We start from the raw sequence: 71,669 nt of genomic DNA, 5'->3' as shown, positions 1-71,669 counted from the left end.
CCCGGGGTTTCGAACCTGGGTCCTTCCGCATCCCAGTCCGATGCTCTATCCACTGCGCCACCGCCTGGTCAGGCTGCTTCTGCATTTAATCTGTTGTAATATGCTGTTTTGTTTGAGGAAATCAGGCATCACACAATTATGTATATGAAAAAAGGAGTATTTTTTAAAAATGATTATTGTATTGATTTGAGAGGGGGGGAGGGGGGAAGAAAGAGAAGTAGAGGAGAGACAGGAGCATTGGTCTGCTCCTGTATGTGCCCTGACGGGACTGAACTGGCAATCTCTGTGCTTCAGGATGATGCTCTAATCAACTGAGCTATCCAGTCAGGGCAGAACGAGTATTTTCATAGACTTTTCAGATAACTAAATTTTTTTTATATTACACCAAAGAAATGGTAGGTTTTTTAAAGGTTACTCTGAAACCATATAAACCTTTTGCATCATATACATTTGGAAAATATTGGTTCACTACTATACACATCTAGCCTGACCTGTGGTGGTACAGTGGATAAAGCGTGGACCTGGAATGCTCAGGTCACCAGTTCGAAACCCTGGGGTTGCCCAATTAAGACGCATACCAGAAGCAACTACTACAAGTTGATGCTTGCTGCTCCTCCCACGTTCTCTCTCTCTCCCCTCTCTAAAATCAATAAATAAAATCTTAAAAAATCTTGCCTGACCAGGTGGTGGCGCAGTAGATAGAGCATAGAGCTGGGACGTGAAGGACCCAGGTTCGGAACTCCAAGGCCGTGCCTTGAGCACAGGCGTGGCCTCAGGCTCACCAGCCTGAGCGTGGGATCATAGACATGACCCCATGGTCGCTGACTTGAGCCCAAAGGTCCCAAAGGTCACTGGATTGAGCAAGGTGTCACTCGCTCTGCTGTAGCCCCCCCCCATCAAGACACATATGAGAAAGCAATCAATGAACAAGCAATCAGCGAACAACTAAGATGCCGTAACGAAGAATTGATGCTTCTCATCTCTTTCTCTTCCTGTCAGTCCCTATCTATCCCTCTCTGTCAAAAAAAAAAACCCCAAACATCTTTTAGATGTCACCATATTCCACCATATACCACCACCAACCCCCCCCCCCCCCCCCCAAATCAAAAACCACCTACTGATCTTGTCAGTGAAATCTTTTTTTTTGGTGACAGAGACAGGGACAGACAGCGCCACCGCCTGGTCAGGCTTGTCAGTGAAATCTTAAAAGAACTGGGAAGCTGTCATTTTAACAGAAGCAACAAATATTGCAGCTCCTTTCCCTAACATAACAGCTCCTTTAGGTCACTTTTGAGAATATGTCTGTCAAATAAATACTCAAACCTAAATAATCAGTTTGTCTGTTATTCTTTTGAGAAAAAAGTTCTAAGAAAGAAGCAGCAGTTTAAGCTGTGACTCAGACAATGCAGAACTGCTTTTCCTCCAGACAATCCTCAAACTTTGGTACACAAGAGAAGTGCTGTATGCATATTTCCCACTTCATCACACAGAATATTAAGTGTATACTCAAGGGTCAGAATTTAATATTAATAATTTCCACTTTTTCATCAAGACATTTTAAAGTAAAACTGGCATTTTTTTTTTTAATTTAATGATTTTAGAGGAAGAGAAGGAGAGAGACAGGAACATGTCTGTTCCTGTATGTGCCCTGATTGGGTGATGAACTGGCAACTTCTGCGCTCTGGGACAAAGCTCTAACCAACCCAGCTACCCAGCCAAATTCCAATGACAAACTCAAATGTACAGTTAGTTTGGTGCCATTGTCTTGATTTGCACCAAGATGCTAAACTGCTCAGGTCCAGTTTTAGTCATTGATGCTTTTGTAGCATCATTGCAAATGTCAATACAGTGAAAAAGGCAAAAAATATCTTAGTATTGGTACGAAGACAGTTTTAATCACATGGAACCCCGGAAAGAGTCTCAGGGACCCTAAGGGGTTTATGGACCACCCTTGAGAACACCTAGGTGTAGAGTAAAAAGCTTAAGTCCTTCAATACCTCTCTTTAATTTCTAACCCCAATCTAGAGATACTGATTATAATGTGATATACAATCCTTTAACTACACACACATTTGCATGTATGTACTTAGTAAAAATGTGATACTATAACATACATTATTCTATAACATCCTCATTTGTCCAGATCTACCTCATTTCTTGGCAGGTCAATTAATATTCCGGAGTATAGTTATAATTTTTAACCATTTCCTTTCTTGGCATTCAGGTTATCTCCTTAAAAATTGTGTGCAATCAGTATCTCTATAAATATCCTTGCTGTATTAATGCTAATGCCATTTTGACAAAACTGTTTAACAATTTTTTAAAATGGTATAATTAGGGAAAATTAAAGTACCTGGTTAAAATCAAGTTGAAAAACTCAACTATAAATACATATTAGCACTAGTTTTCCAGTTCCCTGTCTCTTGTTGAAAATACTGAATTTAACATGCAAAATCTTATGAGAAATGCTATTACAGGTGTTGAATGCCAGCTGTTTGTGAAACTACTAGCAGCTAGACAACATAGTTAAAAAAAAAATCACAATTACCTTCCTGGTGTTTACCTAGGAACATTGTCAACATGCTACAAGGCCATCATAAACTCTGCTCAACACCATCTAGGCCAGCGGTTCTCAACCTGTGGGTCGCGACCCCGGCGGGGGTCGAACGACCAAAACACAGGGGTCACCTAAAGCCATCGGAAAATACAGGTTGAGAACCACTGATCTAGGCTTATGGTTCTATTGGTTCTATAGCCAAATATCAAAATAACAGAATAAATGGCAACAAAGGTGATCAAGCTGATCAGAGTCCTATAAACTATAAATTCTCAATTGCGGTATTTAGTTATAATTTACCTATTAACAAAACAAAAAACAGTTTTAAGTAGCTACAGTGGTGTTACAATTTCTTACTTTAAAAACCTCTTAATATCATAGAAAACATGGAGAATGACTTACCATCTTCAAAGGGTGTCCCTTCTGGCCTGAAAACAAGAAGATTTCTGATTAAAAAAGGTTTTTCATTCTTTCATTCTGCTTCTTCCTGATTTTCAAGAGTGGAAAGGATAAACTCAAACAGAAAGGGAGGCTCATTCTGATGTGTGGAGTTTTTAAGATATTATTTAGTATCATCTTAGCCCTAGATTTTTATAGATGTAGGCCTAAAAGGCAACTTTTTTTTTTACAGAGACAGAGAGAGAGAGAGAGGGAAGGAGGGAGGGACAGAGAGACAGGAAGGGAAAGAGATGAGAAGTGTCAATCATTCGTTTTTTGTGCGACACCCTAGTTGTTCATTGATTGCTTTCTCATATGTGCCTTGACCGTGGGCCTTCAGCAGACCGAGTAACCCCTTGCTAAAGCCAGTGACCTTGGGTCCAAGCTGGTGAGCTTTGCTCAAACCAGATGAGCCTGCACTCAAGCTGGCAACCTCGGGGTCTCGAACCTGGGTCCTCCGCATCCCAGTCTGATGCTCTATCCACTGCGCCACCACCTGGTCAGGCTAAAAGGCAACTTTTATTTTCTAAGTTTTCTTTTTAGGGTGGCTTTACAAAAAAACAAAACCAAAAACACTTGTCAGAGTTTTAGCATAAGAAGAATTCAATGGCCTAGGATGGTTGCTCAGTGAATAGAGCATCAGCTCAGCATATGGGTGTTCTGGGTCCGAAACCCAGTCAAGGCACAGAGGAGAAGCGATCATTTTTCTCTCTGTTCCCTTTCTCTCCCTCTTCCCCTCCTGCAGCCAGTGCCTCAATTGGTTTAAGTGTGGCCCTGGGTGCTAAGGATAGCTTAGCTGGAGTACGTCAGCCTCAGGCGTTAAAAATAGCTCAGTACTCCAGCATCAAGCATCTGCCCCAGATGGGGTTGCCAGGTGGATCCTGGCCTGGGCGCATGCGGGATGCCTCACTATCTCCCCTCCTCTCACCTAAAAATAAATAAATAAAGAATTCAGCTCATAAATACTAAGCAGTCATTTTGTAAATGTGTGTATTCTCAAGAGAAAAATCCTATTTTAATTTATATCACTAAGATGGAAATACTCTATAGCAGTGGTCCCCAACCCCTGGGCCGCAGACCAGTACTGGTCCGTGGGCCATTTGGTACCAGTCCACAGAGAAAGAATAAATAACTTACATTATTTCCGTTTTATTTATATTTAAGTCTGAACAATGTTTTATTTTTTAAAAATGACCAGATTCCCTTTACATCCGTCTAAAACTCACTCTTGACGCTTGTCTCTGTCACGTGATACATTTATCCGTCCCACCCTATAGGCCGGTTCGTGAAAATATTTTCTGACATTAAAACGGTCCATGGCCCAAAACAGGTTGAAGACCACCGCTCTATAGTTTAAAATAAATACAACACTGAAACAGTGTTCTGCTTTTTTTTATTTTTTTATTTTTATTTATTTATTTTTTTGCATTTTCCTGAAGCTGGAAACAGGGAGAGACAGTCAGACAGACTCCCGCATGCGCCCGACCGGGATCCACCCGGCACGCCACCATGGGGCGACACTCTGCCCACCAGGGGGCGATGCTCTGCCCATCCTAGGCATCGCCATGTTGCGACCAGAGCCACTCTAGCGCCTGAGGCAGAGGCCACAGAGCCATCCCCAGTGCCCGGGCCATTTTTGCTCCAATGGAGCCTTGGCTGCGGGAGGGGAAGAGAGAGACAGAGAGGAAGGTGCGGCGGAGGGGTGGAGAAGCAAATGGGCGCTTCTCCTGTGTGCCCTGGCCAGGAATCGAACCCGGGTCCTCCACACGCTAGGCCGACGCTCTACTGCTGAGCCAACCGGCCAGGGCAGTGTTCTGCTTTTCAAGAGCAATTTCTCATTCAAATTGGACAGACATAACTTAAGTCATCAAGAAATCCACTTTCTTTTTTTTTAGCAAGGAGAGACAGAGAGACAGGCAGAGAGACACAGACAGAAAAGGAGAGATGAGAAGCATCAACTTGTTGAGGTCCTTTAGGTATTCATTGACTGCTTTCTCATATGTGCCTTGCAGGCGACCAAGTAACCCCTTGCTAAAGCCAGCGACCTTGGGTCCAAGCTGGTGAGCTTTGCTCAAACCAGATGAGTCTGCACTCAAGCTGGCAACCTCGGGGTCTCGAACCTGGGTCCTCCGCATCCCAGTCCGATGCTCTATCCACTGCGCCACTGCCTGGTCAGGCAAAAGCAAGTTTCTTTTGTTCAAATCTTTTACTTGCCTCCATAGCGCAATTTCATTTTTCCTAAGCAGCAGCATGAAGCTTATTACTTGCATGGCATATCCATGTTAACAGCCTGAATTTAATATAATCATTTTAGAACTGGCACCACACTGATTTTTCCACTAGTCATAACTAATTCAGAGGCAACTCAGAATCATTTAAATATTCCCCTTTAAAGTTTTAGTGAAAAACCCTAGTTTAAAAAGAGTGAAAGAACAAAAGATCAAGTCTGGGGAAAAAAAACAAAAGAACAGGCATTAGGAAATTTTAAATTAAAAAAACAAAACAAAACCATATATGCAATATATATGTAAAATGTAACACTGCTTTTCAAAGATTCCACTCAGCTAAAGGCCTATTTCATTTTATTGAGCTTCCTTTTATTGTGCTTCACAGATGTTGCCTTTCTTAAATAAATTAAATATAAGGCCCTCAATCAGACACACACACAATTTGCTTTATTGTAATGGTCTGGAGCCAAACACGCAGTATCTCTGAGGTATGCCTGTATTTCACACTGGGCTATGAAACATTTTTAATTTTTATCTTGCCACACTGAAGTTCTCAATAATTTTGGTTTCTAGCCCTTTTATATTTCTAATAGAATGCAAGCATAAACACTTGCTTGGTGTATTTTGTACTAAAGAATTTCTCTATTCTCTTTTAGTTTCAAATGGTATTTTCATTAAGTAAAATCAAAATCATTATGAAATTATATGTATTCACACCAAAATGCAAATAAATTTTATGTAACTGCTAAAACTTAAAAAAGTATTGACTTTTACTGAGAGGGGGAAGAGATGGGGGAAGAGGGGGAAGAGATAGAGAAACATCAATTTGTTGTTTCACTTACTCATGCACTCACTGGTGGATTCTTGTACGTACCGTGATTGGGATTGAACCCACAACCTTTGTGTATCAGGATGATGTCTAAGCTGCCTGACCAGGGCTTGTAACTGCTAAAACTTTTATGGAAATTTTTTTCCCCTAATTTATCTTGCAGTTTCTGTAAGGTCCCCATTTCACCTCAGCTTCTGTTCCTAGTTGCACATTTTAAAAAATAATCACCGCACCTATCAGTTGTTTTACCTTTCAACTTACCCAAATATAACTGCATTCCATTGCATGATGTTGTTTTCAGATGGTGCTCCACTCACACCCACAGGTGGGTCCTCTTGCAATCTAGAAATCCATAGTAGTAATTTTAGAAGTTGAACCTTTGGGTCACTGAAATAGCCAAAGAGAACACCTATAAACTATACTATCTACTTTGATATGCAAACTAAACTTATTTCCTTGTTCCTGTGCTGAGCTGGAATAGACTAACAACAACAACAAATTTTGACCAGGTCTATATTAATTAGCTACCTCTCTAAATTATCTAAAATTCCAAAGGGCTTGGGAGGCTTCAAATATCATCAGGGTCAAAATTATCTTTCAAGAACTAATGTATGTGCAAAAAATTTGAGTCCTAACCAGGGCTATTTGTGCAACCTGGTCACCAATTCCTCCCCCACCCCGCCCCAAACCCAAAACTCCTCAGTGTAACCACCACCAAATGACTGAAAACATTCAGTTTGATTAGGAAATGAATTTTAGGCAGGAAAGTTCTTTTATCCCATTTGCTTAAATTAGCAATGGCTTTTAAAGTAATAAAAGGTACGGTCAAGTTTTCTTTCTCTCAGTCCCTATTTTAAAGGCTCTGCACGAACAGTAAACTCACCTCTCAGATCAGAAGACTCAATAAATACAAAGCTACCTTCCAACATTTGTCATAGTCCAATTCTCGTAACCAGAAGGCCCTAGGAAAACTACCAAAGGTATAGCATGTGTTCAATTCAGAATAAAGCAGGGAATCTAAGAAACCAGAATAACAATGAACACAAATCGGAAGTTTTATTTGAATTTCACTCATTCGAATTTTAGCTGATCTTAAATTGACTGATTTCAAGCTTTAGGAGACGACTTTCATATGAAATAGGGCATTTCCTTTTAAAGACTCAGTGAAAAATAATTTCTTTTCTTTATATAAATAACATATACATATAATTATATAAATAATATATAAATACATTTCATCTCTTTATATAAAACGTATGTATAAAGTACATCTGTGCATATGAATAAAAAATATATACGCAGTGATTGTCATGTGGTATACTTTGAAATTAGTCCACATAAAAATGATTCTTTTCAAAAGTCAACCTCAAGAACAGAAACGCTGCTTGACGGCCCCCAAAGGTAACCGGCGAGGCGAAATTACGAACATATTCAATGATAAAATTGGCCAAAGCCCGAAACAATGGCTTCCGAGCGCCTCACCTCCAACTTCATGTAATGGCGAAGTTGAAAGGTTACTTCCTGAAGGCTAATCTAAATTTTTATACTCGATATTCTGTCTCAATCACGGCAGTTCTCCTCCAAAAAGAGAAAGAGAGAAAGAGAAATTGAGAGAGAGAGAAAGAGAGCGAGCGAGAGAGAGAGGAGGGAAAAAGAATGTGCAGAGGATCGCAATGCTAAGTTTTCTGTTACTTATCCCCGTACCTTCAAGTAAAAGGTTAAACAAATGAAAAAAGTCACCTCCTCGTCACCAACCCCCACACCTCCTAACAAAACCCTATTTTACAAAAGGAGGCCCAGGGAGTATCAGGTTAGCGGCAGGCTCGGGGAGGCATTTTTCCAGACTCGGGAAACTATAGATAGGGCTTTATCCGCCCGGCCGCCGAGCGGAGTTCCAGAGGCACTGGCAGCCGGCGCTGCCAGCCGAGGCCAGTGCCCAGCCAGCGGTCAAGGTCCTTGCAGCGAGAGTCGGGTTTCGGAGGGTGGGTTAACCGCCGCCGGCCCTCGCGCTGCGGACCCCACCCTCACTGCAGGGAGAAAGGGCGCCTTTCGCCCCAGCCCTGCCCTCCGAGGGCACCGCACGACCGTCCGACAAAGCCGACTCGTGGAAAGCAAGGAAGCAGCTTCCCGCAAGGGCTCGCTTTTGGGGTGAGGAGCGCCAGGGTGACACGTCAAGTAGCCGGCCCAAGCGGGCAGCGGGGACTCCTAGGAAGCAGAGTTGTCTTTTTACTTTGGGGGGGGGGGGAGTATCGAAATTTCTTACGTCGGAGGAGTGAATAAACAAGAATGAGAGAGTGCGTACGGGGGCTAGAATCAGCCTTCCGCCGCTCTCCGGGCCCACAGCCGGCCCGGGGAGGAAGGCAAAAGGAAGGTGTCCCGGGTCCCCGCCCCATAGGCCCGTAGCTTTGGGGAAGCGCCGTCGCCCAGGCGAAGGTGAAGGGCCTTACCGCTTGAAATCCCTCATGAGCCTCCTCCGGGCGGGGGTCGACATGCTGCCAGCTGCCCCGCAGTCAGTCTGAGAGAAAAGAGTCCGCGCAACCCCCCCACCCCCCCCCCGGCGCGGCGGCCGAATCACTGCAGGTCACCGCCACCGAGTCTTCACAAACAACCCAGCAATGACGTCTCCCTCCGCCGCCTCCAGATCCCTCCGCCCGCCGCCACTACCACAGAGGAAGGGGAGAGCAAAAAGCTAGGGGACGTGTGAGAGCTCCCGTGGGAGCCTTGCAGCAAGGCGCTATTTATTTTGACATCCTGAACTAATTTGAAGATTAGTGTTCTCTATGTTCAGACTATATATTGCGGATTAAGAGTCCCCGAAACAGAAACATCATCCTCTCTCCTCCCCTTTCGCTAGCTTAGGTCCGACCGAGTGGGGAGAGAAGGACGCAAGCGGGCCAGAGATTTCAGGGAAAGGAGGAGGGATAACGTAAGATCACGTGACTGCTTGCGGTGTTGTCAACAATCCACCCCTGGGGGGGAGGTGGTGAACTAGCTAGCATCACGTGCCCCTATGACGCGATTAGACTTGGTCAAGTCTGAGCGCGTCATCCGAATCTGAGTCTCAGCCAGGTATAAGAAGCAGGTAGTTAGGTTCACTGGGCTGAGGACGGGCATACACCTTTATTAGTTTTTCAAACATTTAGTCCCATGAACAGGGAGGCCGACTCGAAAAGGAAGAGGTGAGAAGCGAAGCTTGTTTTGTTTCTTAACTCTTTAACAAAGGTGAAAATAATTTAAGATTTAAAATCCTCTCCGCCTTGGCAGGTTTGCTCAGTGGTTATAGCGTGGGCGCTGAGTGCGCACGTCCCAGGTTTGGTCCCCAGTCAGGGCACACATGAGAAGTGATAATATGCTTCTCTTCGACTCCCTCTCCCTTTTCTCTCTCTCTCTCTTCCCCTCCCGTAGCCAGTGGCTCATTGGTTCCAGTGTTGGCCCAGGCACTGAAGATAGCATGGTTGATTCAAGCATTGGTCCCGGACAGGGTTCCTGGGTGGATCCCGGTCAGGGTGCATGTGGGAGTGTGTCTATCTCCCCTCCTCTCACTTAAAAATAAATAAATAAATAAAAATCCTCTCCTCTTGGTTAGTGACTTATCATTCTTGCAAGTGAGGTATTGAATGCTGAGGCCCATACAAAATATAATTCCCTGCAGTTCTTCCTTAGGGCACCAAATAGCCTGTATATGCATTGCTGTGGAGTTTCTAGTGTTGGAAACTCTGGGTAAATATAAAAGAACGTTGTAGCTTGGCCAAGGTTTGTTCACACTCCCTGTGAAATTACAAATTTTATTTTTCCCTCATGAGTCTGCTCTCATTTAAGAATTTTTGTCAGAATCCATGGATTTGGGCCTGACCTGTGGTGGCACAGTGGAGAAAGCCTCAGTCTGGAATGCTGAGGTCAGCAGTTTGAAACCCTGGGCTTGCCCAGTCAAAGCATATATGGGAGTTGATGCTTCCTGTTCCTCCCCCCTTTCTCTCTCTCTCTCTTGCCTTCTCTCTATCCTTTCTTTCTAAAAATGAATAACTAAGATCTAAAAAAAAAAGTATATGGGACATTTAAAAAAAGAATCCATGGATTTGGCTATGATGGGGACCCTACCATTGTCTTTTGTCAAGAAATGTGGAGGTGAGATCTCCAGACAGCAGCATATTGATGTGTGACTAGTTGTCATATTGCAGGAATCAAAGGAGGACCAAAACATCAAGACAACTTGATGAAGGCAGTAGGATTTATTAAAGCCAGTAGAGCACGTGGGGATTGTAGCTCCAAAACACGGGCTCCCCAAAGTTGATTTTCTTACAGGTTAAATATCTTTACAATATCTAAGCAACGGGCATGTGATTTCTTTGTTTAAGGTTCCCAGGACTCAAGGAGAGGAGAGGGAAAGTTTCAGTGGGGTCAGCAAGGGGGAAGGAATTTCTAGATCACTTAGATCACTGGCCATAGTTACACATAGATCCTGCTATTCTTGCTTTGTATTGTAACTATGGGATATAGTTAATTTATTATTGGCTGACTCGGTTACCCCTGCTGGCTCCTTTCTCTTGTATTCTTTTCGTTTCTTCTCAGGGAAGAGGGGGCCTGCCCCTCCTTCTTCAGTCAATGCAATCTAAAAACATGATTCAGATCTAGGGGACAGATCATGAAGACATGGGTGGGAATTTTATATCTAGCACCAGAAATGCCCCCACAGTGTGTGTGTGTGTGTGGGGGGGGACTCAGAGGTATTGACCCTTGTAGAGGACTCTGAACATTTTCATATCTCTTAGGGTAATTCTTCATCCCAAAGTACAGTGGGAAGATAGAATGAGGACCTTAGCATTGTTCTAAGCTGCCCATAGCTCAGTAGAACCAGACAGAGTTAACTTTCCCTACTTTCCTGGTACTGCCTGTGGAAGAAAAAAAGGTGCCATATACTACACCTGACAAGCTCAGGGGAGCCAGGCCTAACTCTTGATAGGTCCTGCTGTGCACTCCCAAATGTGATTCTCTAAATCAAAAGTTGAATATTCTTATTTTTACTATTTTGCCTTCCTGCCACAGCAATCCTAATTCTCCCCATAACTAAGGAGGAAGACACACTGGTAGGGCTACATGCAGCAAAATACTAAAGAAAAACATTTTTAAAAATTTGTTATGTCATTTATCTAGCAATTTATAATTGTTTTTGGAAACCCAGTTTATGGTTTTCCAAAGTGAAATAACAACTTTTGACAAAAATCAGTGAAGGTGTTTCATTAAAGCCTTAGAGCAGTGTACAAGCAAAAATCATTGGCTGTTGTGGTTGTTAGGCCTGCCATAACCTATCTGTAGTGTTAAAAAAACAAGCTCAACAGAATAAATTTAAAGTAACACTCTATCCACTGCACCACCGCCTGGTCAGGGGGGTTAGAGACATCTTTTTTAAGGTAAAGAGAATGGGAAGGGTTGTCTTTTTTTTTTTTTTTTTTTTTTTAATTTTTTTACAGAGACAGATAGTCAGAGAGAGGGATAGACAGGGACAGACAGACAGGAATGGAGAGAGATGAGAAGCATCAATCATTAGTTTTTCATTGTGCGTTGCAACACCTTAGTTGTTCATTGATTGCTTTCTCATATGTGCCTTGACTGCGGGCCTTCAGCAGACCGAGTAAACCTTTGCTGGAGCCAGCGACCTTGGGTTCAAGCTGGTGAGCTTTCCCTCAAACCAGATGAGCCCGCACTCAAGCTGGCGACCTTGGGGTCTTGAACCTGGGTCCTCTGCATCCCAGTCCGACGCTCTATCCACTGCGCCACCGCCTGGTCAGGCGGGTTGTCTTTTTTTGTTGTTGTTTTTTTTCTTTTTACAGGGATAGAGAGAGAGTTAGAGAGAGGAATATATAGGGACAGACAGACAGGAACGGAGAGAGATGAGAAGCATCAATCATCGGTGTGTATTTTTTGTTGCGACACCTTAGTTGTTCATTGATTGCTTTCTCATATGTGCCTTGACCGCGAGCCTTCAGCAGACCAAGTAACCCCTTGTTCGAGCCAGTGACCTTGGGTCCAAGCTGGCGAGCTTTTTGCTCAAGCCAGATGAGCCCACGCTCAAGCTGGCGACCTCGGGGTCTCGAACCTGAGTCCTTCTGCATCCCATTCCGATGCTCTACCCACTGTGCCACCACCTGGTCAGGCTGGGAAGGGGTTTTATCATGCTAATTGCCTCTTCTGCCTGACCAGGAAGTGGTGCACTGGGTAGGGCGTGGGACTGGGACACAGAGGACCCAGGTTCAAAACCCCAAGGTCGCTGGCTTGAGCATGGCTCATCTAGCTTGAGTGTGGGTTCAACAGCTTGAGCGTGGGTTTGTGGGTTGCCGGCTTGAGCATGGGATCATAAACACGACCCCATGGTCGCTGGCTTGAGCTCGAAGATCGCTGCCTTGAAGCCCAAGGTCGCTGGCTTGAGCAAGGCATCACTCCTCTCTGCTGTAGCCCCCCACTCTGCTGTAGCCCCCCCCCCGTCAAGGCACATATGAGAAAGCAATCATTGAACTAAGGTGCTGCAATGAAGAATTGATGCTTCTCATCACTTTCCCTTCCTGTCTGTCCCTCTCTCTGTCTCTATCTCTCTCACTAAAAAAAAAAAAAAAAAAAAAAAAATCTGTCCTGACCTGTGGTGGTGCAGAGGATAAAGTGTTCACTTGAAATTCTGAGGTCACCAGTTCAAAACCTGGGCTTGCCTAGTCGAGGCACACAGGAGAAGCAATTGAATTGATGCTTTCTTCCCCCATGCCTTTCTCTCTCTGCTAAAGTAAAATTAAAAAAAATTTTCTTTAAGAATTCTGAATATTATCATGGTAACAAACTAAAACCACAACCACTTCTTTTCCTCCCACTCCTTTTTCAATATAAACTTTAGCAGCATAGAAACACTTGGGAAGCTTTTAAAATACCAATCCCGTTACCCTATCTCATTTAAATTAGAATCTCTGAGAGTGGGGGCTTTTTAAAAGCTCACCAAATGTAATTTTAATGTATATGATGGGGTGGGATCAATTGAACTAGGATTTATTGATAATAATGATTTCTTTTTTTAAAAGAGACAGATAGGCAGGAAGGGAAAGAGATGAGAAGCATCAATTTGTAGTTGCCTCATTTTAGTTGTTCATTGATTGCCTCTCATACATGCCTTGACGGGGAGAGGGGCCTCCAGTGGAGCCAGTGATCCCTTGCTCAAGTCAGCGACCTTGGGCTTCAAGCCAGTGACTGTGGGGTCATGTTGATAATCCCACACTCAAGCTGGTGACCTCGTGCTCACATTGGTGAGCCTGCACTCAAGCCGGTGACCTTGGGGTTTCAACCTGGGTCCTCATAGTCCCAGGTTGATGCTCTATCTGCTGTGCCATCACTGGTCAGGTGTGTAATAATGTTTTCTCATTTAGGGAAGCATAGTGAGATTTGGCCTTTTAACATTTAACTTCTTTTACAGAAAAAAATAAATAAAAGCCCTAGGAAAGACAGCAGGCACTCCCTGGGCACTGCTCCAGCGATATACTTGCTTTTCACTGGAGGCTGGAACACCAGCAGAATTCCATGTCTAGTTTTTAAGCAATTAGATAAGAGCTTTTTTTTTTTTTTCTGTGCCCTTGTATGTCAATCTGTTTGTGGTAGAAACAGTTGAATTATTTGCTTTCCCAAAGACAAGTCTTACAGCTTTGACACATAGTAAGGTTTTTTTTTGGGGGGGGGGGTATTTTTTTTTTAAGGAGGATTACTACAATCTTGAAAATATTTAAAAGCACAGTGCAGGTGTTCAAGAAATATTTTTGACTTAAGAAGTGTCTTCTCATTTTAAGAATGAAATGTGGACAGCTGAGGTCAAACTCAGGTCTATGGAATATTAACATAACTTCCTAACTTTGAAAACTACAACTACACGACTTGTTTTGAAGGCTCCTTTTACAAGAAGTCTCTGCTACTTAATGACACCAGCCATCCTGTTAGAACCCAGCATAAGTGGTGGGTGTTCTCCGGCCTGGGTGCATATGCCAGCAGGTTGGACAAGCCTCTAGGGTTCCCCTTCCCTAGAGTATTTGCAGGCACTCATGCTGCAGTTAAAATGCTGATTCTGCGTGACCTGTGGTGGTCACTGACCTGGAATGCTGAGGTTACCTGTTGGAAACCCTGGGGTTGCCTGCCCCATCAAGGCACATACCGAAAGCAACTATAGTTGATGTTTCCCGCTCCTCCCTATGGCCTCCTTCTCTTTCTCTTTCTCTCTCTCAACTCTCTCTAAAATCAATGTTTTTTTTCTAAATGCTGACCTTCCCGCATCTTTGAGAGTGGGACCCAACTTAATCCTGGGCGACCACTTATCCCCATACCACGCCCAATGAACTCCCAATTAGCGTATACCACAAACTCCTTTACCCTTCTTCTCATTTTCTCTTCCGTCAGGCCGGCCTATGTTCCGGTCTTGCGCACTAGGTTCCGAGCGCGGCGTCACCGTTGCCATGGTAGTGGTGGTGGCTAGCTAGTGGGGCTAGCTGCCTAAGTAGGGCTGGGACTGCGCGGGGCCCCTCCCGCAGGACTACAGAATGGGCTGAGGCGGTGGGTACTGTCGGAACGAGGTCATCTGCCCGGCGAAGGGCGCAACACTGGTCCGAGACCTTAAGACATGGTTTGAGGAGCGGGCGGGACCTAGGTTTCCTTGGGTCCCGGGGACTGACCTGTGGGGCGTCAGCAGTATTGTGAGATCCTCGTTTTAGACGCGGGCATGACAGAAAGTGTGAGGGACACTCCTCTCCCTGAGGATGGATGGTGACTTGTAGTGAAGGAATCTTAAAACAGTGTTGATGGGAATAACGGAGACAGCGGGAGGCTCCCGAAGTTCTGGTGAGGGCTCGAGTTTCACAAGGACATTTCTGCCGAGCGGGCAGTTTCCAAAGACAAACGGTGCTTGTGGAAAAAGATTTCCTACATATCTTCCCCATCTTTTGATATTTTGAAGTATGGGTTTATTGTGGAAATGCATTATCCAGCTTGAAAAAATAAAAAATGTTTAACATTTTCTTTCTTTGTCTATGCAGAAGAAGTCGAGTTTAACAATGGAGATGTATGAAACGCTTGGAAAAGTGGGAGAGGAAAGTTATGGAACAGTCATGAAGTGTAAACATAAGGATACTGGGCAGATAGTGGCCATTAAGATATTTTATGAAAAACCAGAAAAATCTGTCAACAAAATTGCAATGAGAGAAATAAAGTTTCTAAAGGTTTGCTTCTTTTGCCTTAATTGCTCTCTGTAAGTCAAAAGAGAAATTGTTAGGGAAAAAAAATCTGTAAGGAATGTTTCAGTTAACACATGTATTAAGACAGGTAATAGAAACAAGTGTGATACTATACCTTATTGTCTATATTTTGTAATTTTATAATTTATACAAGATAGATATGCTTATGTAGAATGTAACAAAAGCTATGCCAAATATTGTGAAATAATTATTCAGAAATATCCAGGTATAATACTTAATATAAATGTCTGATTTGTGCAAGGTATTGTGTCAGATGTTGAGACTATTGGGTAAAAGATAGTACTTGCTCTTCAGGACTTATTATTTAATCAGAAAGACAGGAGGACATATAAAATAATACTGAATAAAAAATGTGGCTTATAGCAAATGCCAAATGATTAACACAAAGTCCTATTAGGTAGGAAGTTTTCCTTGGAAGAAGTGGGACATGATTTTGGCTTTAAATGATGTGTAGAATTAACAGAAGAGGGAGAAACTGTTGTACACGAGTTAGCAAAGCAGCATAAGCTCAGAGAAGCTAAAGCAGGACAAAGAGCGGAGTGGAAAAGACAAAAATTTGCTTGTGGCATTCCTAATGGCCATTGTTTTAAACTTGACTGTCTGGTAGTTTGGTTGCTTCCATTTAATTTCATTCTTTTTGGGGGGATTTATCTTGTTGATTCATTTGGGGCATATTTCTTGCCCATTTTTGTCTATTAGGTAGCTCTACTCTGGCTCTCATTTTTACTGTGAGGTCTTTATGAGGAAAGTGTCCTTTTGGAGTCAGTGGTACAAATCTCCGGACCACCTGAGCTCCTTGCTCTAAAAATATATATATATATATATTTAATAAGGAAATCGTTTGACTTTATTTAACACAGTATTTGAGATTTTGTGTGTGTGTGTGTGTGTGTGTGTGAGAGAGAAAGAGAAAGGGATAAGGACAGATAGGAAGGGAGAGAGATGAGAAGCATCCATTCTTCGTTACAGCACCTTAGTTGTTCATTGATTGCTTTCTCATATGTGCCTTGACCACGGGCCTTCAGCAGACCGAGTAACCCCTTGCTGGAGCCAGTGACCTTGGGTTCAAGCTGGTGGGCTTTTTCCTCAAACCAGATGAGCCTGCACTCAAGCTGGCGACCTCGGGGTCTCGAACCCGGGTCCTCTGCATCCCAGTCCAACACTCTATCCACTGCGCCACCGCCTGGTCAGGCTAAAATATTTCTTGAGGGTTAAAAGTATCCTTCTGTTGTATGTGAGTCTTGAATGCTGTTAGCCCTTTCATGGATGGAGTTAACCCTTTGGGTTGGCTGGCCCCAATGGTCAACTTTGATTATATTCATTTGTTGTGGACCATTAATGGCAAAAAGCCATTATAGATTGGAGGCTTGGCAGGGGGCTAAGTTCTCCCCCCTCCATCTCCATATTTGGCTTTGATGCTGAGTATTTGCACCCACTCCACTTCCTTCCTTGGGTTGCAGGAAGCAATATACATACCCTTCCTCTGACTCTTTGTTTGTTTCAGATGTTTGTAAATTTCACTAATGTATCCTGTTTTTGCCTTGGGAGAGTTCCTGTGTTAGCCTTTGATGTGCAACTTTGTATCAGGGTCCTTGATTTGCATATAACTATATAATAAAGCGAACTGGGGCTGTGAGGCACTCAGATGCTGCCAGGCAGTTTGAGGAGTCCTCCCGGTCCCATCGGTTTTGTTCTGATAAAGTGTGTTTCCTTAATTCCACACCGTTATTTGGAGCTGCGCTGGTCCGCAGCAAGTGGCGCCTGAACAGAAGACTTGAGTATGAGTACGAGGAAACTAAAACTGAAGGAAGGTGACGGAACTCCCCAAAGTGAAGTGCGCACAGTGAGTAAAGAAAGTTTTTGGGGAAAGTGTAGTTGGGAGTAAAAGAATATGGGACAGATAGGGTCAGAAGTAAGGGACCTTTATGTAGGAATGTTTCTGTATGAAGACAAATCATTGTCTGAAGAGTATCAGGGTGAGCTGGAAACAGAGGGATGTGAATACAAGGATAACTTGGAGTCTGAGGATGACAGGGGGGATGAAAAATCCGTGGCAATGGCTGCCTTAGCCACGGGGCCTCCGCTGCCCTCAGCTCCTTCCTACATTCAACCCTCTGCTCCTCCGTTCCCTTATCAGGCTGATTACCAGGCTCGAAATGTAGGGGAAACAATAAATGATGGCTTTACCCATTTTCCTGTTGTAGAAATACAGGATGATATGGGGAGACTAGTGCGAGAACATAAACCTGTACCTTTTAAAACTCTGAAAGAGCTTAAACTTGTTTGTGTTCAGTATGGGCCTACTGCCCCTTTTTCACTTGGTTTATTAGATACTATTAGGGCAAAGGCTCTTCCCCCAAATGACTGGAAGGTGATTGCTTGTGCTTGGCTCTCTGGGGGTAATTATTTACTGTGGAAGTTGGACTTTCATGAAGGGGCTGTTGAGGTAGGAGAAAAATCTCAGCATAGTCAACCTGAGCCTCCAGTTACAGCGAATAGAGAATTTGAGAATGGATAGGAGACTCAGGTATTAGGAAACTTACAGCTTTTTCTGTCATGGGCTGATTTTCTTCAATGTTTTGACTGCGGTCTTCTGAACTATCATTTTGTTTCTTTCTTATTCTTTGCCTGGAGGTTGAGGCAGGGGACCTGTGTTGGATCTGACTATGGAAAATATCCCAGCAGCTGCCGAGAGCAAATTTTCTCGGGGAGATTTTGTTTAGTCACATCCTTCAGTCCCTCTGTCAGAAAATGCCCTGACTAATATCAGGCAGGCATCTTTCTAATCTGGATGTGCTCTGAAATCCCGGGTTTCTCTCTGGTTTGTCTGGTTCGTCTAATTCTTGTCTCTGTTTAGTCTTTGTTTAATGTTGTCAAAACATGTCTGTTTTTAAGGCCTGAATTAAGGTTTTTTTTTGCATGCAAAAATGGGAAATGCTGGCTCTAATATTTAGAAAAAATAAAATGTTTTTAGAACTTGTAAGGAGCGCTCACTTAAATTTAAATAGAATAGAATGTAGATCCTTAAGACTTACTGATTTGGCTAGTGCATTGTGAGGCGTGTTCAGAGTTAGGAGCCAAATAGCAACTTGTTAGGAAACTCCTGCAAATCTTTGTCATGCTATTTTTACTTTAAATTTTTTGAATACTGATGTATAGGGTCATTCAGCAGCAGAGAGACTCTGGAACCCTACAAGGAAAGCCTTCCCTAAAGTGCGATGGAGGGACCCGCTCACAGGAATCTGGCAAGGGCCAGACCCTGTTCTCTTATGGGGCCGAGGATATGTGTGTGTTTTTCCTAGGTCTGCTGAAGCTCCTTGGTGGATCCCTGAATGACTGGTGAGACACCATGATTCTAGATGAGAGACTCACTTCACAAGAGCAATTGCATAAGACTTACTATGCTCTCTTCCCTTTCTCAATTATTATCTATTTTTTTTAATGTTTTAGATTATTTTATTTCTTTTCTGCTCCATTGCCTGAAACAAGGGTGAAAGGGGGGCCTGATTTGGGTACTGCTGAACAGAAATCTCATACGGCCGTCTTGAGATTTTTCGAGAGAGATCTCTGTTTAGTATATATATCCTTATTACGTTCCAATTAAGATAGCCCTACTTAAGATCAAGCAGGCCATAGTTTAATCTCTAAAACCCCGGGTTTCACTCTTGATTTGTGTGATTGTATGTGAAGTCTTTGTTTAATGTCTAAGTGTCTTTGTTTATAAGGCCTGAATTAAGTCCTTACATGAAAAGTAATAATGATAATAGTTTTGGAAGTGCCGGCTCTAGTATTGAAAACAAAATGGGGATAATTTCATTTCCCTACATGGATATGATTTTGTTTTGAATAAGTAAAGCACGCTCATTTTGGATCCAAAAGACTTGCTTGTTTGGCCAGGCTGCTCCAGGCCGCAAGTGAAAGGCTTGAAGCAGCATAGATTTACATAATAAAGGTGTAAAGATTTTTTTAACTATAGGAGAATAATGAAGATCACACTGGGATTTTTCAGTTTTGATATGTACTATTTAAGGTGCCTATTAATTAATATTAAGGGGGTGTTTTGATAAGTGTGGGAATGTTGTTTGAAGGTGCTTTTACTCTATTTTTGTTAAAAGTTAACAAAGTCAAGAATTTCTTGTAATATTTGAAGTAAAGCGTGATTCAATTGTAAATAAAAAGAAAGGTGGGGGGAGTCATGTCCTGGAGCTCCTGCAGGTCTACCCTGTCATGCTTTTTACTTCAAACAGTTTATTTTGAATGCTGATGTAGAAGAGATGCCAAAATTTTTGTCCTGCAAACTACTACCCCTTTTTTATTTTTATTTGATTTCAGCTAATAACACTGTTTTGTTCTTTTTTGAATAGCTCCAGATATATAGGCAGATAGGGACTCTCAAGCCCCTCAGCAAGATCTTCTGAGCATGGCTTTTAAGGTACCAAGAGGCAGAAAAAAGCCCAAAGGAGATCAGGTAAAATACTAGCTCTTGGCATACGCCCTCAGAGGCTCCAACGCTCCAACTGGAACTTCATCAGGGCCCTGCTTCAATAGTGGAAAGGATGGTCATTTGAGCCAAAGCCTGCCAGGCTTACATGCTTTTGCTGCGAGGAAGAAGGGACACTGGAAGGTAGGCTTCCCCCTCACTCCTCTAAGGGAGGGTTCAGTCTCTTCCAGCCCTGCTCCAGCCACCTGTGACCTAACCTTGCCCAGAATACTGGGATTTGCCACTGAAGGCTAAAAGGTGCCCAGGGCCGTCGGCCCCTTCTACGACACTGTGGATGAGCCTGGGGTATTTCTTCCAAGAAGCCGGTAGACTGGTCTCATTTACACAAGGGCCACTTAACTATGTCTTGCCTGAATATTCAGGTTTTTTATTCTTCCCTCGAAGATCTCTGTTGTGGGTATTGATAGTCCTGTTTTCTGCAGCTTTGTTTAATATACAGTTTTCCTTTATTCTTCCTGCCTCAATGTCCCACTCATATTTTAGGTTAGGACCTACTCCTAATTCAGAGTTCCTTTTTTCCTTTTTTTGCCAACTTACAAATTTACCTCTGCCACCCAGCTTAGTGTATCCCAAGGTTCTCCTCACCACCCAATGGCTGTAAAGCTCCAGTATAGGACCCCTGGGTTCATCTTTCCAGTTTAAAGAAAACGGAAGCTCCGTCTTCATGCGTGCTGCAGATGGCTTTTCCAGTCTACCTGGGTCATTGCCAGCTGGGAGCAGCGGTCATTGGGACTTTGACGCTAACTGCAGAGTGTGGAAGTGTGAGGACTTCTCCTGAAAGTGGACTTTTCCTGGACTCCTGCTCCTGTGACAGTTTTTGATGGACTGAACTGGGGTTGGGTTGCATTTGCAGAGATTTGGAATGGTGTTGGTGTCAGCTTGGACTTGGTGAACACTTTAAGGACATTACTCTTTTATAGATTCTTGTTGTATTATTAGCTTAAAGAGTTTGCTTAAAGGCTTTAATCACTGTGATGTATTAGTATACTTGTTTTGGGTATCTGTTAGCATTGGCTATACTAATTTTGTGTTTGTTTTGTATTTTTTCCATCTGCCTCCAAATTAGAAAATCAGATGAGTGCAAATCTCAGCACACAAATTAAAAAGAAAAGGGGGATATGTTGTGGACCATTAATGGCAAAAAGCCATTATAGATTGGAGGCTTGGCAGGGGGCTAAGTTCTCCCCCCTCCATCTCCATATTTGGCTTTGATGCTGAGTATTTGCACCCACTCCACTTCCTTCCTTGGGTTGCAGGAAGCAATATACATGCCCTTCCTCTGACTCTTTGTTTGTTTCAGATGTTTGTAAATTTCACTAATGTATCCTGTTTTTGCCTTGGGAGAGTTCCTGTGTTAGCCTTTGATGTGCAACTTTGTATCAGGGTCCTTGATTTGCATATAACTATATAATAAAGCGAACTGGGGCTGTGAGGCACTCAGATGCTGCCAGGCAGTTTGAGGAGTCCTCCCGGTCCCATCGGTTTTGTTCTGATAAAGTGTGTTTCCTTAATTCCGCACCGTTATTTGGAGCTGCGCTGGTCCGCGGCATTCATTAGATGGACTGTGGCTCTCCCTTGGGGCATAGTTATTCTCAGTAGGGTCTGGTGCCTGATAGACTTTCCTTCTGGGTCTGCCACTTGTGTGGCTAGATGGGTCTAGCACTGGGGTGGTCTGGCACCCACTGCTGGTTGTGTTGGTTCTAGGTCCCCTTGGGTTCAGGTATGGGTTGATGTCAGGTGTTTGTATCCAACCATGGGCTACCTATCTGGAGCTACCGTTCTGTTCATTGTTTGTGTCTGTGTTTTCTTGCCTGGATGTGTAGGAGAGGTGTCAATCTGTGTATAAGGGTCGACTTTCTCCTGCTTAGAGCTGAAGGCAGCTCTGTAAAAGGGCCCTAGCTCCTTAAGATTTGCCTCCACTTTTCAGTTACTCCACCTCCCACTTGTCCCTGCCTCGTCTTCCCATAGAGTCTTCTGTGGAAAGACTGTCAATGGACTCAGACTGCCCCACCTTACCAATCCCCCCAGATATTGTAAGCCTGGTAGGGTATGACAACTGAGGTTGGGGGGGGGACAGAATTAGTGGGACCCCCTATGTGGGGGGGATTTCTTAGGCACTTGGTATGGGGAAAGTGGGCCCTACTCCAGAGCCTAATCCCTCAACCACTGCTAGATACTTCAATTCTGTTTCTCCCCAGAAAGATGAGCAGCAGGTTCAAGTTGGGTAAGAGAAGCAGTTATTTATTTTTGCTACTGCCAGCATGTTGCTGCTGCAGTGCTCCGGCACCTTGCCCACCAGTGAATTTGGGAGCAGAAATAGAAGGGCATCTGACATTGTATTTTGGCATGTTTTTCTATTAGTCATGTTCTAAGGACTGGTTCATGTATTAATACTGATAAGTAGAAAAATTGATATTGTCCCATTGGAGTAAAGGCAAATAATTTTCATAATAGTGTAGTTTTCTAATGAATCCAACATTGAAAGTATATCCCTTAATTTTTAGCCCAATGTATATTTTTGGTAATTTGAAAAAGTTAAATGTTTGAGAGTTGACTGTAATTTAAATCAGTGTATTAAAAAATAGAATAAGCAGCATAAAATATTAAAATGTCAATTGTTCCCTAAATTCATACAGCCATTTTTTATATTTTGAGATTAAGAATGTCCTGGCTGCTTGGCTCAGTGGATACAGCATTGGCCCAGCGTGTGGACATTCAGGGTTCAATCCCCAGTCAGGGCACACATGAGAAGCGACCATCTGCTTCTCTTCCCCTCCCTCTCCCCCTTCACCCTCTCTTTCCCTCTCTCAGCCTGTGGCTTGCATCGCCACCAGGTGCTGAGGATAGCTTGGTTGGTCTGAGTGTCAGCTTCAGGGGATAAGGATAGCTGGGTTCAGTTGACCATCGGCCCCAGACTACGTTGCTGGGTGGATCTGGTTGGGGCACATGAGGAAGTCTGTCTCACTATCTCCCCTCATCTCATTAAAAAAAAGTATTAATACCCATCTAAAGTATTAATACCCATCTAAAAAGGTGTCCTGTTGCTTAATAGAATGATAGACTATTAATTTATTCTGGTAGAATAGAATAGAATAATGCTTATTAGGAAAGAAAAAAATATACCCATAAATATTGTATATTTATGTAAAGCCCTTATGATGATATAATATATTAGTATTTAATATTAATATATCTGAAAAGTATCTAGATATTTTGATACTCTGTTATAGAGTGATGAATTTATGATGTCTACTTGAAGCTTAGATTTTTTTTTTTTTTTTTAGAGAGAGAGTTGGCAGACAGACAGACAGGAAGGAAGAGAGATGAGAAGCATCAACTCATAGTTGTGTCACTTTTTAGTTGTTCATTGATTATTTCTCATATGTGCCTTGACCAGCAGGCTCAAGCCAAGCCAGAGACCCCTTGCTCAAGCCAGTGACCTGGGCTCATCAAGCCAGTGACCTGGGCTTCACACCAGCGACCTTTGGGTTAAAGCCAGCGACCATGGAATCATGTCTATCACGCTCGAGCCAGTGACTCTATGCTCAAGCTGATGAGCCTGCACTCTTAGCCAGTTGAGTTTGCACTCATGCCATTGAGTGACCTAAGAGCTTTGAATCTGGGACCTCATTGTCCCAGGTTAAAGCTCTACTCACTATACCACCACCAGTCAGCTTGGAACTTAGATTTACTCTCAAAAGTTTAGGACCAGACATGACTGGGTAGTTCAGTTGATTAGAGTGTCATCCCAATACGCCAAGGTTATGGTTTCTATCCCTGGTCAGGGCACATACAAGAATCAACCAATGAATGCATAAATAAGTGGAACATGATTTCTCTGTTTCAATATTTCTGTTTCTCTCCCTTTCTTACTCTAAAATCAATAAATAAATATTTTAAAAAAGAGTTTAGGACCAAACTTAATAATTTATATAAATTCAGATCACGTACTCAGTAGCATTGAAATGGTGCTCATTTGAAAACATAAAGACCTTTTAAATTTCAGATGTTAAATTTAACCACAAATCAAGTTAAAAGAAAGACATGTCTTAGCAATAAACCAAGATGCATTATAGTACATTAACTCTAAACTATTTTAATAAGCAATCAAGTGATAACTGGAAGTAAAGCAATACATTTCCCTTTGTTCTATAAATATTAATTATGAAATAGATTAACATTTTCTTAAAATAGGAATATAAGCAAATCTGTTGAGAAATGTCTGTTGAAATGCATTGGAGGAAAAGAAGCTGAGAATATTTCTACTTTAAAAAAATGATATAAGTGTTTTAATTTTATTTAGCAAATTAAATTTAACATTTTTAAAACTTTTGTTTAGGAAATTAAATTTAACAGGTATAGCTGTTATATGTACAAATTATTGTGCATGAAATAATTTATTAAAAATATGTTTCTTTTGTCAATAGCAATTCCATCATGAAAACCTGGTCAATCTGATTGAAGTTTTTAGACAGAAAAAGAAAATTCATTTGGTGTTTGAATTTATTGATCACACAGTATTAGATGAGTTACAACATTATTGTCATGGATTAGCGAGTAAACGACTTAGAAAATACCTCTTCCAGATCATTCGAGCAATTGAATATCTTCACAATAATAATGTAAGTGCTACAGAATAAGCCCAACTACAGGATATATGTGAATGATAAGTGCCCTTTAAACATTGTTCTGTTTTTATGAAGATCGTTAAAATTATTCTTCTGTACTATATTGACACCCTGGAAATGGGATCATTACCTTACAATTTAGTTGCAGAAACAAAAAACATTGAGCACACAATATAGGGCAGACCAAGTATGGGATGCTAAAGGAGGTATTAAAAATTTGGTATAGAGGAATCAAGAATCAACTGGGGCATCTTATATTAGAGAAAGTACATTAAAAAAAGCATTGAAAGCTAGGCCAACTCAAAGGAAGGGAGGTTTGAAGGTAGCAACAGGAAACTAGGCCAGGGGAATGGCCAGTGAATGTGGATCCTTTAGGGCAGGGGTCTCAAACTTGCGGCCCGCGGGCCCGGCCCGCCGAACAATTTTGTACTGATTTTTTTTTTGTTTTCAACTGCAGTGAGAAAAATGTTGCGTAACAGTTGCCTTTTGTAGACCTAGTGAGGCCCGCCGAACGGCTGTGATCTTGCTCTGCGTCCCACATGCTGAATTGAGTTTGAGACCCCTGCTTTAGGGGAAGAAAAGAGAAATAGAGCAACTGAGATAAAGAGACTTGTTTAAGTTATGAAAAATCAACTCTTCTGATTTTTAGTATTGCCTTTAGCATCGACTAATAGATACTTTTGTCATCCGCGCAATTTGTGGAGGCAACTAGCACTAACCACTGAATGAGACTGACTGACTGGCTGGCTCACTCAACTAGTGCATGAATCGGGTGCCTCCCCCGGCACTGCCTATCCAGCTGCCTGCCTGTGCAGGTCTCTCGTTGCCTCACCCACCGACCACCCCCATACCTGTGCGCCCTCACGTGGTATTTTGTGGAAGAGCCATACTCAAGGGGCCAAAGAGCTGCATGTGGCTCCTGAGCGGAGGTTTGCTGACCACTGGTCTAGAATGTATTTAGCTCAGCAGGTTTTGTTTTTGTTTTTTATTTTTTGTATTTTTTTTTTTTTGTATTTTTCCAAAATGAGAAGGGTGGAGAGGCAGACAGACAGACTCCTGCATGCGCCCAACCGGATCCACCCGGCATGCCCACCAGGGGCGATGCTAGGCCCATCTGGTCCATTGCTCCACTTCAATAGGAGCCATTCTAGCACCTGAGGTGGAGGCCATGAGCCATCCTCAGTGCCCGGGCCAACTTTGCTCCAATGGAGCCTTGGCTGTGGGAGGGGAAGAGAGAGAGAGAGAGGAAGGAGAGGGGGAGGAGTGGAGAAGCAGATGGGCGCTTCTCCTGTGTGCCCTAGCCAAGAATCGAATCCGAGACTTCCACATGCCAGGCCGACATTAGACTGCTCAGCCAACTGGCCAGGGCCACTACCTCAGCAGGTTTTTATGGAGATACTGCATTCCCATAATGAGTTCTACTTTCTGGAATGTTAGATATGTATTCAGGAAATAACAGTAAAAGCCTCAAAAATAGTTTTATTAATAAGTGATATAAGCATAACATCTATATATCTCAGGCTTTTTCAGACATCCTAATTTCTAATTTTCTGTCTTGCTAATAGTATATCACATTTTGCTGCTTTGAAAAATAGGGTTGTGATAACTGGAATTCAGATGGCAATTTCCTTGCTAGCTAATTTCATGAGGAGGCAGTATGATGCAAAAGTTAAGAGCAGTCTTTGGAATCAGACTATCTTAGGTTTTTCCCCCACCAGCTTGTCAGTGGATAACCACACAACTTGTGCAGTTACATCTTGCACAATGAAAAGTGGCAGCCCCATTACTCTGTGACCCCAGGAAAGTTATCTAACCTCTCTCAACTTCTTTTTCTTTATCTGTGAAATGATAATATAGCACCTCACAGATTTTTTGTAAAGATCTAAGTAGTAGGTAGTAGGTATAAAGTGTTTAGCACTGTATCAGGCACATTTTGAGTACTCAATAAATAGTGCTAGTGGAGGGTCAGAAGTAGTCAAGTTATCTGTAATTCCAATAGTGCCTTATGTATAGTAGACTTTAAAATGTTTCTTAAATAAAGGGAGACAACAGTATGGGCTAGATTGAAAGTAAGTCTTTAAATAAGAGCACAATTTTGAACGGTAACTAAGATTTCACTAACAGGGGAGATACATTCAGATGAGGTACTACTGAGGGTAGAGGTAAACCTGGCCAGGGGACTTGGGAGAATGGTGATGAGTGTGCTTACAGAGACCAAGCAGAGGGAGATAAGATTGCACAGTTGCCCTGGGGAAAGGATTTTCAGAGCCTTGAAATTAATCTGAGGTGTTTGGACTTTCTCCTGAGAATACTGGGAAACCAAGGTTTTCAGCATTGCTGTGATAGGATAGAAACAAAACATTATTTTGGCAAGAGTAGAGGATAAGTATGGAGAGAGACAGGGAGATCAGGCAAGAGGCTTTGTGACAGGCCAGATACGAAGTGAGAAGGCTCATACCAGCATAGGGTGATGGGAAGGAGAGGAAGGATGACAGTGGGAGAGAATGAAATGACAAGATTTGGGAATGATTTAGGTATGAGAGGGATGCAGACAGAGGGAGAAATCAAAGATGATTCCAAGATTTTAAATTTAAGAGCAGTACAATTATGGTACCATTGACAGTAACTGGTTTTAGAAAGGGGAATTGCTTTTAAATATATTGACATATTTTAAGGGATGATGAGAATTTTTAAATAAAAATAGTGTACAACCAATTGTTTAACATGGCCCAGGAAGTTGTCAGAATTGGATATATAAATTTGGGGATCTTCCTTTTGGAAAGTATGGTTGAAGAGTTAAGGACGGATTACTCTCAAAGGGACAGAGAAAAGGAAAAGGTAGTCCTGAGCACCGAGAATGGAAGACTGTCTGTGAGGGTGTATAGGGCAGGGTGTACAGGGCAGCAAAGAGGCCTGGATGGAAGCACCCTATTCTCTTATTTTCCTGTTCTCATCTAGGACCGAGAATAAAGTTTCCCCTGTCTCTCACCTCACAGAATGTTGTCAAGTTAGTTTTGAGAATTAAGGCAGTGGCTCATTAGAATAAATACTATTATATTTATTATATGTATATTTGAATTCTGGCCATGATAATTTGACATTATCTTCATGTTAACAAAAATCAAGAAAGGAAAACTTTATTTTCTTAATATTTCCAAATTTAAGATGATTGGGTTTTGTATAACTGAAATGTTAAGCTATTGTCTACCATTGTACCATGTTTCCTCTTAATAAGAATTCATGAAGTTGGATACAGTTCAATACCAGCAAAAGCTTTTTATCTATGGAATATTTGTTACCTTCTTTTATTTAATAATTAAAACGTATTTTCTTTTTTATATTGGTTTCTTGTCAGCACCGGTAGAAATTTAATGTTCCGTTGTAGTGACTACAGAAGTCTAGTTTATTTTTTTTCATTTTGGTTGTTTTTATAATTTAAAGTTTTTATCTAGTTAAATTTAAAATTTAAATATGAGCCTCTTTAAAACTATTTTGAAGCAGTCAAGTGTAAATGAAAGTAACTGGCCACTTATGGGGGAGAAATGGTTATTTATTCTCTTCTTTATTATTTCAACAGATATTTATTGAGCATTTTCCGCTAACAAACATTGATTGTACAATACAAGGTGCTGAGGATGCGGCCTTGAGTGAGAGACTTGGTTCTGAACCTTATGGAGCTTATTAAATTTTATCCAATTTTCAGTAAACTTTATGAATTGTAATTCTTTTTTTTGTATTTTTCTGAAGCTGGAAACGGGGAGAGACAGACTCCCGCATGCGCCCGCCCGGGATCCACCTGGCAGGCCCACCAGGGGGCGACGCTCTGCCCACCAGGGGGCGATGCTCTGCCCCTCCAGGGCATCGCTCTGCCGCTCTGCCACCTGCACGACCAGAGAGCCACTCTAGCGCCTGGGGCAGAGGCGCGCCCGGGCCATCCTTGCTCCAATGGAGCCTTGGCTGCGGGAGGGGAAGAGAGAGACAGAGAGGAAGGAGGGGGGGGGTGGAGAAGCCAATGGGCGCCTCTCCTATGTGCCCTGGCCGGGAATCGAACCCGGGTCCCCCGCACCCCAGGCCGACGCTCTACCGCTGAGCCAACCGGCCAGGGCCAATTGTAATTCTGATTAATAACTAAGGACTGTCAGTCTTCCCTGGCTCCAACCCTCCCCTACTTCACAAAGCTCTGCATCCCTAAATTTAGGCTACTTTTGCATATTTTCTTAACTCTGCTTTTGGATTTTAAACTGATAGTCATCCAAACAAGGATTTATTATTTGAATAATGTTAACATTTTAATATTACTTAATATATTTAATGTATTGTTAATATTTTACTATAGTGCTTCCTCTACTTTTTTTCTGAAGTATTTTAAATTATAGCCAACCTGACATTTTATTTCTAAATATATCACCATATATCTCTTTTAAAAAGTATATTTTCCTGTATAACTTCAAAGTCATTATTACATCTGCACAATTAACAATAATTCCCTAACATCATTTAATACTGAATTTATGTTAAAATTTACCCAATTGTTCACCAAAATGTTTTTTTAGAGCTGATTTACTAAAATCAGTATCCATTCAAGGACTGCACTTTCCATTTGATTTTCAGGGTAAATGGAAATTTCCACTCTTGCAGTCTACTTCATACATCCTTATTCATCCTCTCTCTGGAAGTTTTTGGCTTATTCTGTCATATAGATATTATAATTTAATTGTGTAACATTCAATTGCAGCCTGACCAGGTAGTGGCACAGTGGATAGAGCATCAGAATGGGATGCGGAAGACCCAGGTTCGAGACGCCGAGGTCGCCAGCTTGAGCGCAGGCTCATCTGGTTTGAGCAAAAGCTCACCAGCTTGGACCCAAGTTCGCTGGGGCTTGAGCAAGGGGTTACTCCATCTGTTGAAGGCCCACGGTCAAGGCACATATGAGAAAGCAATCAATGAACAACTAAGGTGTCACAACAAAAAACTAATGATTGACATCTCTCTCCATTCCTGTCTGTTCCTATCTATCCCTCTCTCTGACTCTCTCTCTGTCTCTATAAAAAACAACAACAAAAACCCATTCAACTGGAAAGTTTATTAAAGTGAAATTCTGAATGAATTAGAACCAGGCTCCCTGAGGCTGTTAGAGGATATGGAAATTCGAACTTCCTTCTTAGACGGGTGTTTAAATTCAAGTTCATAGAGCTATATAGAGCAGAGGTATATAAATCAGATTGTTAGGCAGAGTTTTATGTAGTTTTGGAGCATTCCACTACAAAGTAAAAAAGAATCAAATTTATTGTTTGAATCCAAACAATGATACTATAGTTAACACTATATATAAAATTAACTCAAAATGGATCAAAATCTAAATGTAAGAGCTAAACCTATAAAACTCTTAGAAGAAAACATAGGTGAAAATCTGTATGACCATGTATTAGACAGTAGTTCTTTAGCTATGACACCAAAAGTAATAAAAAGCAAAGTAGACAAGTTCTTATATTATTTATTAATTACTATACTATTTATTACAAACAACTGTAAACTACTTTTGCTCACCCCTGTATATCTGAGGAGCATCTAGTATTTAGAGTATATAAAATACAATTCAACAATAAAAAGACAAATAACCCAATTTAAAAATGGGCAAAGGACTTGAATAGAAGTTTCTACAAAGAAAACATACAAATTGTTGATAGCACATGAAATAATGCTCAATATCATTAGTTACATGGAAATGCAAGTCAAAATCACAATGAAATACTGTTCATATGCACAAGGCTGGACATAACTTAGAAAATACAACAAATGTTGGCATGGAAGTAGAGAAATTGGAAACCTCATATGCTGCTGCTGATAATGTAAAAAGATGTAGCTGCTATGGAGAACAGTTTGGCAGTTCCTCAAGAAGTTAATATAGAATTACTATATGACCCAAGAATTCTACTCCTAAGTATTTACCCAAGAGAATTAAAAAATATATGTTCACATAAGAACCTGCACAGGAATGAATGTTCATAGCAGCATTTTCAGAATAGCCAGATAGTGGAGACAACTGAAGTGTCTGATGAATAAGATAAATACTACAATGGAAATTACTCAGCCACAAGAAGGAATGAAGTACAGACACATGCTACAACATGGATGAACCTTGAAAACATGTTAAATGAAAAGAGTAAGATGCAAAAGACTACATGGTATAAAAGCCATTTAAATGAAATCTCCAGAACAGGCAAATTCATATTTGTATACCTTCTTTGAAGAAATGTCTATTCAAGTCCTTTGCTCATTTTTAAATTGGATTATTTGTCTTTTATTGTTTAGTTGTATTTCATATATTTTGGATTCTGGCTGCTTATAAGATACATGACTTGCAAATATTTTCTCCCATTCGGTGGGTTGTCTTTTTACTTTTTTGAAAGTGTTTTATTTAGTTTTATTAATATATAATTTCTCTTTATTGGTATCCTTAATTCTGTGAGACATTGTCTTCATACTTTTTAAAAATTCTTTACACATGGTTTCCTTTAGCTTTGAACATATTTAAAATAGCTGATTATAGTTTTTGTCTTGTAAGTTCAATGTCTGGGCTTCCTCAGGAAAAGTTTCTTTCTTTCTTTTTTTTTTTTTAAATATAGAACGCTTCACGAATTTGCATGTCATCCTTGTGCAAGGGCCATGCTAATCTCTGTACCGTTCCAATTTTAGTATATGTGCTGCCGAAGCGAGCACAGGAAAAAGTTTCTTATTGACTGCTTTTCTTTCCTGTGTATAGGCCATACTTATTTCTTTGAATACCTTTAATGTGGCCACTCTGAAAATGTTTCCTATCTCTCAGGGTTCGTTGCTGTTTGTTTAATTACTTTCCTAAACTAATTCTGTAAGGTCTGTATTTTTTATAATGTGTGATCACTGAAATCTCTGCTCAGTTAGCTTAGTGGCTAAGTAATGATTGGACACAGATTTCCTTAAATACCTGAAACCAATAAATCTCTCAGCCTTATTTACTGAGGGGCTTTCTTTCTGTGCTGCGAAGTGCCTTCAATGTTCAGACAGTTTACAACTCTGCTTTAGCCTTAACCTTTCTGCTATGCAGAGCCAGAAGTGAGAGTTTAGGATCATCTCAGGTCTTTCCTAAGAATGTGCACAGCTCTGCATGTGGCCTTCTTGATTCTTTGTAATATGTTAGAGCTTTTCAAATCCTTTATGGACATTGCATTTCCAGCCTTCCTAAGTATTTTGGTCAGCTTGTTGTTTGTCCTGTTATAGCTCCCTCAGGTGGATATAATGTTATATAGTAGCTGCTAATTATTCCTAACAAAGATCCCCAGAGAAAGACTGTTTGTACCGGGCAAGCTCTGGGGTAGATAAAATAAAGACTAGACTTCTAGTGGAATTTTTCAGTGACCTGCCAGACAAGTCAAATAATAACAGTTACCTGGGAATGGGGCTTTGGAGGAGATACAACCCAGTTTATTTTGCAGGTTGTTTAATAAAGCTACCAGAAGCTGAGGAGAGGGGAATAGAAATAAGGCAAGTTAATAACACTGGGTCATATAATTTGTTTTAATTTTTATAAAGAAACTGCCAAACTTTTCCAAAGTGGCTGTACCATTTTACATCCCCACCAACATATTGTAGTTTTTCCACATCCTTTCCAGTATTTTTTTTTTTTTCATTTTTCCAAAGCTGGAAACGGGGAGGCAGTCAGACAGACTCCCGCATGCACCCGACCAGGATCCACCCAGCATACCCACCAGGGGGCGATGCTCTGCCCCTCTGGGGCGTCGCTCTGTTGCATCCAGAGCCATCCTAGCGCCTGAGGCAGAGGCCACAGAGCCATCCTCAGCGCCCGGGGCCATCTTTGCTCCAATGGAGCCTCAGCTGTGGGAGGGGAAGAGAGAGACAGAGAGGAAGGAGAGGGAGAGTGGTGGAGAAGCAGATGGGCGCTTCTCCTGTGTGCCCTGGCCAGGAATCGAACCTGGGACTCCCGCATGCCAGGCCGACGCTCTACCACTGAGCAAACCGGCCAGGGCCATCTTTCCAGTATTTTTATTGTCTTTTTGATTATAGTTATTCTAATCAGTGTGAAATAGTATCTTTTTTTTTAATGAGAGGTTAAACTGTCTTTATTCACAGATGACATAACAATGTAAAAAGTCTATGGAATCTATAACAAAGTTTACCAAACTAATTGGTAAGTTTATCAAGATTGTAGGAGACAAATCAATATATCAAAATTAATTGTATTTCTATGAATTAGCAACAAGCTATCAGATATTGGAATTAAAAATACCATTACAGCAGCGTAAAAAATGAAACAGGGAAAATCTGACAAAAGATGTATAAGACCTATACACTGAACATGGTTAAACATTGATGAGAGAGGTGAAAGACCTAAGCAAATAGAAATACTCTGTTTAGGGAGGCCTCAATGTGATAGTGGAAGACCATGAGGATATTGTCAGAATATAGAATTTTAAAAGTTAGGATGCAGACAGTGCTTAGTTCTCAAGGATAATAAGATTCTGCAGGTAGTCATGGTGTTAATTGTTGAAAAGAGTGAGAATATTAGGGTATCAACTGGATGGATCTTTGTGTCTATGTTTAGAGCACGGACAAGGAGGGTGATGGATGTGTGCAGGGCAGAATGTGTGAAGTGGTATCTTAATGTGCTTCTTCATGTCTGTTTTTGTTCACATTATATCCTCAGATTTTGGTATAGTGACTGGTATATACTAATCACTCAATAAAAGTTATGCAAGTAAAAATAGATCAACGTAGTTGTATAGATGTCATCTTTAATATGACTCATTAACCTAAGTCAATTTTTTGGCCATTTGTGGAGGGAGACTGAAGCAGAACAAAAGCTAATCCCAAAGACAGAGCAGTAAACTATATAAACAAGGAATTTTATACATGTGAGATATTTTCACATATGCTATGATATTTTCCAGTCATGATAACATACTTCATCTGATAAAGTTTCTTTTTTTCAAGATTTTATTTATTGATTTTTATAGAGAGGAGAGAGAGAGAAAAAGAGAGGGGAGGAGTGGGAAGCATCAACTTGTAGTAATTGCTTCCTGTATGTGCCTTGACTGGGCAAGCTTGGGTTTTTGAACCAGCAACCTCAGCATTCCAGATTGACACTTTATCCACTGTGCCACCACAGGCCAGACCTCACCTGATAAAGTTTTTTGTTTTTGTTTTTTTAATTTATTTATTGATTTTAGAGAGATGAAAGAGAGAGAGAGAAGGAGGGAGGAACAGGAAGCCTCAACCCATAGCAGTTGCTTCTTATATGTGCCTTGACAGGGCAAGCCTGGGGTGTTGAACCAGCAATCTCAGCATTCCAGGTCAATGCTTTATCCACTGCACCACCACAGGTCAGGCTCACCTGGTAAAGTTTTAACATGCCTTCTTTGTTTTAGGCACTGTACTGGGCACTGGGATATAGCTGAAATAAGACACACATACATCTTGCCCTCATGGTGCTTAAAGTCAGTGGGAATTACAAAGATGTAAATAGACAATTAATATGACAAATACTGGGATGGAGAAGGGCAGAATGATGTGAGAAGAAATAGAAGGAACATTTAATACAAGCATCTGAGCTGAGACCTGAGGAAATAGTTGGCCAGGCAGTTGGGATATTACCAATAAATGCACAGATGAGACAAACCCTGGAAAATTGGGAAACTAATGTTCTCTAGGGAAAGAGGTTGAGAAGGTGAGCAGGGTTCAAATCCTACAAGCCTTTACAAGCCATTTTAAGGAGTTTCAAATTTGTCCTTTGGGGTGGGGAATTTTTGAAGGATGTTAAATGGAGAAGTGACAAGATCACCCATGATTTAAAAATAGTACTGTGCTTTCGTGGGGACAGTGTATTGGAGGGGATCAGAGTGAGTGGAGGGAGACCAGTTAGTAGTAATAATTTTCAGTGAGAGAGCTGAGAGGACTTGAACGAGAGAGAGAAGTAGATAAGTTAAGAGTATATGGGAGAGGCCCTGGCCGGTTGGCTCAGCGGTAGAGCGTCGGCCTAGCGTGCAGAGGACCTGGGTTCGATTCCCGGCCAGGGCACACAGGAGAAGCGCCCATTTGCTTCTCCACCCCTCCGCCGCGCTTTCCCTCTCTGTCTCTCTCTTCCCCTCCCGCAGCCAAGGCTCCATTGGAGCAAAGATGGCCCGGGCGCTGGGGATGGCTCTGTGGCCTCTGCCCCAGGCGCTAGAGTGGCTCTGGTCGCAACATGGCAACGCCCAGGATGGGCAGAGCATCGCCCCCTGGTGGGCAGAGTGTCGCCCCTGGTGGGCGTGCCGGGTGGATCCTGGTCGGGCGCATGCGGGAGTCTGTCTGACTGTCTCTCCCTGTTTCTAGCTTCAGAAAAATGAAAAAAAAAAAAAAAAAAAGAGTATATGGGAGAAAAAAAAAAACCCCAAAAAAACAACAACAAAAAAAGAGTATATGGGAGCTGAGGGAGAAAAATACCTTGGTTTCTGGCTTGAGACATGGTCAATGTTGATTCTATTTATTGAGCTAAAGGACTATGGAGAACAAATAGGTTTGGGGGACATGATGCATTCAGTTTTAAATTTGCTGAGTGGGACTTCTTATGGAATTCCACTCCCAGTGGAAACCAGGAGAAATACCTAGAAACAGAAATTAAGTTTAGAAATTTGGAAGTCGTCAATATATGGAGAGTTACTAAAGTTGTAAAAGTAGATGACATTGAGACAAAGTAGCCAATAGGTGAGAAGAAGCACATGAAAGTATGATGTTCCCATAACCAAGTGAAGAAAGTGATGGGGAAAAAAAGTAAATGAAATTGCTTAGGAAGCATGATGTATGAGAAGAGAAAGCCCAAGACTAGAACCTCGCATTTAAGGGACAGATAGAGAGAGAACTGCCTCAGAGATAGAAGGAGCCTAGGAGAATTTTAGGTTCCAGAAATCAGGAACAGAGGAGTGGTTGGCAACATTTTTACTCTAAGATATCAAGTAAGATATGTATTGAGGGGCATCTATTGGATATAGTAGCAACAGTTAAATTATTGATGACGATAGCTTGGGCAGTTTAATGGAACACTGACTGCAGCAGAAGGCAGATTACGTTATCTTGACCGGTGAATCTGTGGTCATAAAGTGAAGAATCAGTAACAATGATGATGTCTTCAAGAGGTTAAGCTGTGAAGGAAATGAGAGAAAGGGCAGTACCTGAGATATGATATGTGCTTAAAGGAAAGTTAAACATTTTTCATTAAGTTCTTTTGATTACTTTTCCTTTTAGGAATGTGATTTACCTTTTTAGTATTATACTTGTTTTCTGGGCTTCCTTAATTTTAAGATGATGAATGGGATAAAATGGAAAATACGTAAATTAAGCTTTGTTTTGTGTGGTTAATCCTTTGCAAGTGGTAAGAAAATAGCTTTATTGTCTTAGCTAGATTTTCGCTATAATTTTTGAGAAATTCTCTAGGTAATGAAAACTCATTTTAATGTATTGCATCTTCTGTTTGTTTTTTAGATCATTCATCGGGATATAAAACCTGAGAATATTTTGGTATCCCAGTCAGGAATTACTAAACTCTGTGATTTCGGATTTTCACGAACACTAGCAGTTCCTGGGGACATTTATACAGACTATGTGGCCACACGCTGGTATAGAGCTCCAGAATTAGTACTAAAAGATACCTCTTATGGAAAGTATGTATATTTTGGGATCTTGCCTGGCCTTGCCTATCCCTCTCTTTTTTTCCCCTCGAAAAGTCTGTCACTACTAGTGACACCCTTTGCCTTCTGCATGTGAGTTGAGGTTAAGAAAGAGGCACCTCTGCTTAGGACAGAGAGATTCTATAGGCACCTTCCCTTCTGGTTATTAATGTTCTCATGCTTACCAGCTGGGACTGAGTGGCCCCTACCCCAGGAGGCCTATGCAGACAACCCTCAGGCTTTATCCATGCTTGTTTGAGTGTTCCATCCTTCGTAGTCTCCTCTGCTTATCGTTAGCCTCTAAGTTCTGCAAAGATTTTTTTTTTAATTCTGCAAAGATTTTAAAATCTTTTACCTCAGTATGTCAGTGTCCTTATCATACTGCCCACAAAGATTTTGGCTTCTGTTGTACCTTCAAAATTATCAATACATTTCTTTTTTACTCTTTCTTTCCCTTCTTCCCTCCCTCCCTACCTCCCTCCCTCCCTTCTTCCTTCCTTCCTTCTCCTTTCCTTTCCTTTCTTTCTTGGAGGAGGAGGAGGACCAGGATCCACCTGGCAACCCCATCTAGGGTTGACGCTTGAGTGCCAAGCTATTTTTAGAGCCTGAGGCTGATGCACTCCAACAAAGCTATCTTTAGTGCCTGTGGCCACACTTGAACCAAATGAGCAGCTGGCTGTGAAAGGGGAAGAGGGAAAGGAGGGGGAGGGGAGGTGGGGAGAAGCAGATGGTCACTTCTCCTGTGTGCCCTGACCAGGGATCGAACCTGGGACGTCCATACACTGGGCTAATGCTTTATCTACTGAGCCACCGGCCAGGGCCTTTCACTGTTTCTTTTAAACTTTATCCACTGAACCACTGGCCAGGGCCTTTCACTGTTTCTTTTAAACTTGAAGCACTAATACTTGGTTATCACTGCTTTTCTTTTGACTATTGGTTTTGCTTTTGAAGAAGGTTAAAATGTTTTGTTGTTTTTTTCTTTCTATCTCATAGGGTTTAAAATTTATAGCAAAGCCCTGGCCATTGGCTCAGTGGTAGAGCATCGGCCTGGCGTGCAGGAGTCCCCGGTTCGATTCCTGACCAGGGCACACAGGAGAAGCGCCCATCTGCTTCTCCACCCCTCCCCCTCTCCTTCCTCTCTGTCTCTCTCTTCCCCTCCAGCAGCCAAGTGGCTCTGGTTGCAACAGAGCAACCTCCCCAGATGGGCAGAGCATTGCCCCCTGGTGGGTATGCCGAGTGGATCCCGGTCGGGCGCATGCGGCAGTCTGTCTGACTGCCTCCCCGTTTCCAACTTCAGAAAAATAAAAATTAAAAAAAAATTTTTTTATAGCAAAATGACACTAAAACACACAATAATTTGTTTGAAAAGAATATGGATGTGTTCTGAACAGGTGAGTACATACATGAATAATTGCACAAACATGAAAAAAATGTACTACTGAGAGAGGAAGGGACTGGAAACAGAAACATACAGCACATAAAGTTTTATTATACTGTGTACCACAGTGCATTATGGTGCAAGCTGGTACTTGGTTTCCAAACACCACATGTATGATGCATTGAACATTATATCAGTTTGTCCAAACCCTATTTGTGCAAGCATAAAAAAAATGAACTACAGAGAGAGGGGGTGAGAGTTAGAGTCTGCACATAACCTGGTCAGCTGGAAATGGAAACACACAACAAATAAAGTTTTGTCTTGCCATGCATAACAATGCAATACAGTACAATCTGGTGCTTGATTTTCAAACTCCACATATATGATGCACTGAATACTACATAAGTTTTTCCAAATGCTTTTTGTCTATTGCTCATGATTTGTAAATGCTCTGCACAGTGCAAAAGGTTGTTTGAATGAGCCTACAAATTCCAAAGATATCTAAGACAATTTCAATAGTATTTTCATCCATGGTACAGGCAAATAAGTGGCAATCACTCAGGGTGGCCAACTCTTCGCAAATCAGCACAAAATTTCTGGTAGCCTGCTGCTGGTCTGCAGACAGGTGGTTGAAAAACACTGGTCTAGACCGTCTAATTCACGAATCTCTTCCCAATTGCCTTTTATCACATCCTCCACTTTTCTTAAGAGCACCCTTAAATTTGAACTTCACATTGTTGCAAATGAAGTAAATTCCTTTGGAAGAGATTTAGAGCTGTCTGTTTTATAACCTGCTTCTTCCAGACAAAAACTCTAAGCCAGGGTTCTGGAGCTTGGGTGGGGTTAATGGCAGTCTTCTCTCTAAGTGCCATTCTGCTCTAGGAGTCAAGTGCTCAGTGAGGTGGGGAGGCAGCAGCCTAGAGTCCTCTGACCTTACCTTTCCTGGTGTGGAACTAGTGCTTTCTGGGGTGGGGCAAGGGCATTTGGGGCCCCAGTATTCTCAGTGTGCCACATCCAAGCAAGAGCCATCATTCTATGAGTAGGTGCCAGTTAGACCCTTGAACACACTCACCCTGGACTTTTAGCCTCAGCAAGAGGTAGCTGGGGGCAGTATGAGAAATACTGAAGTTCTGCTGCTTCTGGGAACAAAGCCCTTTGACTGGAAGCTAGGGGGAAAGGAAACCCTATGTTCTTGGCTGGAACTGTGTAGGATTGAATCTTTGCCTCACTGAGCTAGAATGAAGGAGGGAGAGAGTGGCTTTGACTCAAATATTAGAGACTCGTCTTTCTTTACAAATTATTATAGATTTTCTTGAGTAGATATTTCTTCATTTTCTATTTAACCTTAGGATTATTTCCAGAGGCTTTAATTATTGTGGGTTTTAAAAAAATAATTTTCACCAGTTTTACTGGTCAGCAGATCTCTTCACTGTATCATGATCAAAGTTCATCCCCCCGTGCTTGTTTTTAAGCTCATCTTACCCCTGCATACAAGGACTTGCTCATATTTCAGATAATGGAGGAGCTTTTTAAGATTAGTGCTGCAATGGCAATCAACTCCCTGCATTCTGTCTTCCATTGCTCTTTGAAAGGCCTGCCTATAAAATACATTACATTCCTGCAAATAATGCCTTACCTTACTTACTAAATCAAACTGTGAAAGTTCAGATCAAGCTGGGGAAAAGCGAACTAATTTCCCCAGGAAATTATAGGAATGTTTTTAGTGCCTCTGTTGGAGATGGAGGAGATGAATAGGAATTTCATACTGTAGGGAAAGTGCTTAAAATAATTTACTTAAAGTTTTGAAGGCTAAAACTTAATTTTACTGTTTCTTACTAAAACTTACAAATTTCCATTACGTTCTTAAAATTTGTGAAATAAGCAAGCTAATATGTTTTTATTATATCTTCCAGTCTGTGTTGTAATGTGGACTTGAAAATTTGTATGCACTACAATTAAGGCATTTATTCTGGCCCTGACCAGTTGGCTCAGTGGATAGAGCATCGGCCTGGTGTGCGGATGTCCCAGCTTTGATCCCCAGCCAGAGCACACATGTGAAGCAACCATTTGCTTCTCTTCCCCTTCCCTTCCCTCTTCTCTCCCTCTTCTCTCCTTTCCCCCCTCCAGTGGCTTGATTGGTTCCAGTGCTGGCTAGGGTGCTGAGAATGACTCAGTTGATTTGAGCATCGGCCCAGACAGGGGTTGCCAGGTGGATTCTGATTGGGGCGCATGCAGGAGTCATGTGCCCCACTATTGCTAGGTAATGATTTTAAAGAATAATGGCCCTGGCTAGTTAGCTCAGTCAGTTAAGAGTGTCCTCTGGAAACAAGGTTGTGCGTTTAATCCCCAGTCAGGGCACACATGGGAAGCAACAACAACAAAAAAAAAGCACAACTGAGTAGAACAACAAATGCTTCCCTTTTCCTTCTCTTTCTCTCTCTCTCTAAAAGTCAGGAAAAATTAAGCCCTGGCTGGATAGCTCAGTTGGTTAGAGCATCATCTCGGATCATGGAGGTTGCCAGTCCCTTCCCCAGTCAAGTACAAATACAGAAGCAGCTCCATGTCCCTGTCTCTCTTTCTCCCTGCCTCTCTCAAAAACAAACAAAAATGAATAAATGCCTTTTTTTTTTTTTTTTTTTATGTGAGAGGAGAGGAGATAGACTCCCACATGTGCTCCAATCAGGATCCACCCTGTAACCCCTGTCTGGGGCTGATGTTGAATCAACGGGGCACTGAGTGTAAAAGGAGAAGAGAGAGAAAAGGGTGAGAGGGAGGGGAAGAAAAGCAGATGGTTGCTTCTCATGTGTGTCCTGACTGGGGATTGAACCTTATACATCCACGTGCCAGGCCAATGCTCTATCCATTGAGCAAACTGACCAGGGCCAGCTATGTATATTTAAGGTTTCTCCATTTTTTAAAATGACTTATGGTTTCTTTTTATTATTAAATAATGTTCCATTATATGTATGTATGACATTTTATTTATTCGTTTACCTAATAAAGGACATCTTGCTTGCTTTCAATTTTTGGCAATTTTGAATAAAGCTTCTATGAACATTCATGTACGGGTTGTTTTTCAACTCATTTGGTAAATACCAAGGAGTGCAATGATGACTGGATTATGTGATAAGACTATGTCTAGCTTTGTTAGAAGCTGTCAAACTGTCTTGCAAAGTGGCTGTATCATTATGCATTTCTATCAGCAGTGAATGAGAGTTGCTTTTTTTTTTTTTGCGTGAATATGAGAGAGAGATAAGAAGCATCAACTCATAGTTGTGCACTTTTAATTTCTCATATGTGCCTTGACTGGGGGCTCCAGCCAAGCCAGTGACCACTTGCTCAAGCCAGCAACTTTGGGTTTCAAGCCAGTGACCTTTGGGTTCAAGCGAGTGACCATGGGATCAGGTCAGTGATCCCATACTCAAGCCAGATGAGCCCACACTCAAGGCAGTGACCTCAGGATTTTGTACGTGGGTCTTCAGTGTCCCGGTCAATGCTCTGTCCACTGTGTCACCACCTGGTCAGGCTGTATATGTTCTTGGTGTGGTGCCTGTTCAAATATTTTGCCCAATTTTTAATTTGATTGTTTTCTTATTGTTTAGTTTTAAGAGTACTTTATATATATGTATATATATATGTATATATAGATATATGTGACACAAGTCATTTATCACGTACATGTTTTATAAATTTCTCAAACTCTGTAACAGGGTTTTTTACAGAGCAAAAGTTTTTAATTTTAATTATTTACCAATTTTTTTTTTCTTTTGTGGCTTATGCTTTTGGTATGGTAACTAAAAACTCATTGCTAAAATCAAGGCAATCTAGATTTTTTCTTGTATTATTGTCTAGATGTTTTATAGTTCTGTATATTACAGTTAGGTCTATGATCCATTTTGAGTTAATTTTTGTGAAAGGTTTAAGGTCTAGGTCTAGGTTCTTTTCTTTTTTCGTTTTGCATATGGATGTTCTGGTGTTCCATTATCACTTGTTGAAAAAGCTTTCCTTTCTCTACTGAATTGCGTTTGCTCCTTTGTCAAAGATTAGTTGAGTATATTTGTGTGAGTTTTTTTTGGACTTTATTCTATTCTCTTAATCTGTATTTGTCTATTCTTTTTTACCAGTGCTACACTGGCTTGATTTCTGTAGCTTTAGAACAGGGGTCGGGAACCTTTTTGGCTGAGAGAGCCAGGAACGCCACATATTTTAAAATGTAATTTTGTGAGAGCCATACAACAACCTATGTACATTATGCATTATCCAATAAAAATTTGGTATTGTCCCGGAGGACAGTTGTGATTGGTTCCAGCCATTCACAACCATGAACATGAGCGGTAGGAAATGAATGGATTGTAATACATGAGAATGTTTTATATTTTTAACATTATTATTTTTTTATTAAAGATTTGTCTGCAAGCCAGATGCAGCCATCAAAAGAGCCACATCTGGCTCGTGAGCCATAGGTTCCCAACCCCTGCTTTAGAGTAAGTCTTGAAATCAAGTAGTATCTTCTGTCTTCTTCTGACTTTGTTATTCTTCAACATTGTGTTGGCTGTTCTTAGTCTATTGCCTTTCCATATAAATTTCAGAATCAGTTTATTGATATGCACATTGGAATTTGATCAGGATTGCATTGAATCTGTAGATCAAGTTGAGAAGAACTGACATCTTGACAATACCGAGTCTTCCTATTTATAAACATGAAATATCTCTCCATTTATTTATATCTTCTTTGATCTCTTTAATGAATTTTTTTCTTCACTTGACAATTTAGCTTAGAGATCACTTTATATTAGCACACATAGACAGACCTATGTTATCCTTTCTAACAACTGAATAATATTTCATTGTGTGGTGTACAAAAATTTATAAGCCATTTCCATATTGATAGATGATTTGGTTTCCAATATTTTTCTAACAATGTTGCTGCGAAATTTTTATATAATTTGTCTTTGTGCACATGTGCAAGTAGATTTTTGAATAAATTTCTAGGAATAAAATATTCAGTCAAAAGTATTTGTTTTTATTTTGGTAACTTTTTCTAGTTTTTCCTCCAAGAACTTATATAAGTTTATACTCCCAGAACAGCACATGGGAGTTTTAATTTTCCATAGCCTCACCAGCAGTTATCAAACCTTACAATTTTTAAATCAGTTGTATCAGTAAAAATAGATTTCATTATAGTGTTTATTTATATATTTTTTCTGAATGTGATGTTGGGTATCTTTTGACATCTACTTAAAAGCCCCAGTAATATAAACTATCTTTTAAAAAACTGTTATATTGAAAAGAGTTTGAATTATGGATGACTTATAATATGTTAAGATAAATAAATCAGTCTGAGCCAGGCAGTGGTACAGTGGATAGAGTGTCAGACTGGGATGCAGAAGACCCAGGTTTGAAACCCCAAGGTTGCCAGCTTGAGCAAGGGCTCACCAGTTAGATTGCAGGGTTGCTGGCTCGAGTCCAAAGTCGCTACCCTGAGCAAGGAGGGGTCACTCACTCTGCTGTAGCTCGCCCTCCTCCCGTCAAGGCACATATGAGAAAGAAATCAATGAACAACTAAGATGTCACAGTGAAGAACTGATGCTTCTCATCTCTCTCCCTTCCTGTCTGGCCCTATCTGTCCCTCTCTCTCTGTCTCTGTCACAAGAAAAAGAAAGAAAAAGATAAATAAACAAATAGAAGTGGTAAATGTTTGACATTTTTAATTTTTGCTTTTTTAGTACAGGATCATTTTAGTATTCATTAATTCTAATTCATAAACCAGTTATCATTATGTTCTTCTATAAGTATCTAAAATAATTTTAGAATTATGGTTACTTTTTATCTGGACTGCTACATGAATTCTCATGCAATTTAAATATAATCTATTTAAGGATATTAGTAAAATGTGAGACTAATATATATCCTAAAGTAGGCTTATGATACTACAGTGAAAATTTGTAAATGATACCACCTAATCATTCTTTTTTCTTTGTCTTTAACTTTATTTTTAAAGTTTTTTTTAAAGATATTTTATGTATTTCTCCATGAAGAAGTGACTTATTGCTCTCTGTTTCAGACCTGTGGACATCTGGGCACTGGGCTGTGTGGTCATTGAGATGGCCACTGGAAATCCCTTTCTTCCCAGCAGCTCTGATCTGGATTTACTTCATAAAATTGTTTTAAAAGTAGGTAGGTATTACTGAAATATATTGTTAAGTGCCTAAAATAAGTATTTCCAGATCATTTTTGCTTGATTTTCAAATTTAGTTTTCTCATGATGAAGAACAGGGAAGCATACTGATAGATGCCAGTAGATGGATATCTTGAGCTAATTAAGAAAGTAGAAAATTCTTGTCTGTGTTTACAAATAAATATTTTATTTCCCAAGATGCAAATAGCTAAGCCATATATTGATGGTCAATAATAAGAAAAATAGTACAATAGAAATCTTCTTCAATTTATCTGAAAGTTCCTTTAAAATTTAGGTTTCTATGAATATTTGCATATCTCAAAGGAGACTTTTATTTTTTTTATTTTATAATAATTTTATTTTTTAATGGGTGACATCAATAAATCAGGATACATATATTCAAAGATAACAAGTCCAGGTTATCTTGTCGTTCAATTATGTTGCATACCCATCACCCAAAGTCAGATTGTCCTCTGTCACCTTCTATCTTGTTTCCTTTGTGCCCCTCCCCCTCCCCCTTTCCCTCTCCCATTCCCCCCTCACCCCCCCCCCCCCCCCCCCCCCCCCCCCCCCGTAACCACCACACTCTTATCAATGTCTCTTAGTGTCACTTTTATGTCCCACCTACGTATGGAATAATGCAGTTCCTGGTTTTTTCTGATTTACTTATTTCGCTTCGGCCCTGGCCGGTTGGCTCAGCGGTAGAGCGTCGGCCTAGCGTGCGGAGGACCCGGGTTCGATTCCCGGCCAGGGCACATGGGAGAAGCGCCCATTTGCTTCTCCACCCCTCCGCCACGCTTTCCTCTCTGTCTCTCTCTTCCCCTCCCGCAGCCAAGGCTCCATTGGAGCAGAGATGGCCCGGGCCCTGGGCATGGCTCTGTGGCCTCTGCCTCAGGCGCTAGAGTGGCTCTGGTCGCAATATGGCGACGCCCAGGATGGGCAGAGCATCACCCCCTGGGGGGCAGAGCACCGCCCCTGGTGGGCGTGCCGGGTGGATCCCGGTCGGGTGCATGCGGGAGTCTGTCTGACTGTCTCTCCCTGTTTCCAGCTTCAGAAAAAAAAAAAAAAAAAAAAAAAAAAAAAAAAAACAAAACAAAACAAAAAAAAATTATAATACAGTTTTAGGATATTACTTCAATGAAATTCTGAAAGGATTCATAATGTAATGGTATCTTAAAAATTACTATATTCCTGTCTTTGCATTTAACTCTGAGAAAGTAAAATTCATAGGCTATTAGAAATGATAGCTCCCTAGTATAATCCTGTGTATTATTTTTAGTTTACCCCAATTTTAATGATAATTAGGAATAAACTGCAAAAATTCTAGGGACTTAACCTGTTTGGCACCACCTTTTAATAACCTGTCTACCCAAGTTAGGGCTCTGTTCCCTGTGCAGTATCCTAAGTTAGGGCTCTGTTCCCTGTGCAGTATCCTAAGGTATCTATAAGCCACTGGCAACTGCAGTTGCAATATTGTATGAAGACACAGCAGTGCCAAAATACACCTAGAATTGGAGGGAAAAAAACAATTTTATAGCACTTTTAAATTATTTTAAAATTTAAATTTTATTTTAAACTAGGCAATAAATATATCAACGCAGTATAAAATTCAAAAGGTAAGAGACTTTACTGTGAAAACTAACTGTTCCTATTTATTTTCTTTTTTTTTGTGGCAGAGACAGAGATAGTCAGAGAGAGGAACAGATAGGGACAGACAGACAGGAAGGGAGAGAGATGAGAAACACCAGTTCTTCGTTGCGGTTCCTTAGTTGTTCATTGATTGATTTCTCATATGTGCCTTGACTGGGGGGAGGGGGCTATAGCAGACGGAGTGACCTTGGGCTTGCTCGAGCCAGAGACCTTGGGCTCAAACTGGTGAGCCTTGCTCAAACCTGATAAGCCCGCTCTCAAGTTGGCGACCTTGGGGTCTCGAACCTGCGTCCTCTGCATCCCAGCTCAATGCTCTATCCACTGTGCCACTGCCTGGTCAGGCCCTATTTTTTTTTCTTGATCCAGCCAATTTCCTTTCCCAGCAACAACTAAGGTATCTTATTTCTAATGTATAGTCCTTAAAAAAACTAGTTACCTCAACTTCAAAGCAGGTATAGTGTAGTGTTTATAAGGAGGGGTTCTGGAATCACATAGACTACATTTAAAGCCTTAGCGCTGTCACTAATTAGCTCTGCAACCTTGAGCAAGTCCCTCAATCTCTGTGCCTCAGTTGGAGAATTAAATGAGGCAATGCTGGCAATGTTCTGAGCCCAGGGCCTTGAATAAGCTCTCGACAAATGTTGCTCATGTTAACTGTTGTTGCTGTTATTTACATAAACTTAAACATGTGATATGTAATATCTAAAAACTATTCTTGAAGGGAAAAATTATTTTATTGGTACCTGGAGGATACTAGAGTTTATTAAGGATCAGATTTGTTCATTACATTTTTAGTTCAGTTTAATTTTCTTTTTTTATTTCATAGTTTTAATTATACAAAGAATATGAGAAAAAGTAGAAAATACATGATAAACAAAAAAGAGAAGTTAAGATTTTCCTAACTCCCATAATCCAAAAAGAAATTACTATTAACATTTTGGTTTATATACTTACAGACTTTTCCCAACCAAATATATGCATAGGAATTTATGCTTTTTAAGTGTTGCCTTTGGGTACAGACCTAATACGTGTAAACCTTAGCTCTAACACTTTATAGCCATGGGAATTGTGGTACAATGGGAAATATATACAGTCATGTGCCACCTAACATTTTGGTAAACCTCAGATCACATATACAGCGATTCCTTAAGATTGTAATAGAGCTGAAAAATTCTTATTTCCTAGAGATGTTGTAGTCATTGTAAGGTCAGATTATAGCACAACTCATTACCTTCATGTTTGTGGTGATGCTGCTATAAACAAACCTACTTAACTACAGTTGTATAAAAGTATAGCACATACAATTAAGTACAGGATATAATATTTGATTGTAAATGACTTACTGGTTTACGTAAAAAAAATTTATGCTTTTTAAAAGGTGTCATACTTTACACACTGCTATGTAACCTGTTTATCTTCACTTAGCATTATAATATTATAAACATATTACCATGTTATGAATATGAAACTATATAATTTTCAATAGTTGCTTTGTTTTTATTGTATGACTATTTTGGACATTTGTTTTCAGGTTTTTTCTCCTCACTATTGGTAAAAGTGTTACAATGAACATCTTTTATATATGCATTATGAACTTATTTTATTTTTTGTTTAGGATAAATTCCTAAGTTGTGAATAGTGGGCACAAGGTTTATGTTTTTTAGAATTTTTGATATATTTTGCTGTTTTTTTAATCTAGAAAGATTTTACTGACTTATACTCAAGTTATCTTAAGTTGCATTAGATATAAATTCTCACTCTTAATCTGGCATTAGATATTACAATATTAAAAAATATTTGTTAATTTAATAGGCTAGAAATAGTATTTTCTTTTTTGTGTGTGTTACAGAGACAGAGAGAGTGACAGAGAGAGGGACAAACAGGAAGGGAGAGAGATGAGAAGCATCAATTCTTCATTGTGACATCTTAGTTGTTCGTTGGTTGCTTTCTCATATGTGCCTTGATGGGGGGGCGTGAGGAGACCACAGCAGAGCGAGCGACCCCTTGCTCAAGCCAACAACCTTGGGCTCAAGCCAGCGACCTTGGGCTTCAAGCCAGCCACCTCTGGGCTCAAGCCAGCCACCTCTGGGCTCAAGCCAGCAACCATGGGGTCATGTCTATGATCCCACACTCAAGCCGGCCACTCCGCACTCACGCCGGATACCTTGGAGTTTTGAACCTGATTTCTTTGCATTCCAGTTTGACGCTCTATCCACTGCGCCACCATTTATAGCCTGGTCAGGCTAGAAATAATATTTTTGAAATTGCACTTCCATCATTAGAGTAAAGGTGGAGGAGCATTATGCTAATAGTATTAATCAGTCATTTGTATCTCTTATTTTAAGCATCAACCTATTTGTCAATTAGAATATCTTTTTTCATATATATTTATAAAATAATAAGACTATTAGTCTTTTGTCACATACAGTATGTTGTAAGTGCTTTTTTCAACTTTAACAATCCAACAATTTGGAATGCCAAATTTATCACAGACAAATGCTTATGCATGCTAGAATATGTTTCTATGTCATTGATTTCTCTCTTCATTCTTTTTAAGTACCATTTTGATTGATTATTATAACCTTAATATATCTTAATATCTGGGCTAGAGCATGCATTTTTTCTAGATTTAAATTTTCTAGACAACTTTATTGTGGTATAATTTATGTACAGTAAACTACACATATGTAAAATGTACAATTTGCTGAGTTTTGATAGATGTATGTATCTATGAAACCACCACCACAAGACACCTAACATTTGCATCACCCCTAAAATGTCTTTGTGTCCTTTTACAATCCATCTTTTTCTCCATTTCTGTCCCCAGACAACCACTGATTTGCTTTCTGTCACTATAGATTGGTTTAGATTTTCTAGAGTAGAATATAAATGTAATCATACAGTATGCACTTTTCTAAGTCTGGCTTCTTTAACCCAGCAGTATGGTTTAGAGGTTCATTCATGTTTTTGAGTGTATTTGTAGTTTGTTCTTTTAATTGCTGAGTATTATCCCACTGTATCAGAGTTTTTTAAATCTATTTCCCTGTTTTGGGTCGTTTCCTGTTTTGGGCTAAATAAAATCACTATAAACATTCATGAATAAGTAGATGTATATTTTTATTTCTCTTGGGTAAATATCTAAGAGTGGAATGGTGGGTTTAAGATATGTATATGTTTTATTTATTTATTTATTTTTACAGAGACAGAGAGAGAAAGTCAGAGAGAGGGATAGTTAGGGACAGATAGACAGGAACGGAGAGAGATGAGAAGCAGCAATCATCCAGTTTTCGTTGTGGTGCTTTAGTTGTTCATTGATTGCTTTCTAATATGTGCCTTGACCGTGGGCCTTCAGCAGACCGACTAACGCCTTGCTCAAGCCAGCGACCTTGGGTCCAAGCTGGTGAGCTTTGCTCAAACCAGATGTGTCCACGCTCAAGCTGGCGACCTCAGGGTCTCGAACCTGTGTCCTTTGCATCCCAGTCCGACAATCTTTCCACTGCGTCACCGCCTGGTCAGGCTGTTATGTTTAATTTTTTTTTTCTGAAGTTGGAAATGGGGAGGCAGTCAGACAGACTCCTGCATACGCCCGACCGGGATCTACCTGACATGCCCACCAGGGGGTGATGCTCTTCCCCTCTGGGGCGTTGCTCTGTTGCGACCAGGGCCATTCTAGCACCTGAGGCAGAGGCCATGGAGCCATCCCCAGCGCCCGGGCCAACTTTGCTCCAATGGAGCCTTGGCTGCGGGAGGGAAAGAGAGAGACAGAGAGGAAGGAGAGGGGGAGGGGTGGAGAAGCAGATGGGTGCTTCTCCTGTGTGCCCTGGCCGGGAATCGAACCTGGGACTCCTGCACGCCAGGCCGACACTCTACCACTGAGCCAACTGGCCAGGGCTGTATATGTTTAATTTTTAAAGAAACTGTGTCTTTGTTTTTCAAATTATCATATTTTATATTTTCCAAACTAAGGCATGTATTTAAGTTTTCTGAATTATATTATTTATAGATGGACTAATATTTTTGCCTCTAATGGGCTATGACTTGTGCAGACCTTTCAGCATTTTTCTTAGTTTTATTGATAGATTATTATGCTTTAAATAAGCATATATGTTTAGCTAGTTGCAGTTTTAAAGATCTAGGTGCATATCATAAAGTAAATAATGGATTTCATGCCTGACCAGGTGGTGGTGCAGTGGATAGAGCATCAGACTGAGATGCAGAGGGCGCAGGTTTGAGCCCCAAGGTCACTGATTTGAGAACAGGGTTCCTGGCTTGAGTGTGGAATCACAGACATGACCCCATGGTCACTGGCTTGAGCCCAAAAGTCTCTGGCTTGAAGCCTGTAGCATCCACCAGGTACGAGAACAAATGTTGGGACTTTCAGGAGTTAAGATGTTACTTTATTGGCCAGTTTAACCTGCGCAGGGGTGAACTCCCGAGATGTCAGGAGACACCGTGCCCACAAGGAGCTGCAAATGGGAGCCGCGCCTGGAGCTTACAGCCAGGCCCTTATATATCCTAAGTGAGCAAGCATAGACAGAAGCAGATGTGGCAGTTTAGCTATTGGCTAGGGAGGTCACACGCAGCATAGCAACAGGGGCCGGCATAGCAACAGGGAACGGTTTTAGCTTAGTGGCGAATTTCAAACCTAAACTTCTGATAAGGGTCTCTGACCTTCTTTGTTCCCAGCCTCACAGGAGCCATATCAGCACTTACTGTTCCTGCAATAGTTACACTCTTTGGCAGCCCCAGCATATCACTACTCCCTGAATCTAACAAAGCCCAAGGTCGCTGGCTTGAGCAAGGGGTCACTTGGTCTGCTGTAGCTCCCTGGTCAAGGCACATATGAGAAAGCAATCAATGAACAACTAAGATGCCACAATGAAGAATTGATGCTTCTCATCTCTCTTCCTCCTTGTCTGTCCCTATCTGTCCCTTTCTCTGTCTCTCTCTCTGTCTCTGTTACAAAAGAAAAAAAAATAATAGAATTCATTTCACTTTTGAGTCAAATTTTTTTTATTGTGGTAAAACATACATAGCGTGTAATCTACTCTTACCAAATTTTGAAATGTATAGTACAGTATTTTAACCGTATTTATATTATTGTATAGCATATCTCTACAACTTTTTCTGTGAATCTCTTTAAACATTCACATTTTGAAATAAACAGAAGTATAATATTATATGCAATTACTTTTGTTTTTCTGGACTTTTAATTCTAGCTCTTTTACTTATAAGATATTATACCAATTACTTGAACTTTTTGGGTCTCAGTGTCCTCATCTGTACAATGAGAATAATAATACCTAACTTATAGGGTTGTTGGGATCAAATAATAAGAAAAGTCTGGATAGAATGTTGTATGGCACTCAGTAAGCATCAATCAAGATTACCTGTTACTATGTTTTGGCTTCTTTTAGAGAAAGAATGAAAATTTTAAACAAATGGTTTTTATTCAAATTTTATCTTTAATATTTTGATTAAAGAAGTGTGTTTTACTTAATAATGATAGTTACTTAATTGTATATGGATTCATTATGTGGAACTTATTATCCAAAACTCTTCCTTCTGTTATCTGTTTTTGTTTTGTGGGTTTTTTGGTTGTTTCTCTACTTAATTGAAGTACTCCCCAGGTAGGGAAGCAAAAGAGATGTTTAAATAAAGGCTTATTAAAAAATTAGAAGGCTTGTACATTTGTGAAATTGTATTATCCCATAGAAGGAGCACTGGATTAGGAATTAGACAATCTGAGTTAAAATTCTAATTTGGAAAATAATGAATCATGCTTTGAGCTCTGTACAGTGGAAATGATAATCCATGAACTTTCTACCTTCCCGGCTAATAAAAGGGTCTAAAGGAGCTAATTAATTTCTGCTAATTTCAGAAGAAACAGACTGACTTCTTGTTTGGCTAGAATCATAGGATGTTTAACCTGTAATAATATTTTACAAGTACAAATTTCTTAGGAAAATAAGTGGCCAGAACTCACTGTCAGAAATTCCTGAGGTCTAATTCCATTTTTTCAATAATGCTACTAGTTCTGAGTAATTAATTACTCTTATACTTGTTGAATAAATATAATTTTTACCTCATAGAGCCTTATTAAGGGCTTATTTAACCATGGAATTTTTTTTCATTTTTTAGGCTTGTTTACAAATTGATCCTGCTGAGAGAATATCAGCTACTGATCTTTTGCATCATGAATATTTTTCTAGAAATGGGTTTATTGAAAAGTAAGCATTTTGAGAGAATGTAGTGTTTTGAATTAAGAAATTTTACTCGAAAAATTAATAAAAAATTAAAAAAATTAAAAAAAAAGAAATTTTACTAGCATGAGAATTGTTGCATAGGTTAATGTTACACAACAGAAAAGTTCAACTTAACAAAAACATACTGAGTTCCTGTGCTGACAAGGAATATGGTAGACTTAAAGGTGTCATGATGAAAATTCTAATAATAAAAATAATAAATTCATTAGACAGTTGCTATGCCCTAGGATGTGTACTAAATAAGCTCTTTATACACATTTTCAATGGTCATCATTGGCCAGAGATAACAATAACTAAATAATCAGTAATTTTGGTCTTTTTTCTCATTTGGACCTCTGAATCAGAATAGCCTGGTTTCCTTTCTTGATAGTTTCTCGATCTATATATTAAAATTGAGATTCCAAATTGGGAGTTTATTAAAGACAGGGACCATGCCTCTCACATTAGCCATATATATATATATATATATATATATATATATATATATATTATTTTTTTTTTAACCACCATTTTCTATTTGGGCTTTGATAGAAATAGAAAAAGTTTCTTATTTTTTAAAGTATTTTTTTAAGTCTTTATTCATTTTTTAGAGAGGAGAGAGAGAGAGAGAGAAGGAGGGAGGAGCAGGAAGCATCAAGTCCCATATGTGCCTTGAACAGGCAAGCCCAGGGTTTTATTGAACTGGTGATCTCAGCATTCCAGGTCTACGCTTTATCCACTGCGCCACCACAGGCCAGGCAGAAAAGTTTCTTATTAATTGCAGAATCATTCAGCTGGCCTTTGGAATGTGAGGTCAGAATGGTGGACATTAATTAAAAATGTGATGGAGGTAAGATCAAGCATGGAAAAGTCCAGGAACCGTCACTGAAGAGAGACTAAAATAGAAAAAGGCATAAAAAGGGAATCTCCGAGATTCCCTTCAGGCATTGTAAGAATTTTATCAGAACAAAAGAATGAAAAGATATGTTAAAGTACCATTAATGAAAAGTCCCAGTTGTTGAATAAAAATGTTGTTCTGTATCAATTTTTTTTTAAGTGAAAGGAGTGGAGATAGAGAGATAGACTCCCGCATGAGTCCTGGCAGGGATTCACCCAGCAACCCTCCTCTGGGGCTGATGCTCAAACAACCACTCTATCCTCAGTGCCTAGGGCCATTGCTTGAACCAATCTGACTGCAAGAAGGGAAGAGAGAAAGAGAGAAGGGGGAAAGTGATGGGAAGAGAAACAGATGGTCATTTCTCATGTGTACCCTGAGCAAAGATTGAACCCAGTACAACCGTATGCTGGGCCGACACTCTAAACACTGAACCAATTGGCCAGTGCTTGTACCTACATAGACTAAGTTGATACCTCTGGGGTATTTAGATATTTGGATTTTAATACTATGGGTGAAAGCTCTTGAGTTCCAATTATTGAATACTCAGAAAATGTTTGGGGAAGATCTTTTCCTTTGGTAAGAGGACTCTTCCTTTAGTGAACCTTCTGCAACACGAGGGAATGTTGACAGAAGTGTGACATTTTCTTATCAGCCGAAATAATCACTGGTTATTTCCTTCATCTCTTCACATTACCCTTTACAGACAGGTGCCCTGCATAACTGATAGCAACAGCTGCTTCAAGGAGGGGAACTGTGCAACTCAGGGAAAGGGGTGGAAAGGAGACTTCTCAATATAGCCTGTTGAATTTTGAGCCATCTAAATGGATTTTATATTCAAAAATGAGTAAATTTTAAAAAAGAAATTAAAATAAAACCAAAGCAACCTCCCTTCGATATTGATGTTCTGCTACATTTTGTATTGCAAATATTTTTCTAGAGTAAGATTTCAGAAGCTAGTTAGTTCATCTTTTAAGTACTATTACTTTAAAGAACCGTGAAAAGGACAAAGTGGTTGAGTCTTTCTTGAGAAGAATAGTATATTTATCAAAATTTAAAAGCAATATTTGCATTGAGTAAAGTTTGTATCACAAAAGGAATCTAATTCCTATAAGTCTATTTTAAAAAAGTTTTATATAGTAGCCCTGGCCAGATAGCTTGGTTGGTTGGAGGATTGTCCTGAACTGCGGAGGTTGCTGGTTCAATTCCTGGTCAGGGTACATACAGAAACAACTCGATGTTCCCGTCTTTTTCACTCTTTCCCTTTTTCTCTCAATGAAATTAATAAATTAAAAAATTATTTAGCCTGACCAGGTGGTGGCGCAGTGGATAGAGTGTCGGACTGGTTCGTGGAGGACCCAGGTTTGAAACCCTGAGGTCGCCAGCTTGAGTGCAGGCTCATCTGGTTTGAGCAAGGCTCACCAGTTTAAGTCCAAGGTCTCTGGCTTGAGCAAGGGGTCACTCCATCTGCTGTTGCCCTCCACCACCACCCTGTCAAGGCATATGAGAAAGCAATCAATGAATAACTAAGGTGCCGCAACAAAGAATTGATACTTTTCATTTCTCTCCCTTCCTTTCTGTCTGTCCCTATCTGTTCTTCTCTCTCTCTCTCTCTCTCTCTCTGTCACACATACACACAAAAATTATTTTAAAAGTCTTATATAGTAAGTTCCTATGGCAAAATTGAAAAATGTATCTTTACCAGAAAGCAAGTTGTATTAGGTAAATATTGGGCCGTTTCTTGACACCCGTTTGTTTTTTTTATAATTTTTATCGTATTTATTGGAGTGACATTGGTTAATAAAATTGTATAGGATTCAGGTGTACAATTCTATAATACATCATCTGTTGGCATGCATTATGGATTACTTATTTATGCTATGGCTGAAATGTAAATTAATTAAGTGGTCAATTAAAGATGAAATATTCTAGCTACATAAATAAAAAGATTATTGGTTGATATTGCTTGTTTTATCAGATTCATACCAGAACTAAGAGCCAAATTACTACAAGAAGCAAAAGTCAATTTATTCATAAAGCCAAAAGAGAATTCTAAAGAAAATGAAATTATAAAAGATGAAAGAAAAACAATTTATACTAATACACAACTAAGTACTTCACTTATAGGAAAGGTAAAAACTGGTTTTCTTTTTAGCCAGTAACTATTATATATTACAGTTAGCTCTCTAATGCTAATAATTACCATTCTTCTTACTCAGCTTTTGAATGTATTTATTCCAGGAAATGGAAAAAGAGAAAAAGCTCAAAGAAATAAAAGTCAGAGTTCTTAAAGTCAAAGGAGGAAAAGTAGATATTTTAGAACCAAAAAAGACAGAATATGAAAGTGGACATTGTCAACAGGATGCTATTGAAAATGCTCACATTGTGTCTCAAGATACAAAACCTGTAATCAATGAACCACCAAACCCTGCCAATCTCAGCACTAACTCTAATGGCATGAAGAACAATCCACATGCTGGAGGGAGTGTGATAATTCCGCCCATCAACCTGATTAGCAGTAACCTGATGGCTTCTGATCTCAATTCAAATTTCTCTCACTTCAATTCAAGGTGAGTTCTAACAGTAAAGAGACAGAAGGAAATGGACCTGAGTAATATAAAGTTCCTATATAGTAGCATTTCAAAGAATCAAGTTCATAGTGTCTGTACATAAACGGAATTTGAAGATATATTAAAATTATAATCATACAGTGGGTCATTACTGAGTCCTTCTTATGAATGCTGTAGAAGAAATGAACTTTTCTTGGCTACTCAGATGTTTAATTTTTCACTAATGCCTTTTGGAAAAACATCATTTAAAAATAAAATCCCTCAGAAAAACTCATTTGGAGAGAAAAGGGTGGTATGACCAAAGGTCTGATATTGATATGCCTTGGTATAACAAAGTAAGCTTTATTTCTGTATTATAGCAAATTCTCTAAATGGAGAGAGGATAGTTGAAAAGAACCTTTTAAGTCAAATAGTCTTTCAAGGTCAAATATTCTGAAAGGGAAAGAACGGCTGGTTTGGGTTTTAGCTACTGATACAGATTGAGAGAATGATGCATGAGTCTGTTATTCAAGAATAGTGTGATAGATAGACCACAAGGGTCTGTCTCGTAGGGAATCAGGGAATCAGGGAATCAGGGAATCAGAGCTAGTTCTAAATTTAGGAAAACTACTATGTAGCTAGATGAAGAAGGAGACTAGTTTCAATATCCCAAGCCAACCCTAACAGACTGATTTGGGCTATAAGTTGTGAAACTTAGTGCTCTGCAGAGGTGGGCAAGTGGACATGTCTGTGTCAGTCCAAAGGTACAGTAGGTTACAGACAGCAAGAGCTTGATTCTTCTTGTGGTGACCCAAAAACCATTGTTGCAATAACAATGGCTGTAAGCCTGCTTTGGACAGCAAACTCAGAAATATAGAAATCCAGTAATTAAGAGATCCAGGTTCAGATCAGAAGAAGAAACCAAGGTTTCCAGCTGGTGTAACCCTAATGACATGGTTGTTACCACTGATGTTAGCTATGAGGGCATTGTTCTCTGCTCTGTTTTCACCTCTCAGAGCATCTGGCACTTAAGGACTGACAATTGCATTTTGGCACTCAGTTTTTCAAACAGTAGACTTCCATAGTTAACTTACTCATTGTTAAAGCTAAAACAGAAGCACTTTTGGGGAGTTCTAATAACTTTTCATTTGTTTTAAAATAATAGGTTAACTGAAAGAGCAAAAAAGAGACGTACTTCTTCCCAATCTAGTGGACAAGTTACAGCTAATAGCAGGCAAGAGGATACAGGCCCCACTCAAGTAAGGCAAGAAGCTAGTCATTGAAATATGGCCTCTTTCAACATTTATCCCCCTAACTGCCCGCCTTGTCCAATCTTCAACTCTGGGGCTCTAAAATTTTTAAAAACGTGCTTTTAGTTTCTTTTTGTCCCCCTGAAATGAAAATAGGCCATCATTTTCTTAGTGCCTTCATAATGTTAGTCAATATCTTTTAATTTGATTTGTGTATTCAGTGTGTTACTTGGAGGGAGGATGTTAAGATTTTCACTTTAAAAAGTCACAAGACTTTGCCCTGGCTGGGTAGCTCAGCTGGTTGGAGCATCATCCAGAAGCCCCAAGGTTGTGGGTTAGAACCCTGGTTGGGGCACATACAAGAATCACCAATGAATGCATGGGTAAGTGGAACAACAAATTGATGTTTTTCTTTCTCCCTGCCTCTCTCTCTAAAATCAATAAATAAATTTAAGACATTTAAAAGTCATAAGACTTTTTGGTTTATACCTCCAAAAAATGTTTTTTAACATCTTTATATATTAAAGCAGTTGCCAAATAATATATATTTTACTTTTCACTAAACAAAATAATCATTGTTCATTTCCTCATTTTTTTCTCTCATTTTTTTTACATAGTAAAGTAGCTTATTCAAAATTGAACCACAGTGTTATTTATAATAATAAAAAATTTTAAAACACACATTCAGCCTGACCAGGCAGTGGCACAGTGGATAGAGCATCGGACTTGGATATGGAGGACCAAGGTTCGAGACCCCGAGGTTGCCAGCTTGAGCGCGGGCTCATCTGGTTTGAGCAAAGGCTTGCCAGCTTGGACCCAAGGTCACTGGCTCCAAGGGGTTACTCGGTCTGCTGAAGGCCCATGGTCAAGGCACATATGAGAAAGCAATCAGTGAACAACTAAGGTGTCGCAACGAAAAACTGATAATTGATGCTTCTCATCTCTCTCCGTTCCTGTCTGTTTGTCCCTATCTATCCCTCTCTCTGACTTTCTCTCTCTCTCTATCTCTGTAAAAAAAAACAAAACCCCAAAAAAACATTCATCCAAGAGTGTGTGACTGGTTAAGTACACGCAGTGTTTTTCAACTGCCCATCTGCAAACTAGTCTGCCAAAAATTTTGTGCCTGTCTGCGAAAGAGATAACCACCCTGATGTTGTATGAGGGTATAGACCTGATGATATTAGTTGACTTTGCTTATGCTCAAGGTGATTTCTATCTTAGTGGTCTCTGAAACACTTCTCCTATTTTCGCTGGTCCCTAAGTATAAAAAGTTTGAAAACCGCTGCATTAGAGTATATCTACAGAGTGGAATACTACTACACATTATATTGTGGAAGCTTAGGAAAGTTTTTTCTTTTTCATTTTTAAACACAGTTGACATATAATATTTTATTAGTTTCCATGATTAGACATACAACCTGCAAAGAGATCACCCCAATAAATCCAACACCCATCTGAAATCGTCCACAGTTGATACAATATTACTGACTGTATTACTTATGTTGCATTCTACATTCCCACTACCATTCTGCAACCCCTTCATCTCTTTTACCAATCCCCTCAACCCCTCTTCCTTCTGGCAGCTGTCCAAATGCTCTCTGCATCTGAGTCTGCCTCTGTACTGCTTGTTTATGTATATATTTTGTTTTCTAGATTCCACATATAAGCGAAATCATCTGACATTTGCTTTTCTGTCTGACTGATTTTATCTACCACAAAAACCCTCTAGGTTCATTCATGTTGCTGCAGATGGCAAGATTTCATTCTTTTTATGACCAAATCAAATTCCATTGTATATATGCACCACTTCCTTTTTATCCATTCATCTATTGATGGACATATAGGTTGCTTCCATATCTTGGCTATTGTAAATAATGTTCCAGTAAACATATGGATGTAAATGTCTTTTTGATTTAGTGTTTTGGGTTTCTTCTAATAAATACTTCAGATAAAAACTCATTGGAGTTGCTGGGTCTTTCTTTGTGTCTTGTGTTTTAAAGTCTGCCTGTGTTTTAAAGTCTCTTTCGTGTGGTATAAGTATTGGATCCCAGCTTTTTTGTTTTGTTTTGATTTATTTCCATTTTCATGAAATATCTTTTTCCATTCCTTTACTTCAGTCTGTATGTGTCTTGTAATCTGAAGTGAGTCTCTTTTTTTCTTTTTTTAAAAATTTATTTATTCATTTTTAGAGAGGAGAGAGAGAGAGAGAGAGAGAGAGAGAGAGAGAGGGAGAGAGAGAAACAGAGAGAGAGAAGGGGGGAGGAGCTGGAAGCATCAACTCCCATATGTGGCTTGACCAGGCAAGCCCAGGGTTTCGAACCGGCGACCTCAGCATTTCCAGGTCGACGCTTTATCCACTGCGCCACCACAGGTCAAGCTGAAGTGAGTCTCTTGTAGACAGTATGTATAAGGGTCTTGTTTTGTTATCCATTCCGTCACCATATGTCTTTTGATTAGAGCTTTTAATCTGTTTGCCTTTAAAGTAATCATTGATAGATATGTATTAATTGCCATTATTTATATTTTTGATATTTTCTTCTTCTTCTTAAAGAAAAACACTTTAACATTTATTGCAACATGGTTTTGTGGTGATGAACTCTTTTAGCTTTTTCTTGTCTCAGAAGCTCTTTATCCATCCTTTCAATTCTAAATGGTAGCTTTGTTGGGTAATATAATCTTGGTTTTATAAATCCTTGATTTTCTTTCTTTTTTTTTTAGAGACAGTGAGGGACAGACAGGGACAGACAGGAAGGAAGAGAGATCAGAAGCATCAACTCATAGTTATAGAACTTTAGTTGTTCATTGATTGCTTTCTCATACCTGCCTTGACCAGAGGCCTTCAGCTGAACCAGTGACCCCTTGCTCAAGCCAGCAATGTTGGGGTCAAGCCAGTGACCATGGGGTCACGTCTGTGATCCCATGCTCAAGCCCGTGATCTCAGGGTTTTGAACTCGGGTCCTCAGCATCCCAGGTCTACACTCTGTCCACTGTGCCACCACCTGATCAGGCAATCCTTGATTTTCATCACTTTGAATATTTCTTGCCAATCTCTCTGGCCTGCAAAATTTCTGTTGAGACATCAGCTGACAGTCTTGTGGGAGCTCCCTTGTAGGTAACTATAACTGCTTTTCTCTTCCTGCCTTTAAGAGTCTTTTTTTGTCTTTAACCCTTTGCATTTTAATTATGATATGTCTTGGTATGGGTTCTTTGGGTTCATCTTGTTTTGGATTCTCTGTGCTTCCTGGAGGTCTATTTCCTTCACCAGCTTAGGGAAGTTTTTTATCATCATCATATAAATGTTGGTATGCTGCCTGACCAGGTGGTGGCACAGTGGATAGAACATCAGACTGGGACATGGAGGACCCAGGTTCGAGACCCCGAGGTTGCCAGCTTGAGCGTGGGTTCATCTGGTTTGAGCAAGGCTTACCAGCTTGAGCCCAAGATTGGTGGCTTGAACAAGGGGTCATGGAGCCACAACAAAGAATTGATGTTTCTCATCTCTCTCCCTTCCTGTCTGTCCCTCTCTCTGACTCTCCCAAATAAATAAATAAATAAATAAATAAATAAATAAATAAATAAATAAATAAATGTATGTTGGTATGCTTGAAGTTGTCCCAGAGGCTCTGTACACTATGTTTATTTTTTGGATTCTTTTTTCTTTTTGATATTCTGATTGGGTGTTTTCTGCTTCCTTATATTCCAAATTACTGATTTGATTATCTGCTTCATCTACTCTACTGTTGATATTCTGTAAATTATTCTTCATTTCAGTTAGTATGTCCTTCATTTATGACTTGTTCTTTTTTTTTATGGTTTTCATGTCTTTTTTTATGCTGTTGAATTTCTTAGTAAGTTCCTTGCGTATCTTTATAACCACTGTTTTTAAATTGTGCATCTGGTAGTTTGCTTGCCTCCATTTCATTTAATTCTTTTCCTGGAGATTTCTCCTGTTCTTTCATTTGGGACTCATTTCTTTGTCTCTTCATTTTGGCTGCTTCCCTCTGTTTGTTTCTACATATTTATATTAGGGAGAGCTGCTCTGTCTCCTGGACGTGGTAGAGTGGCCTTGTATAGTAGGTGTCTTGTAGAGTCCAGTGGTGCAGCCTCCCCAGTGCCCACCCTGAGCTGGGCACTCCAGGTGTTGGGCTGCATGGAATGTGTGCACTGTCCTATTGTAGTTGAGCCTTGATTGCTTTTGGTACATCACTGGGAAAGAATGACAGTCAGCTGTGAGGACCAGCTGCAACTACAGGTAGAAGGACTTGCCTCAGTGGGACTTTGGTGCTTGTGAGTCTGCCCCTAGAGTGTGTCACTTGTGGAGGTGGTTGGGTTGTAATCTGGTGTGGTCTGAAGCTGTCCACCAGGTTCACTGGTTCTGGGGCCTCCTGGGAGATGCAACACCAGCCATCACCTGTGCCCTGCCTGGGTCCAGCTAGCATGAGTGACAGAGAAATCTGTAGTTGAGTGACAGAGAAATCTGTAGTTGGCTCCTACTTGTGGGGACTTGGAGGTGCAAGGGAGAGGCCAAGCTGTGAAATGAAGCTGGCTGCTGCTAGCGTCAGGCCTGGGGCCACTTAGCAAGAGGTATGGGGCATGCCAAAGCCAGATGCTGTTTGTTTGAGGGATTTTAGGTAAGTGAAAAACTTGAGACAAAGGGACCATTTGTGTGGAAAAGCCACTGGAAATGTCTTGGGTAGGCCCAGAGGTTGGGTAGGGTGGGGTGGCAGAGAATCACCAGGGCTGGAAGAACAGTGTTGACCAGATTGATGGACACTCAGATGTGGAGCCCCCTTGCTGGCTCTGTGGGGGAGGGCTCATCAAAGAAACAATGGCCTCTGCAGGCACTTCTGTCTGGGAGAAAGTTGTCTCTCCAGCTCTCGCCTTGATGCCAGGCAACTCAGTTAACCTAGGAAAATTTTTATCATCTACTCTCAAATTAGCAAAAAACAGGTAACATAAAAGGTTTTCCAGAATGCTGGGTTCACAAGTAATTTTTTTCCTTTGGGTTTTCCCAGTGTCCAGAGCACATCATTTTGTAAATAGAAAAAAATTTAATTAAATGAACTGAAGCAATTTGTCCAAAGTCTGAGTGAAATAAATAGGATTAAAAATTAAAAGATTGGGCCCTGGCCGGTTGGCTCAGCAGTAGAGCGTCGGCCCAGCATGTGGAAGTCCTGGGTTTGATTCCTGGACAGGGCACACAGGAGAAGTGCCCATCCACTTCTCCACCCTTCCCCCTCTCCTTTCTATCTCTCTCTTCTCCTCCCACAGCCAAGGCTCCATTGGAGCAAAGTTGACCTGGGTGCTGAGGACTCCATGGCCTCCACCTCAGGTGATAGAATGGCTCCGATTGCTATGGAGCAATGCCCCAGAGGGGCTGAGCATCGCCCCCTGGTGGGCATGTCAGGTGGATCCCCATTGGGAGCATGCAAGAATCTGTCTGCACAACCCCCCAACCCCCGCCACTTCTCACTTCGGAAAAATAGAAAAAAAAAATTAAAGGATTATGGTTTGTTCCTGCTGGGTGCTCAAAGGACAGTGCAATATAAGGACAGTATCTGGCATTGGTTTTCCTGGCTTTGTGCATGGTAAACTTGGTATTTTTATTGGTACAGTATTTTAAAAAGTTAAGATTGTGGTTCTCATGGTCAAGACTATTACTGTGACAATATTCAATATGCTAAAAAATGTTTGCTTTATAAAACTTTTATTGACTTTAATCTGTTCATATGTTTATTGCTATTTTATTGTACTAGGCATTGTTATGCCTATCTTACACCATCCAAATGGTTAATAATTCTAGGCTAGTTATTCAATAATTACATATTCTACTTCAAATTAACTCGTTTGTTTGTTTAGAGCCAAATGGACAAGGGTGTATTTAATGAGCGAACAGGTCAAAGTGACCAAATGGCAAATGGAAACAAAAGGAAGCTGAATTTTTCCAGACCTGACAGGAAAGAATTCCATTTCCCAGAATTGCCTTTCATAAAACAATCAAAGGAGATGAAAAGAATGGAAGGTATAGCATTGGCTGCATAGCATTACAAATCTCCAGGTGTTTTCTTCTACAAAACGTTTTTTTTTTTTTTTGTAATATAACTTGCATTTTATAATGTGATTTAGGTAGAAAATAGTAAATTATGTGAAAAATATTTTCAGCAGATGATAATTTTTCCCCATATTCAAATAAGGAGTGAGATTTAAAGAATAAAAATTTAAAGAAAAGCTAAGAAAAATTTTAAAGGTAAAATTTGTATTAGCTCAGTATGGTTGAAATGTTTAGAACCATATTTGAAGAAGGTGGTTTTGGTTCAGTGTATGACCTGGAGCAGATCAATGTCCTATGTTTCTCCATGACTATTTGCCCACATAATGTCAGGAATTATACATGTGCTTCAGGAATCCAGGGATTAAGTAGATTAAGAGTTATAACATGCCTGACCTGTGGTGGCACAGTGGATAAAGCATCGACCTGGAAATGCTGAGGTCGCCGGTTTGAAACCCTGGGCTTGCCTGGTCAAGGCACATATGGGAGTTGATGCTTCCAGCTCCTCCCTCCTTCTCCTTCTCTGTCTCTCCTCTGTCTCTCCCTCTCCTCTCTAAAATGAATAAAATAAAAAAAATAGTAAAAAAAAAAAAAAAAGAGTTATAACATGTATTGATTTCTTAAAATGAAACTTTTTTTGGCAGTGAATGTTATGTTTCTTTGAAGAACAGTGACACCTTGTGAAAAGTGAATATAATAGCAAGACCTTTTACAGTTTAAGAGGAATTATTTCATCCACTTACGTTATACTCAGAATTTTAAAAATAAGTGTTTTCTTTTAATGGTAGATAATTTGTGAAGTTATAAAATAAATCATTTATGATTGTAAATTTTACCATTACAACTCATGATTTGTTCAGTTTCTTTATGATAAAGTGAGAAACTGACTTAAGTGGCTATCAGAATTTGCATTTGAAACTCTTAAATGTAAGAATAACAAGTTGTCATTGTTGTATATATTTTTGCAAAAGTTAAACAGATAAAATTGCTGAAGAGGGAATCAAAGAAGACAGGTTCATCTAAAGTACCAACTTTACTTAGTGTGGATCGAAAACAGGAAGAACAAGAGGTAAAACTTTTTTTTTTGGTCTATGGCTTTTACTAAGGAATGCTGTTTAGAACCCTTGACTTGGTGTGTAAACTTAGTTATTATCACTGGAAAGTTATATAAAAATTCAAAATTCTGTAATCTTTGAAAGGAACAGATCTATATTTTCCTAGAATAACCACTATTTTTAAAATTTTGGGGGGAGAAAAGAGTAGTGAATACCAGCCCCTCATTTAAAAGTTGAAGTGACTATAATATATGGTACTCAGGGAAAAGAATACAATATATGTGTTATGAGCATTACCTAACATTGGGCAAGTAAACCAATCCAGAAGAAAAGAATAATGGTATAAACATGTGGTTATACTGACCACAAGAACAGATGTATTTGTCTTAAGCCTCTTCCTTCCTGTTTTTTCTCCAATTTGTTCCTGCATCTCTGCTGTCTGCCTGCTGTCTTATTTTTACAAATATTTGTTCTTAGTTATCAGATAATCTTGTTGAATTGTCCCAGCCCCTACACACCAGAGAAAGTCTTGAATTTTATTTGGAAATCTTGAAGTCCTAAACATCCAAATAAATTTTCTCTAAAGGTATTCTTTTAAGATAAGGAGATTGTATTGAGTACCCACTGAATTAAATCTCATAGCTGGCCTATTTTTATGTGGTCACCAACTTCATTATCTCAGTTTCTTCCTTTTTAAATAAAATTGATTGTACTTTTATTCATGATAAAATTACTACATATCTATCAAGGACATTTGAAGACATTAGAAAAATAAAGAAGCTTTGATCTGAAACTATTTAAGAAGGCATTTTAACCAAGTCTACAACATTCAAATAAAACAATTATCAGACACTGTTAGATACATGTTCACAGTGACATTTATACTTTATTCTTGGCCTAGAACTTCTTAATAACTCCCCAGTCCACTTTGCAGAAAAAAGAAAAATTCTGGATAGAACAAGAAAGCCATTAATGGTCACCTTTTAGTTCATTATAAAAGTAATAGGTGGCTTTAAACTTGGGTAATTTAGTGGTATCACAGCATGTTAACAGTATACCACTTGCAAATTTTTTGAATGACTAGTGAGTTAGGGCTCCTGAGTTGGGCAGGCTAGTACTGTGTTACATACTACGGTCTATGAGACCCCTCTGGAGCTACAGTTACATTCCAATGCAAGAAGAAAGGAACCCTTAAAAAAGTTCTGTCATTTTTTTTTTTAACAGAGACAGAGTCAGAGAGAGGGATAGATAGGGACAGACAGACAGGAACGGAGAGAGATGAGAAGCACCAATCATTAGTTTTTCGTTGCAACACCATAGTTGTTCATTGATTGCTTTCTCATATGTGCCTTGACCGGGGGCTACAGCAGACCAAGAAACCCCTTGCTCAAGCCAGAGACCTTGGGTCCAAGCTGGTGAGCTTTTGCTCAAACCAGATGAGCCCATGCTCAAGCTGGCGACCTCGGGGTCTCAAACCTGGGTCCTTCTCATCCCAGTCTGATGCTCTATCCACTGCGCCACCACCTGGTCAGGCAAAGTTCTGTCATTTTTAAAATACAAAAGTAAATAGGAAGGAAAAGTTCTTTCTTGCTCATATGGTGTAAAACTCCTGAAAAGATGACATTTTTAAGAGTGACCTTGAAACAGTTGTAGTTATTAGAAATAACCAGAAGTCATCAACAATGGTTATAGTTGCCTGACCTGTGGTGGCGCAGTGGATAAAGCGTCGACCTGGAAATGCTGAGGTCGCCGGTTCGAAACCCTGGGCTTACCTGGTCAAGGCACATATGAAAGTTGATGCTTCCTGCTCCTCCCCCCTTCTCTCTCTGTCTCTCTTCTCTCTCTCTCTCCCTCTCTCCTTTCTAAAATGAATAAATAAAATTAAAAAAAATTAAATTGTTTAAAAACAAAAAAAAAAATGGTTGTAGTTTATATGTACTACCATTCAAACGAGTTTTGATGAGTGACTAAAATTGCATCTAAGACTATTCCAAACGCTTTTAATAAATTAATGTCAGAATTAAGAAAGGTTCCTGCCCTGGCCGGTTGGCTCAGCGGTAGAGCGTCGGCCTAGCGTGCGGAGGACCCGGGTTCGATTCCCGGCCAGGGCACACAGGAGAAGCGCCCATTTGCTTCTCCACCCCTCCGCCGCGCCTTCCTCTCTGTCTCTCTCTTCCCCTCCCGCAGCCAAGGCTCCATTGGAGCAAAGATGGCCCGGGCGCTGGGGATGGCTCTGTGGCCTCTGCCCCAGGCGCTAGAGTGGCTCTGGTCACAACATGGCGACGCCCAGGATGGGCAGAGCATCGCCCCCTGGTGGCCAGAGCGTCGCCCCCTGGTGGGCGTGCCGGGTGGATCCCGGTCGGGCGGATCCCGGTCGGGCGCATGCGGGAGTCTGTCTGACTGTCTCTCCCTGTTTCCAGCTTCAGAAAAAGTGCAAAAAAAAAAAAAAAAAAAAAGGTTCCTAAATTTTGAGTAGGTAGTATGTTATTTTAGAGCACAAGAGAATATCACATTTTTAAAAACAAAAGAGGTACCTGACCTGTGGTGGCGTAGTAGAAAAAACATCAACCTGGAACGCTGAGGTCACTGGTTCAAAACCCTGGGTTTGCCCAGTCAAGGCACATACAAGAGTTGATGCTTCCTGCTCCTTCCCCCTTTCTCTCTCTCTAAAATGAATAAAGTCTTAAAAAAAAAAGAAAACTATTTAAAAAATAAAATAAAAACATGAGGTAATAGTAACTTATTTGTTTTATTCTTGGCTCTGTCATTGACGTGTTTTTTAGTTACCTAATCAGATCAAGGTACTTTCCAACTGAGCATTAAACTCTTTTAGGCATCTTCAGTGTATACTGAAATAGTACAACATGCATTGAATAGACTCTGACCTAGAGACAAACCCTGAGTTACTGCTAATGAATTTGTTAGGCACGAGATATAAGAGCCCATACAAAAACTACCTTCAGTTCTGTTTCATGATGAGAATGAGGAATACTTTGTTAATAGTCTCCCTGTACCTTATAAAACAACCTCTAGGTGCAAAGTGGAAGAACTTATCTGTGGCTATATTTCCTTAGCCAAAGATTCACTATTCTCTCATTTAAGGTCCTGTTTCTATTTACTTTTTAGAATACAGGAAATGCACAAACTGAAAGGAAGAAGAATCTGCCAGATGTAGAGTAGAAAATGCAGCAGCTGAAAATTCAGGGAATCCCAGAATCACTGTATGGTTTAAAAAAAAATTTTTTTTTAATATTATATGCACAAAAATGCTGACTAGCTAATTCTACAGATATATCATAAATTCTGTGTAGTTATGTGTGTATTCAGCTAAATTTGTTTTTTGTTGTTTTGTGATAGAGACAGAGAGAGGGACAGATAGGGACAGACAGACAGGAAGGGAGAAAGATGAGAAGTATCAATTCTTTGTTGCAACTCCTTAATTGTTCATTGATTGCTTTCTCATATGTGCTTTGACTAGGGTGCTACAGCAGAGCGAGTGACCCCTTGCTCAAGTCACCGACCTTGGGCTTAAAGCCAGCGACCTTTGGGCTCAAGCCAGCAACCATGGGGTCATGTCTATGATCCCACCTCAAGCCAGCGACCCTGGCTTAAGCTGGTGAGCCTGCGCTCAAGCCGGTGACCTCAGGGTTTTGAACCTGGGTTTTCTGCGTCCCAGTCCGATGCTCTATCCACTGCACCACCACCTGGTCAGGCTCAGCTAAATTTGTTTTAAAGTTTATTAATCTTTAAATCATTCATGTTTTCTTAATTTAAACATTAATTTATCAAAACTGCCTGACTGGTGTATCCTAATAAAACTGCATCTTATGCCTGACCTGTGGTGGTGCAGTGGACAGAGCGTTGACCTGGAACCCTGAGGTCGCTAGTTTGAGATCCCCGGGCTTGCCTGGTCAAGGCACATATGATTGCTTCTCACTCCTTCTATTTCTACCCCCCCAAAAAAATAAATAAAATAAACTCTTTAAAAAAACCTACAGCTTACCTTAAATCATATAATTTTATTTGATGATACCTGAATCATGTTTGATTAGTGGTCATTCTTAGCTTTGTTTCAGAACTTTATAATTGTAAAAGAAGTTTCTAAGCATGTAGTAAAGTAAGATCCCAATGTCTGGGAGCACCAAATACTTCTGAGCAAACAAATATACTTGATAGGACAAAACGTGGGCTGAGCATTCCGCACTGAACATTCTGGAAAAGCAATTAAACATATCATGAAGGCTGTGTTTAATAAAAATAGAAATTGAACAAAGCATTAAAGCAAATCCTTTAGCTTAGCCAGCATGTTTATCATTTAGTAGTTTAATAGAATATATTGTTATGTATAATTTAACATTAATAGGCAAAGTTATGGCAGCATATATTTACGTTCTTATCTCTGCTTCTTACTGGCGTGGTTTCTAATTTTAGGGTGGAGATGGCCAATGTGAGGGGAAGAATTTGAAGAAGAACAGATATTATTTGTGGTAGTATCTTTTAAATCTTAAGATACAAACTGGCAAGTCTTCCTTTTTTATTTTATACAATAGAAATGTATCATGAGCTGTTAAGATGGGCATTCATCTGCCTTAGCGTCATCCAAGTTATTTTGTTAGCAAGTCATTCACTGTTATTGTCTTTCTTCTAAGAATTCTGTTGATGTGATGCTCTGGTTTGGAATTAAAGTCATCTCCTGTCTGCCAGCTTCTTTACTTGCCATGATTACTGAGTAGATAACACATCCTGTCATTTGACACACATGGCACTTATATTGATCTCTGCCCTCTGCTAGTCACATAACCTTAAATGTCAATTATTTCCTAGGACGGTCAGGCTTCCTGAAATGAGTTCTTCATGAAATATCTGACCCATTGTTTTAAAAGCTGCTCATTACCATTACATGATTAAACATATGTTCTGCTAATCAGCTATGAAAGTATTTATAGCATTTATAAAATACCTGTAAATTATATAGTATGCAAATGTTAATTTCTTTTATCCTTTTAAACAGCTACCAGCACTTTTCCAGATTTCTAGTTCCATCTCACAGTGCCTTTTATGTGCTACAAACCTTCCTATTTTTCAAATTTATTTGTTGATTTTAGTGAGAGAGGAATGGAGAGAGAGCTTGACCCCAGGCTTGCCCAGTCAAGGCATATACAAATGCTTCTTGCTCCTGCTATCTGTTCCTGTACGCGCCCTGACCAGGCATTGAACCCGCAATATCTGTGCTTCAGGACGATGCTCTAACCAGCTGAGCCATCTGGCCAGGGCCGAAAACTTTCTATTTAGTAAAATAAATTATATACAACCCAGAAAAAGCATACTACCAAAATTCTCAAATGTTTCATTCTTCAAAAAACCAGTCAAGTAAGATTATCTGGTGTTGAACCAGGACTTAACCTGATTTTGCATTTATTAAAAGTAGACATGAGGCCTGACCTGTGGTGGTGCAGTGGATCAAGTGTCGACCTGGAACGCTGAGGTCATCGGTTCGAAACCCTGGGCTTGCCTGGTCAAGACACATATGGGAGTTGATGCGTCCTGCTCCTCCCCCCTTTCTCTCTCTCTATCTCTCTCTCTGTTTCTCTTCTCTAAAAAATGATTAAATAAAAATAAATAAATAAAAATACTTTTTAAAAAAGTAGACATGAAAGACAATAGAAAGCATAATTTCTTCATTATAATATTATACTCTCATCAAAAGGTTGATTATAATTCAGATCTGTGATTATTATACAAAATATACCTTTCTAACAGACTCCCTGTTGGCTTTAGTACCTAGTCTCCTCCAGGGAAATTGACTTGTTCCCTGTGGTAGGTTTAACAGTTATAAGTCCATTCATTGCCTGTTGAATTTTATATTTATATTTGCTTATCCTTACATCAATATCAAAGGATTATCAACTTTTTTATTTTCTACAAAAATACCTTTTGGAATTTGGGGACTATGTTAAATCTATACATCAATTTGAGGAGAATGGATATCTTTTTAAATTTTTTATTGAATTTATTGAGGTGACATTGATTAATAAAATTATATAGGTTTCAGGTGTACAGTAATATCATGTGTATATTGTATTGTGTGTTCACCACCGGAGTCAAATCTCCTTCCATCACCATTTATCCCTCCTTGACTTCTACCTCCTCCCCACACCCTTTCCTTCCTTAATCATCATACTGTTGTCAGTACCTATGAGGTTTTTTCCTTTGCATAATCCCATCACCTTTTTAACCCAACTTCCCAACCCACATTCCCTCTGACAGCTGTCAGCCTGCTCTCTATCTATAAGTCTCTTTCTATTCTACTTGTTAGTTCATTTTGTTAATGAGAGTTCACATATGAGTAAAATCATATTATACTTGTCTTTCTCTGACTGGCTTAGCATAATACTCTCCAAGTTCATCCATGCTGTCACAAAAGGTAAGATTTTCTTCTTTTTTATGGCCAAGTAGTATTCCATTGTGAAAATATACCACAGCTTTTTTATCCACTCATCTACTGATAGGCACTTGGGATAGGCACTTGGGATGCTTCTAAATCTTGGCTAATGTAAATAATGCCATGATGAACATAGGGGTGCATATATTCTTTTGAATTAGTGTTTTGGGTTTCTTTGGATATATTCCCAGAAGTGAAATTGCTGGGTCAAAAGGCAGTTCCATCTTTAATTTTTTGAAATAACTCCATACTGCCTTCCACAGTGGTGCACGAATCTGCATTCCTACCAACAGTGCACAAGGAGGGTTCCCTTTTCTCCTCATCCCTGAGAATGGATATCTTTTTCTTTTTCTTTTTTTTTCTTTTATATTTTTCCTAAGTGAGAAGCTGGGGGGGAGGGAGGCAGACCAACAGACAACCACCGCGCCCGATAGGGATCCACCTGGCATGCCCACCAGTGGGCAATGCTCGGCCCCTCTAGGGTGTTGCTCTGCTGCAATCGAAGCCATTCTAGTGCCTGATGTGGAGGCCATGGAGCCGAGAGGCCTCAGCACTTGGGCCAGCTTTGCTCCAATGGAGCCTTGGCTGTGGGAGGGGAAGAGAGAGACAGAGAGAAAGGAGAGGGGTAAGGGTGGAGAAGCAGATGGGTGCTTCTCCTTTGTGCCCTGGCTGGGAATTGAACCCAGGACTTCCACACGCCGGGCTGATGCTCTACCACTGAGCCAACCGACCAGGGCCGAGAATGGATAACTTAATACAATTGAGTCTTCTAATCCATGACTTTCCGTTTATTTTGATCTTCTTTAAATTTTTTGTAGTATTGTGTAGCAGTCTTGTACATCATTTACTAAGTTTTTCCCTGTGTGTTCAATTTTTTGATGCTTTTACAAATGATACTGGATTTTAATATAATTTCCCTGTTTGTTGTTGCAATATAGAAGTACAATTTGCCTTTCTATATTGATTTTGTATTCTGAGACTTTGCTAAATTTGCTTATTAGTTCTAGTAGGTTTCCTTCCTTTATTCTTTCATTCATGTATTCCTTTCTTCTCCTCTTCCTCTTCTACCTCCTTCTTCCTTTCCTCCCCCTCTTCTTTCCATTTTTGCCTTTACCTTCTTTTCTGTATATTCCTTAGGATTTCCTATATAGTCACAACATCTGTATATATAGTTTTAGTTCTTTTTATTTCTTTCTTTTCTTTTTAGTGAGACATGGACAGGGAAAGATAGACAGGAAGGGAGAGAGATGAGAAGATCAAGTCATAGTTGTGGCACCTTAGTTTTTCATTGATTGCTTTCTCATATGTGCCTTGACCTGGGGGCTCCAGACAAGCCAGTGACCCTTTGCTCAAGCCACCGACCTTGGGCTCAAGACCATGAGGCCATGTCTATGATCCCACACTTGAGCAGATAAGCCCATGCTCAAGCCAGCAACGTCAGGGTTTGAACCTGGGTTCTCAGCATCCCAGGTTGATGTTCTATCCACTGTGCCACCACTGGTTGGGCCTTCCAGTGTATTCTTTATTTTTTAATTTTATTTTTTATTATTGATTTTAATTTGTTGTGTTTACATAGTTACAAGTGTACCCCCGAATATATCTCCCTCGCTACCCCACTTATGTTCTCTTGATTCCCTCTTTGCCCCTTCCTCCCACCACATTCCCCCTTTCCCTCCCTGATTTACTATCCTGCCCTCTATCTCTCTGTGTTATGTGTATATACTTTCACTAATGTCTTTCCTTTCTTTGATCCCCTCCTCTAATCCCCTTTTCCTCTGCCTGCTTTCCATCTGGACTCTTTGACTCCTTCTCTGCCTCTCTTCTGTTCCTCAGTT

General features: G+C 40.2%; 2 protein-coding genes, 2 non-coding genes and 1 pseudogene across 5 annotated transcripts in view; 2 read left to right on the top strand and 3 right to left on the bottom strand.

Moving 5' to 3' along the window:
* UBE2B (ubiquitin conjugating enzyme E2 B) overlaps window positions 1-8,626 on the bottom strand; it is a 21,040-nt gene extending 12,414 nt beyond the window's left edge. The window contains exons 1-3 of one of the 2 annotated variants that reach the window (XM_066388062.1): window positions 8,500-8,626; window positions 6,314-6,394; window positions 2,960-2,985 (exon numbers count right to left, since the gene is read on the bottom strand). In XM_066388062.1, coding sequence (XP_066244159.1) covers window positions 2,960-2,985; window positions 6,314-6,394; window positions 8,500-8,543 — 151 coding nt within the window. In that variant the 5' untranslated portion in view covers window positions 8,544-8,626. The remainder of the gene's footprint in view (window positions 1-2,959; window positions 2,986-6,313; window positions 6,395-8,499) is intronic. The other variant, XM_066388061.1, reaches the window with a different exon arrangement.
* Window positions 8,627-14,893: 6,267 nt separating this feature from the next.
* CDKL3 (cyclin dependent kinase like 3) lies at window positions 14,894-67,883 on the top strand. Its single transcript, XM_066343690.1, has 12 exons — window positions 14,894-14,905; window positions 15,100-15,282; window positions 24,247-24,441; window positions 35,959-36,137; window positions 43,586-43,694; window positions 51,491-51,579; window positions 54,468-54,621; window positions 54,731-55,059; window positions 56,204-56,297; window positions 62,148-62,310; window positions 63,309-63,406; window positions 67,824-67,883. Exons 2-12 carry the CDS (start codon window positions 15,118-15,120, stop codon window positions 67,881-67,883), a joined length of 1,635 nt encoding a protein of 544 aa, XP_066199787.1. The 5' UTR covers window positions 14,894-14,905; window positions 15,100-15,117.
* On the bottom strand, window positions 28,478-28,553 carry TRNAP-GGG (transfer RNA proline (anticodon GGG)). The gene has a single exon. It is a non-coding gene; the product is annotated as a tRNA-Pro (tRNA).
* LOC136377796 (U6 spliceosomal RNA) lies at window positions 31,064-31,167 on the bottom strand. The gene has a single exon (XR_010746426.1). It is a non-coding gene; the product is annotated as a U6 spliceosomal RNA (small nuclear RNA).
* LOC136377923 (small nucleolar RNA SNORA8) lies at window positions 61,789-61,905 on the top strand (annotated as a pseudogene).
* Window positions 67,884-71,669: the final 3,786 nt, after the last annotated feature.

This window comes from Saccopteryx leptura, chromosome 6 (assembly GCF_036850995.1).
Source record: "Saccopteryx leptura isolate mSacLep1 chromosome 6, mSacLep1_pri_phased_curated, whole genome shotgun sequence".
NCBI classification, from domain to species: Eukaryota; Metazoa; Chordata; class Mammalia; order Chiroptera; family Emballonuridae; genus Saccopteryx; species Saccopteryx leptura.
Note: the sequence above shows the minus strand (reverse complement) of the source record. Positions and strands in the feature narration are given on the sequence as shown.

What these genes read in the sequence shown, in the direction of transcription:
- CDKL3 (XM_066343690.1), top strand. Translation starts at nt 15,118, where the DNA reads ATGGAGATGTATGAAACGCTTGGAAAAGTGGGAGAGGAAAGTTATGGA. An exon ending in AGAAATGGGTTTATTGAAAA is followed by an intron (nt 51,580 to 54,467) that starts GTAAGCATTTTG and finishes TTGTTTTATCAG; the next exon opens with ATTCATACCAGAACTAAGAG. An exon ending in GGAGATGAAAAGAATGGAAG is followed by an intron (nt 62,311 to 63,308) that starts GTATAGCATTGG and finishes TTTTTGCAAAAG; the next exon opens with TTAAACAGATAAAATTGCTG.